This window comes from Daucus carota, chromosome 8, assembly GCF_001625215.2.
Source record: "Daucus carota subsp. sativus chromosome 8, DH1 v3.0, whole genome shotgun sequence".
In the NCBI taxonomy this organism is placed as follows: domain Eukaryota; kingdom Viridiplantae; phylum Streptophyta; class Magnoliopsida; order Apiales; family Apiaceae; genus Daucus; species Daucus carota.
In genome coordinates, this window is record NC_030388.2 from 12,542,788 (window position 1) to 12,614,876 (window position 72,089).

General features: G+C 31.6%; 2 long non-coding RNA genes across 2 annotated transcripts; both read right to left on the minus strand.

Moving 5' to 3' along the window:
• Window positions 1–28,889: 28,889 nt before the first annotated feature.
• Window positions 28,890–30,829, minus strand: LOC108198134 (uncharacterized). The gene is made up of 3 exons (XR_010286490.1): window positions 30,460–30,829; window positions 29,547–29,703; window positions 28,890–29,310 (listed from the first exon to the last, which is right to left on the minus strand). It is a non-coding gene; the product is annotated as an uncharacterized LOC108198134 (long non-coding RNA).
• A 377-nt stretch (window positions 30,830–31,206) lies between these two features.
• Window positions 31,207–32,686, minus strand: LOC135148363 (uncharacterized). The gene is made up of 3 exons (XR_010286491.1): window positions 32,539–32,686; window positions 32,150–32,198; window positions 31,207–31,401 (listed from the first exon to the last, which is right to left on the minus strand). It is a non-coding gene; the product is annotated as an uncharacterized LOC135148363 (long non-coding RNA).
• Between the last annotated feature and the right edge of the window lie 39,403 nt (window positions 32,687–72,089).

Genomic DNA, 72,089 nt, shown 5'->3' on the forward strand with positions numbered 1-72,089 from the left:
CTTAATGAATGATGAACCCCTACCATGAGTGACTTTGAACTACAATAATGAATTCAAATAATATTTGTAATTGTCAATAACAAGTTAAACTATCCATCCTTAGATGGAACAAAATGATCCAACTCTTGAAATCTAAAATATAGCCCACCAAGGAGAGGTTGTTGAGATTTAAAATATAGCCCACCAAAAGGAGATATTGAAATCTAAAATATGACCCAATATTGAGGTACAATAAACAATCAATAAAGATTAATTTTAAGATTAAAAAATTTAGTAAGAGAATATAATATAAGGAACAATGGCAATCCCATTCTAAAAAAAAAAAACAATGGCAATCCGGAACTGAATAACCACAATTAGGGTTTTTTAAGAGATGAATGGGTGAGAGCGCCGCAGATAGATTTATCTTAGAATATATCAGAAACCAAATGATCTTCAAAATTACAGCATCAATCACGTTCGCTCTCTCATTTCTCTCTCTTTCTGGCGGTTATTCACCGTGGCAATGGATGAAAAACAATACATTTTTTTTTCTCAGGTAACTCTATGTTTCAGGTAACTCTATGTTTCATCAATCATCTTTATTTTTTTTTCTTTTTCATTTTGCCGGTATCTCGTTGTGTTGTTATATGAATAATTTTGTTGGATGATATTAATATGTAAAACTCATATTCATGGTACACACACAAATATATTATTTTAGATGTTTTCCAATTACTACCAAATTTAGTGATTTCGTAAAATGTGTATGTGTGTGTTTGCTTATCCAACTTGTGGTTGATAAATTAAGTTTACATTACCCGAAGTTTAGATCTTAATATTTGTGTTTTTTTTTAATTCTGCTCGGGAGTCGAACCTGTGATCAAGAGGATACTTGTCCCCTCTTTAACCAGCTGAACCAACCCTTGCTTTTTGCAGGCAATTTCAAGAGTTTTGACTGCATGCTTAAAATTATTATTTTTAAAATTTCCTTTTTGTAAATAAAAAAATTAGTTTCATATTTCTATTCACAAAAAGAAAATTTAAAAATTAATTTTTATATGTGTGTGGTAAAATCTCTTGATTTTACGGCCTATGAGTTTGAGTTTATAAATAATTATATGATTCTTGAAATTTTACATTGTAAGCAATTGTGTCATAGGTTAGTAGTGTATTGCTAATTTGGTGCTTAATTCTTGCTTAGTATATAATTATTTTGGTCATATAATATTTATAAAATGTGTAGGCTTTGCTACTTGGGGTGTTAAATTTTGTAAAAAAATTAGATATTAGCTTACATAACACTAGCATAACACTTATCCATGTGTTCTGTATGTAACACATATATGATCGCATTTCTAAGTCACTTAGAGATATAGAATTCATATTATATTCCACGGAGATTTATAATCTAACATCTATATCTCACTAACCAAAGATATATATATAATAAATTATAACAAATAATCAATTAATAGAACTATGTTATTAATATTCATATGCCTTTAAACACAAAAATATAATCAGTGTTGCCTCTAGTGCACACACAATAACAGTAATATCATATATATGTGCGGAAATTAGACAACTTTGATATTATTATTAAAATTTGGATTCATGTGGTTTTGGAGATCTTGCGGTAAACAATGAAGAAAATGCTCCACAAATGTCTAAATTGAAGACTTAATGGCCGCCTCAGGTAAGAATTTGTTCACATTATATAGCATGTTTAATTCATATAAAATAATAACAGTTCAAATAATATGAGTTCTATTTTAAAGGCTCAAGATTTTCTCTCTGCTAAGTATTTAGATTAGACTTGTAACTTAGATTATTCTATACGTAATATTGTTATATTACTACTCAAAATTTTATAGGTATAGATGGTCAACATCATGCCCCAAAGGGAGAAGTAGAAAGTGTGTATCTGGCCAATTGTTAATTAGCGATTTGAGGCAACAGGAACTTCTATCTCGTCTGTTTCCCGGGTGTCATACGAATGCCACAAAGCGCTAACTAAGGTAATCCATTAACTAGAATAACTGTTTTCATATTAGAGTTGTCAGTTTTTAGGATTGAAAAAAGTCATACATATTCATCATCTTGTCAACTATAGAACATATATATAATGCAATATGCTTCGATCTCTATTTGCCAAGGCAACAATGATTTACACCATGAAGTTTGTGTACATAGCTTAACCATTTTTTTTTGTTCATATTTTTAAGACAAACTTTCTTAACCTTTTAATGAAAAAGTTTTCCTTAGAATTGTTGATTGACACGAAATTACGCGGTAAGTATTTAAGTGAGACTTGTAACTTAGAATATCATCAGGTATATACATACACACTCCATTAAGTGGATTATTTTTAAAGATGTCTTATATAATAAGGTTGAGTGGGAATAACTTGTAATTGCTATTACAGCAGGTTAAATGAAAGGCAAAGAGGACATTGTAAAGATACAGAAAGAGCCCGGTGTTCATTTTTCACTCGTCTTCAATATCTGATGGAAAATAATCCAATGTTGAAGGATAAGCTAAATTATCTAAGTTTGGAGGATTCTCATTTAAATATCCTCATGAATAAGAGTTACATTATGCTAGCTAGAATAATATAATTAATTGGAATATATAGTTGCAGATATTTTGGATATTATTTTAATGGTTGGAACACTCAAGCAAAAAAATAATGTAAAGAACGCCTCTAATAGTAGGTATTTATTTGGTTATGTCGGGTACCATGTGTTAAATGAAATTTTATATTTCAGATGATATCTTAGAGATAGCATGTTAGAAGAACGAGTAATGTTTCTTTCTATGATTTAAATATTATATATTAATTTACAAATTACTTAACAATATAATTTTTACTACAAATATATGTAGAATTTAATAATGAAGGTCATACAAATATGTAATTTTTTTTTTTGAAAAGCATAGAACTAGCATTGATTGATAGAGGGTACAATCAAATTACTAGAGATAATCCAGCAAAGGCTAGCCCCACTAAACAGTCACTAAACAGACACTCTGAATCTTACCCTAACTAATAATTAGACTAGATATTATCATAACCTAGATGAGCCTAAAGTACACATATATTAAAGCTGAGCACATAAACTTTCTTGAATACTACATGTTTCAAACGCGAAGCTTCCCCATGCTGTCTAGTCGAGAATCTCAATCACCTCCACCAATTCATCATCTTCATTCCTTGGATCCCCATCCTCAACCTCTGGAACTTCATGGTCATTATTATTCACAACTTCTGGATTGATGTCCTCCTCATGCACCGGAATGAATTGCGGATCAACAGGACCCAAGCCCATATCTAAACTCCACAGTTCGGAAACACGACCAAATGGCTGAGACATTATCACCATTGCCTTGAAATATGTAATGCTTACTTGGTAGGAAAACGTTTAAATAAGAAAATCTATTGTTCGATTAATTAACTACTTCTTTCCCAATACCCTCTTGACACATAAAATCCCATTTATGTTTAAGTTATTGTAGTATCTTATAACGGTCTACTTATAAAAGAGTAACGACAAGGTGTTCGAATATAGGCCTCTAGTAGTCTGATCTTTAGACCTAGATACTACTTAATTTTTTTTATTGTATCTCCTATCTGTTATGTTGTCATGTTGTCTATACCTTTATGAACCATAATCTATAATCTGGATTTTTACACACTTCTTCTATTGTGATACCCACTCCTAACACCACTAAACGTCAATATAATGTATGTTAATATGTGAATGTATGACCAGATTATTGAAAATATTCTAGACTTCAATTGTTGGAGAAAATTAGTTCTTATTTTAGAGAAATGTAAATAGGACTCCTAGAACTAACCACACACTAGTACATTTGGTTGTTTGATAGTTGTTGGTCTAACTAAGTTATTTGTTGTATTTGATCGTGTGATAGTTGTTGGTATGAATCATGATAACCTCTTTAAATTTCTACTATTTGATATTGGATATTTCATGTATTCTTGCACCTACATAACGATTTTTTTTAAAAAAAAAACTATATGCATCTTTTTGATTCATATTAAAATATTGCTATGCTTCTAGCTTCGGAAATGTTGAGTAATTTTTGTTATGTGATACATTTATGTGAGAGAAAGCAACGCTTGTTTAACTTAAATTACTATTTGACATTATTGCAAAAAGTAAAATGATGTTTATATAAGAGTATGTGGTTGATGCTTAATATAAATACCCCATTGTTTATCACTTGTTTACTTTCTAACCCATGTTATTTTATAATAATTGGAATGTTATTTTGTGAAACGAGTCCTATGTAACAACCGAGTAATGACTAATGACCAGAGGGTAAATCTTGTTGTGCAACATTAAAGTTGAGTTTAGGTGTTCATGAAGAATAGACAAATTTTTTAAAATCATTTCATGTTTAGGTGATGCAATCAGTAGGAGTTTATACTAGATCCCTGAAGATGAAAATGATAATGCTTCTACTCTGTTAAAAAGACTGATATGTCATTTAACTCAAATTATATGGAATTGATGAAAAGAAAGGGATGAGGCACAATGGAGACATGACAAAATCTAATATTTTTTCTCCCAGTTGCAAATGTCATGCAGTGTCATAAAATGGTTATGTACCGATATTTTTATTAATCTTGTGTTCCCGAGTTTTAGAAAGAAAGAAATGAATGAAAAAGTTGTTTGTGTGATTTCTACAAATATTTTAAAAAACAGGATGAATTTTGTTCGACAATTATATAAAAGATAATTTTCCAAATCTTTAGATTTCTATTATAACTATAGAGTCAATAACTAATGGAATTTTAAAAGGTTGTTATATATGCAGACACCACACTAATATTAAAAATATATTAAAAATGTGGATATTGATGATCTCTCCCCATTCATAGGATTGAGTCACCAAGGTGTTATAGTTTTTTAGTCTCAAAAAGTCAAAAGAGAAGAGATAAAACAATATATACACATAATGATACTTACACTGACCATGTTTAAATAACAAGGCAGTGTGCCAAGTGATGAGAGTAAAATTTCTTTGACCTTATTAATGTGTTTAACCATTTAAAGAATAAATTGTAATAGTGTAGACAATGATTGCGCACACATATATGAATTTTGAAGTATTAATTTGGTGGAAATTATATCCAAGTCTTAAATAATACAGTAGAAACTCTTTAAATTAATACTCGATAAATTAATAAACTCTCTAAAATAATAAATTTGTCCGGTCCGAACATGGGCCAATGTAAAAAATTGAATAACTCGACAAAATAATAAGATAATAATTTTTCTGAAGATCCCCTTGTCGGGATTTATGGGTGATAGACAGCAGTCAACTTAACATTTTTATGCACTTAGATATATCTAAGTAGAACATACTGTCACAGCCAGAGTATGTCTTTGTAGTATAGTTTTATCTCTGTCAGAAATGTAATGATCATACTTGGAAGAAGTTCAATTCAGAATTGTTCATGCCCCAAGGCGCAAAGACGAATGACAGCAAGATTAAAAGACTACTACTGTCAAGATGTTTGACAGAATGCAGTACTACACAAGGCAGACATCTGCAAAGTCTCGACAACAAGTTTTGTTCCTTACAGCAACTTTGGCTGAAACTCCGCAGACAGCAAGTTTCCGCTCACATGACAGCAGAACATTGGCGTTTCTACCTAAAGCGCATTCAGGAAACTAGAGTCATCTCAATCATTGTCTAGACAGCAAGTTCTGATGTCCCTATGTCACTGTCGCTGGAGATCTTATTGATTCCACATCAGGTCAAATCCTGTGGCAGACAAAGATGTTCAATCCTAGAAATGCTGTAGAAAGATGATTTGTAGCCGACCTATCAAGCCTACAACTTGGAGCTCAAGAATACACAAAATCGTGCATAGCTACCTGGAAAGGAGACAAAGTCGTCACTTTTGTTCACCTCTGAGTTACTCAAAATGGAATGTTCCTAGATTGTCTTTCATACAATGTAACAACTATAGAAATACATTTTAGGAATGTCACATGGGTTGTGTTCTGTAAAGTAGCCGCAAAAGCAAAAGACTACTTTATAGATCTACAGAACCCGTGTCCCCAAGTAAGGTTAAACTTTGATATAAGAATAGGAACCAAGCTTGAGGAGAGTAAGTGCAAAAACAGAGAGATCAAACAAAGAGAATACCAAGAGAGTGAAACACAAGTGTATTCCTTGAGAAACGAAGCTCTAGATTAATTCTTCGAGGTTGTAGCAAAATAGGGAAATAAATAAACCTGTTATTTTGTCAAGTTAAACTACAAGTGTTCATAACTTAGTTTGCATCTTACTTTACTGATATAATTAAATCTTCGATTTGTTGTTGAATTAAGATTTAAATTTATCAGTATTGCATTCAACCCCCCTTCTACAATACATTCGAGGACCAACAGCCTTTATAATTTTTGGTCCCAATAAAATCATAAATTAATAATTCATAGAAACTTGCTTAAGAATATTGTACATTGAACACATTTATTCCTCTTGTTTACATTTACGGTAACGTATTCCAAAAATCATTATTGACTTTTAATATATGAACACGGTAGTTACTAATTAATTTACGTTGAGTCCCAAGATTTGCTGCAATGTAATTCTAAGAGGCATAAACTAATATGCCTTTTTGTTTGGTATGTCTAGTATAATCAGTTAAAAACACTTTAAATTAATAATTATTAATTTATCGATAAATTAACTCTCTAAATTATATATTTCTCCGGTCCGGACATTATTAATTTATAGAGTTTGTACTGTATTTTCTTTCATTTTCTCTTCTTTATTCTAAATTGCAGTAGCAGACAATATCACATTTTGATGTCGTGAATCTAAGAATTTTATTTCATTATGTTATATTTATATATAGTTTGATCATGTGAAAATTTCCCGACTCGTATTCGTTTTACGACTCTATCTAGATTATTTGAACTCAATAAGAACCAAATAAAACGGGTCGCTAGATTATTGGAAATCGCTAAGAACTATATAAAACGGGTAGGAAGAATGACAACCACCAAAAATTAAATGCTCATATCTAAGAGGTTCATTTTTTTTGTCTAATTATCGCTTAGTAAAATTCTCTTTATGAATGTGTTATGTACTATGTAATATTTATAGTAGACATGGTGCATTGATAATTTTTATATGCAACACAACAATACTTAACTCGGGACGGATATAAGAAAATTTATTTTACTTTGTAAATCTATAATTATTTTCTTCAAATCCCCCAACCCACCTTCCTCACCTCTCTCCTCTCTAATCCTAGATTTCTCCTCAAAGTTAGTGCTCCACAGGTTCTCAAAGAAAGCTATATTACGCTCTTTAAAATTTATTCTTGCCTAATGCTCTTTAAAATTTATTCTTGCCTAATGCTCTTTAAAATTTCCTAGAGGAGCTTTTTTTAAACAAGCCACTTTCCAAATTGTGTTGGTAAAGAAGCCTCCAAAAGTTTCTGAAGAAAATATAATTACACTAACCATGATTTGCAATCAGCTGATGCTCTATGTGGATCTATCCTTGGAGGTCATTTTTTATTTGTCATTATCAGTGTAGATATTATGTTTCATTGTTTATATATTGATTGGTAGTAGTGCTCATGTTCGTTACCCCATACTGAAGCCTAAGGCATTCATGTCATTGTTTTTCTCTTCGAGGCGTTATGTTCTTTAACAACATACTAGAATGAAGGTACGATGACGTGATACTGACACAGAAGCAATTCAACTCGGTTCCCTCTCACTCCAAGCCTAAATTTGTGGATGAGCCACTATGCTTTGCTCTATTAAAACTTTAGATCCATGTTAAACAAGATACATCTTATATATGTGTAGCAAGAGACGAGTTCTTAAAACCATGATGAGTCCATTTATATGCATGTTTGAATAAATCCAAATTATATAAATTTAATTAAGTCCCATTTAATTAGTATTACAATCAAACTAATTATTATTAAATTTAAATCAAATCTCTTTGAACCATTCTTGTGTGTATTCATATACTTTAATATTATGTTGACAATAATTGTATTATCTCATACTAAAATTATAAAAAAAAATGAGTGACTTGTTTTACTATATTATTGATAAGCACATAATAATAATAAATTAGAGATTCTAAATAACCATTTTTGTGACTAAAATCTACTTGAGGCGTGATTTATGTCATTATCTAAACGACTTAATCTTTATTTTCTTAAATACCGAGAGACCAGTCAATGAAAACATTACTTGAACTCGGTGGTATATTTCATATTCTCAATCAATGAAGTGGTTAGTAATATTACGGTTGAAATGGGATGGTCAAATTTGATGATCTACTTAATCGCATTTCTCACCTGATCGTTAATAAACCCAATTTTCACATTTATCATTACCGACAGAAAAGCAACTTTTGCTAGAATCAAAAAATAATAATTCTCTTATGAAATTATAATCACGTCAAGTCGGAAAGATCTTTACATAACTAATAGTTTCTCATGATTGATTGTGTGTTTGCGCACTTTTGTTAGAATCAAAATATAATAATTCTCATGATCTTTACATATCTTTAATGATGATCTCACGAAATAAATTTAACACAGATAATATTCAACCGACTTAAGATAATATCATATTAGGTTTTTTATTCTAAATATTTACTTACGAGCTATGCTAATATGGAAATGTGGATATAATTAGATATGGTCAACTCAACTTTTCCAATAATAAAAGTCAATGCAAACATTTGGTTGTCATTGTCAAAATAAATATAACCTCATTTGATATAAATTTGATATTTGTCCAAAAAGATTTATTTAAGCGAAAAAATCTGATTTTTCAATAGTAGCAAATATGATGGAATATTATTAAATTTGAATGAACTCATAACATAACAATAATATAACAATAACGAGTGATTGACTAAAAATTGCATATTACATATTTTGAAGTGTATTATTTAGTTATAAAACTAAAAAAAAATATAGTTTTTATTTTATTGTAATTTAGCAAATAAATATAATTTATCATTGACATTAGATTAATTGAATCTATATAAAATTAATAATAAGTACATATATAGGTATATAAAATAGAATCAAAAACACCCGTGAATGACACGCGTTATAATTTATTATTATTTATTTAGAAATCTATATATTAAATTCACAAACCTCCATAGTATTTCTTAACCTATTTTATAATCATTATTCCAAAAGATATTTATAGATAATATTTTTATTATTTCTTTATTTTGTATATAATAATAAATTATCTATTTTTATATAAATAAATGAAAAGTATTTTGTTCAAAAAAATTCATAATTAATTATAAACATAAATCAGTTTTTGAAGAATGTTACGAATTTATAACATATTGTTCATACAACTGATTAAATATGTGAATATCTTGACAAACGGGCAATTAACAGTTTAACACTATATAATTGCTTTTTAGGTAGGCACATAACCCCATAATATATAGACTAGAGAGGGTAGCGAGAGGAGGGTGGGAGAGAGACGACCCGAGAGATTTGGAAATGAAAAGATGAAGATGGTGGAATATGTGAACAAACTCCGTACTTGTACAAATGTTTTTATTAGAGTTATAAAGAAATCGTATATTTGCAGCAATTTGAGGCATGTAGTAGTTTTGCAATAAAGATGATTAAAAGGGGCATTTTTGCCAAATTCCCTAGAGTTAAGCTATCCATCCTTACACGGAACTAAATGATCCAACTCTTGAAATCTAAAATATAGCCCAACAAGGAGAGGTTGTTGAGATAAAAAATATGGCCCACGAAAAGAAGATATTGAAATCTAAAATATGGCCCAATATTGAGGTACAATAAACAGTCAATAAAGATTAATTTTTAGATTAAAAAATTGAGTAAAAGAATATAATATAAAGAAAAATGGCAATCCCTGACTATGTAACCATACATTAGGGTTTTTTAAGAGCTGAAAGGGGTAAGAGCGCCGCAGATAGATTTATCTTATAATATATCTGAAACCAAATGATCTTCAAAATTACAGCTTCAATCACGTGGGCTCTATCAATTCTCTCTCTTGCGCTCGGTTATTCACCTTGGCAAAGGATGAAAACAATACATTTTTTTTCTATCTCAGGTAACTTTATGTTTCATCAATCATCTTGCTTTTTCATTTTGCCGGTCTCTAGTTGTGTAGTGATATGAATGATTTTCTTGGATAATATTAATATGTAAAACTCATATTCATGGTTCACACATAAATATATTAATTTAGATATTTTCCAATTACTACAAAATTTAGTGATTTTGTATAATGTGTATATGTGTGTGTTTGCTTATCCAACTTGTGATTGATAATTTAAGTTTAAATTATCTGAGGTTTAGATCTTAATATTCCATCTCTTAGGATATATTAGTCTCTCTTAAGTTTTTTGCAAGAAATTTTAAGAGTTTTGACTACATGCTTAAAATTATTATTCTTAAAATTTTGATTTTGTAAATAAAAAAATTAGTGTCATATTTCTATTCACAAAAAGAAATTTAAAAATAAAATTTTATATGTGTGTGGTAAAATCTCTATAAAATATATGAAAAAGTCAATAGACTAATATATCCTAAGAGGGAAGTAGTATCTATTTTTATGATTGGATTCTCAACAACTTTATACTAATTTTAGGGCCTATGAGTTTGAGTTTATGAGTAATTATATGATTCTTGAAATTTTACATTGGAAGAAATTGTGTCATATGTTAGCAGTGTATTGCCTATTTGGTGCTTAATTCTTGCTGAGTATATAATTATGTTGGTCATATAATGTTTATAAAATGTGTAGGCGTTTAACCTTAAACAGCAGTTGCTACTTGGGGTGTGAAATTTTGTATAAAAAATAAACATTAGGTTACATAACACTAGCATAATACTTATCCATGTGTTCGGTATGTAACAGATGTATATATAATGGCATTTTTAAATCAAGAGATATAGAATTCATATTATATTCCACGGATTTAATAATCTAACATTTAGATCTAGTAACCAAAGATATATACAATAAATTATAAGAAATAATCAATTAATAGAATAATGTTATTGATATTCATATGTCTTTAAATACACAAATATAATCTAGTGTTGTCTCTAGTGCACACACTATAACAGTAATATCATATATATGCGGAAATTAGACAACTTTGATATGATTATTAATATTTGAATTCATGTGGTTTTGGAGATCTTGCAGTAAACAATGAAGAAAATGCTCCACAAATGTCTAAACTGAAGACTCAATGGCCACCTCAGGTAAGAATTTGTTCACATTAACTTTGATTATTCTATAGATAATATTGTTATATTACTACTCAAAATTTTATAGGTAGGGATGGTCAACATCATGCGGCAAAGGGAGAAGCAGAAAGTGTGTATCTGGCCAATTGTTAATTAGCGATTTGAGTCCACAGGAACTACTATCTCGTCTCTGTTTCCCCGGGTGCCACAGGAATGCCACAAAGCACCAAATAAGGTAATCCATTAACTAGAATCATTGTTTTCATATTAGAGTTGTCAGTTTTTAGGATTTAAAAATTGTAATACATATTCATCATCTTGTCAACTGTAGAACATATATATAATGCAATATGCTTGAGCACAAGATCTCTATTTGCCAAGGCAGAAATGATTTACACCCTGAAGTTTGTGTAGACAGCTTATCATTTTTTTTCCTGTTAATGTTTTTGAGACAAACTTTCTTAACCTTTTAATGAAAAAGTTTTCCTTAGAATTGTAGATTGACACGAAATTCAGCGCGTAAGTATTTAAGTTAGACTTGTAACTTAGATTATCATCAGGTATATACATCCACACTCCTTTCAAGTGGATATTATTTTTAAAGATGTCTTATATAATAAGGTTGAGTGAGAATAACTTTTAATTTCCATTACCGCAGGTTAAATGAGAGGCAAAGAAGACATTGTAAAGATACAGAAAGAGCCAGGTGTTCATTTTTCACTCATCTTCAATATCTGGTGGAAAATAATCCAGTGTTGAAGGATAAGCTAAATTATCCAAGTTTGGAGGATTCTCATTTAACGATCTTCATGAATAAAAGTTACATTATTCTAGCTAGAATAATATAATTAATTGGAATATATAGTTGCAGATATTTTGGATATTATTTTAATGGTTGGAACACTCAAGCAAAAGAGTATTTTAAAGAACGCCTCTAATAGTAGTTATTCATTTGGTTGTATGGCGTACCATGTGTTAAATGACATTTTATATTTTAAAGAATCACTGAGTAATGTTTCTTTCTATGGTTTTAATTTTATATTAATTTAGAAATTGTTTAACAATAGAATTTTTACTACAAAAATATGTAGAATATAAAAATGCAGGTCATACAAATATGTAATGCTTACTTGGTAGGACAACATTTAAATAAGAAAATCTAGTGTTCGATTAACTACTTCTTTCACATTATTTCTTGACACATAAAATCCCATTTATGTTTAATTTTTTGTAATATCTTATAAGGGTCTACTTATAAAAGAGTAAGACTAAGGTGTGCAAATTAGTCCTCTAGTAGTCTGATCTTTAGACCTACTAATTAATTTTTTATTGTATCTCCTATCTGTTATGTTGTCATGTTGTCTATACCCTTATGAACCATAATCTATAATGTGGATTTTTACACACTTCTTCTATTGTGAAACCCACTCCTAACATCACTAAACATCAATATAATGTATGTTAATATGTGAATGTATGACCAGATTATTGAAAATATTCTAAACTTTAATTGTTGGAGAATATTAGTTCTTAATTAAGAGAGAAGTAAATAGGACGTCTAGAACTAACAACACACTCCTACATTTGGTTGTTTGATAGTTGTTGGTCTGAATCATGATAACCTCTTTAAATCTCTACTATTTGATTTTGGATATTTCATGTATTCTTGCTCCTACATAACGAAAACTATATGCATCCTTTTGATTCATGATAAAATATTGCTATGCTTGTAGCTTCGGAAATGTTGAGTAATTTTGTTATGTGATACATTTATGTGAGAGAAAGCAACGCTTGTTTAACTTAAATTACTATTTGACATTATTGCAAAAATTAAAATGTTGTTTATATGAGAGTATGTGGTTGATGCTTAATATAAACACACCATTGTTTATCATTTGTATACTTTCTAACCCATGTTATTTTATAATAACTCGAATGTTAAAGAACCAAGTGATGACCAGAGGGTATATCTTGTTGTGCAACATTAAAGTTGAGTTTAGGTGTTCATGAAGAATAGACACATTTTCTGAAATCATTTCATGTTTAGGTGATGCAATTAGTAGGAGTTTATACTAGATCGGTGAAGATGAAAATGATAATGCTTTTGCTTTGTTAAAAACACTGATATGTTCTTTAACTCAAATTATATGGAATTGGTGAAAAGGAAGGGATGAGGCACGATGGAGACATGACAGAATCTCATATTTTTTCTCCCAGTTGCAAATGTCATGCGCTAACAATGTCATAAAATGGTTATGTACCTATATTTTTATTGATCTTGTGTTCCCGAGTTTTAGAAAGAAAGAAATGAATAAAAAAGTTGTTTGTGTTATCTCTACAAAGATAATTTTCCAAATCTTTAGATTTCTATTATAACTACAGAGTCAATAACTAATGGAATTTTAAAAGGTTGTTATATATGCAGACACCACACTAATATTAAAAATATATTAAAAATGTGGATATTGATGATCTCTCCCCATTCATAGGATTGAGTCACCAGGGTGTTATAGTTTTTTAGTCTAAAAAAAGTCAAAAGAGAAGAGATTATGTAAGTAAAGATATAAAACGGCAGTGTGCCAAGTGATGAGAGTAAAATTTCTTTGACCTTATTAATGTGTTTAACCATTTAAAGACTAAATTGTAATAGTGTAGACAATGATGCGCACACATATATGAATTTTGAAGTATTAATTTGGTGGAAATTATATCCAAGTCTTAAATAATACAGTAGAAACTCATTAAATTAATACTCGATAAATTAATAAACTCTCTAAAATAATAAATTTGTCCGGTCCGAACGTGGGCCAATGTAAAAAATTGAATAACTCGACAAAATAATAAGCTAATAATTTTTATGAAGATCCCCTTGTCGGGATTTATGGGTGATATACAGTAGTCAACCTAATGTTTTTATGTACTTAGATATATCTAAGTAGAACATACTGTCACAGCCAGAGTATGTCTTTGTAGTATAGTTTAATCACTGTCAGAAATGTAATGATCCTACTTGGAAGAAGTTCAATTCGGAATTGTTCATGCCCCAAGGCGCAAAGACGAATGACAACAAGATTAAAAGACTGCTACTCTCAAGATGTTTGACAGAATGCAGTACTACACAAGGCAGACAGTTGCAAAGTCTCGACAACAAGTTTTGTTCACAGCAGAACATTGGCGTTTCTACCTAAAGCGTATTCAGGAAACCAGAGTCATCTCAATCATTGTCTTTACAGCAAGTTCTGATGTCCCTATGTCACTGTCGGTGGAGATCTTGGATTAGATTTGATTCCACATCAAGTCAAATCCTGTGGCAGATAACGAATACACAAAGTCAAATCCCAGGAATGCTGTAGAAAGATGATTTGTAGCAGACCTATCAAGCCTACAACTTGGAGCTCAAGAATACACAAAGTCGTGGATAGCTACCTGGAAAGGAGACAAAGTCACTTTTGTTCACCTCTGAGTTACTCAAAATGGAATGTTCCTAGGTTGTCTTTCATACAATGTAACAACTGTAGAAATACATTTTAGGAATGTCACATGTGTTGTGTTCTGTAAAGTAGCCGCAAAAGCAAAAGACTACTTTATAGATCTACAGAACCCGTGGTGCCCAACTAAGGTTAAACTTTCATATAAGTATAGGAACCAAGCTTGAGGAGAGTAAGTGCAAAAACAGAGAGATCAAACAGAGAGAACACCAAGGGAGTGAAACACAAGTGTATTCCTTGAGAAACGAAGCTCGAGATTAATTCTTCGAGATTGTAGCAAAATAGCGAAATAAATAAACCTGTTGTTTTGTCAACTACGAGTGTTCATAACTTAGTTTGCATCTCACTTTACTGATATAATGAAATCTTCGATTTGTTATTGATTTAAGATTTAAATTTATCAGTATTGCATTCAACCCCTCTTCTGCAATACATTCGAGGACCAATAGCCTTTATAATTTTTGGACCCAATAAAATCATAAATTAATAATTCATAGAAACTTGCTTAAGAATATTGTACATTGAACACATTTATTCCTCTTGTTTACATTTACGGTAAAGTATTTCAAAAATTAAATCATTATTGATTTTTATATATGAACACGGTAGTTACTAATTTACGTTGAGTCCCAAGATTTGCTGCAATGTAATTCTAAGAGGCATAAACTAATTTGCCTTTTTGTTTGGTATGTCCAGTATAATCAGTTAAAACCACTTTAAATTAATAATTATTAATTTATCGATAAATTAACTCTCTAAATTATATATTGCTCCGGTCCGGACATTATTAATTTATAGAGTTTGTACTGTATTTTCTTTCATTTTCTCTTCTTTATTCTAAAGCAGACAATATCACATTTTCATGTCGTGGATCTAAGAATTTTATTTCATTATGTTATATTTATATATAGTTTCATCATGTGAAAATTTCCTGACTCGTATTCGTTTTATGACTCTATCTAGATTATTTGAACTCATTAAGAACTAAATAAAACGGGTCGCTAGATTATTGGAACACACTAAGAACTATATAAAACGGGTAGCAAGAATAACAACCACCAAAAATTAAATGCTCATATCTAAGAGGTTCATTTTTTTTGTCTAATTATCGCTTAGTAAAATTCTCTTTATGAATGTGTTATGTACTATGTAATATTTATAGTAGACATGGTGCATTGATAATTTTTTATACTTAACTCGGGACAGATATAAGAAAATTTATTTTACTTTGTAAATGTATAATTGTTTTATTCAAATCCCCCAACCCACGTTCCTCACCTCTCTCCTCTCTAATCCTAGATTTCTCCTCAAAGGTAGTGCTCCACCGGTTCTCAAAGAAAGCTAGATTACGCTATTTAAAATTTATTCTTGCCTAATGCTCTTTAAAAATTCCTAGACGAGCTTCTTTTAAACAAGCCAATTTCCAAATTGTGTTGGTAAACAAGCCTCCAAAAGTTTCAGAAGAAAATATAATTACACTAACCATGATTTGCAATCAGCTGATGCTCTATGTGGCTCTATCCTTGGAGGTCATTTTTTATTTGTCATTATCACTGTAGATATTATGTTTCATTGTTTATATATTGATTGGTAGTAGTGCTCATGTTCGTTAACCCATACTGAAGCCTAAGGCATTCATGTCATTGTTTTTCTCTTCGAGGCGTTATGTTCTTTAACAACATACTACTAGAATGAAGGTACGATGACGTGATACTGACACAGAAGCAATTCAACTCGGTTCCCTCTCATTCCAAGCCTAAATTTGTGTATGAGCCACTATGCTTTTCTCTATTAAAACTTTAGATCGATGTTAAACAAGATACATCTTATATATGTGTAGCAAGAGATGAGTTCTTAAAACCATGATGAGTCCATTTATATGCATGTTTGAATAGATCCAAATTATATAAATTTAATTAAGTCCCATTTAATTAGTATTACAATCAAACTAATTATTATCAAATTTAAATCAAATCTCTTTGAACCATTCTTGTGTGTATTCATATACTTTAATATTATGTTGACAATAATTGTATTATCTCATACTAGAATTATAAAAAAAAAATGAGTGATTTGTTTTACTATATTATTGATAAGCAAGTAATAATAATAAATTAGAGATTCTAAATAACCCTTTTTGTGACTAAAATCTACTTGAGGCGTGATTTATGTCATTATCTAAACGACTTAATCATTATTTTCTTAAATACCGAGAGACCATTCAATGAAAACATTACTTGAGCTCGGTGGTGTATTTCATATTCTCAATCAATGAAGTGGTTTGTAATATTACGGTTGAAATAGGATGGTCAAATTTCATGATCTACTTAATCGCATTTCTCACCTGATCGTTAATAAACCCAATTTCCACATTTATCATTACCGACAGAAAATCAACTTTTGTTAGAATCAAAAAATAATAATTCTCTTATGAAATTCTAATCACATCAAGTCGGAAAGATCTTTACATAACTAATAATTTTCTCATGATTGATTGTGGGTTTGCGCACTTTTGTTAGAATCAAAATATAATAATTCTCATGATCTTTACATATCTTTAATGATGATCTCACCAAATAAATTTAACACAAATAAATATTCAACCGACTTAAGATATTATCATATTAGGTTTTTTATTCTAGATATTTACTTACCAGCTAAGCTAATATGGAAATGTGGTTATAATTAGATATGGTCAACTCAACTCTTCCGATAATAAAAGTCAATGCAAACATTTGGTTGTCATTGTCAAAATAAATATAAGCTCATTTGATGTAAATTTAATATCAGTCCAAAAAGATTTATTCAAGCGAAAAAATCAGATTTTTCAATAGTAGCAAATATGGTGGAATATTATTAAATTTGAATGAACTCATAACATAACAATAATATAACAATAACAAGTGATTGACTAAAAATTGCATATTACATATTTTGAAGTGTATTATTTAGTTATAAACTAATAAAAATATAGTTTTTATTTTATTGTAATTTAGCAAATAAATATAAGTTATCATTGACATTAGATTAATTGAATCTATATAAAATTAATAATAAGTACATATATAGGTATATAAAATAGAATAAAGAACACCCGTGAATGACACGCGTTATAATTTAGTATTATTTATTTAGAAATCTATATATTAAATTCACAAACCTCCATAGTATTTCTTAACCTATTTTATAATCATTATTCCAAAAGATATTTATAGATAATATTTTTATTATTTCTTTATTTTGTATATAATAATAAATTATCTATTTTTATATAAATAAATGAAAAGTATGTTGTTTAAAAAAAATTCATAATTAATTATAAACATAAATCAGTTTTTGAAGAATGTTACGAATTTATAACATATTGTTCATACAATTGATTAAATATGTGAATATCTTGACAAACAGGCAATTAACAGTTTGACACTATATAATTGCTTTTTAGGTAGGCACATAACCCCATAATATATAGACTAGAGAGGGTAGTGAGAGGAGGGTGGGAGAGAGGCGACCGGAGAGATTTGGAAATGAAAAGATGAAGATGGTGGAATATGTGAACAATATCTATTTAATCTAAACTTGTGTTAAAATAAATTATTGTTAGCAGGTGGTTTAGTTTGTATCGGTTGTTACGTGTGTATTAGTAATAGTATTATTGGGTGTATTAGCAGGAGAGATATTATAGGAGAGTCATGGGTAGTTGAAGTATTTTAGGAGTCCAGTACGCTAGTTGCTAGGATAGTTGCTATTTTTGTGTTACCATCTTGTGCTTGTAGTTCTATTTGAACTACATGTATCTTGTTTAGTTTATTAGAAGAGAATACAAAGTCTTAATGTATCTTCTCCGTTTATACATTAAAACTGCTGTCTCTATATTCTTATTATTATTTTTATCAAATTGCAACATGGTATCAGAGCTTGGGGGAGTATCAAGGCTTAACAGCCTTCCCTACGATTCCTTGGAGGGATAACGATTCATTTCGAGAAGAAGCTCATGCTGGGATGAAGCTGAAGGCCAGGAAGAAGTCTCAAGAAAAGCATCAACAAAGGGGCTTACAAGAAGAATCGTTTGTCATTTACAAGGGTTTGAAGGCGCAGAGGCCCATTCACCATATTTAACACTCACGTTGTAGCACTGGAATGTGGTCGAAATAGCGATGTTTACTCGGTTATTTTTGGGCTGTATTAAAAGAGGTGCAGGGAGTGTCAATATGGAGTGTGTGAAGGTCGGGAAACAGGAGGAGGTTTGGATGGTCGGAACTCTCGACTTTGTGTGGACGGTGTGCATGTATGTAGGTGTTAACAAGCTGATGAAGAGGATGCCAGACGGGCAAATTAAAAGGCCATACGGGCCAGCCAAACAAAAGGCCAGACGGGCCAACCAGACGGGTTAAGTTGAAAGCCATACGGGCTTGTGAAGAATAACCATATGGGCTCAGAAGTAATAGCCGTACGGGCTCAGAAGGATAGCCATACGGGCTTAGTTTAAAAGCCATACGGGCTTGTGAAGGATAGCCATACGGGCTCAGTTTAATAGCCATATGGGCTCAGATTGAAAGGCCACACGGGCCAGTACAGAAAGTCATATGGGCTCAACAAAGATCATACCACATGGGCACCGAAGAATTTGCCAGATGGGCATACAAGCTAAGTTTAGATTAAGGGAGAGATTGTTGGAATATTTATTTAATCTAAACTTGTGTTAAAATAAATTATTGTTAGCAGGTGGTTTAGTTTGTATCAGTTGTTACGTGTGTATTAGTAGTAGTATTAGTGGGTGTATTAGCAGGAGAGTCATGGGTAGTTGAAGTATTTTACGAGTCCAGTACGCTACTTGCCAGGATAGTTGCTATTTTTGTGTTACCATCTTGTGCTTGTAGTTCTATTTAAACTGCATGTATCTTGTTTAGTTTATTAGAAGAGAATACAATGTGCTCTTAATGTATCTTCTCCGTTTATACATATAAAACTGCTGTCTCTATATCCTTATTATTATTTTTATGAAATTGCAAGAATATGTAAACAAACTCCGTACTTGTACAAATATTTTAATTAGAGTTATAAAGGAATCGTATATTTGCAACAATTTGAGGCATGTAGTAGTTTTGCAATAAAGATGATTAAAAGGGGCATTTTTGCCAAATTCCCTAAAGTTAAGCTATCCATCCTTACATGGAACTAAATGATCCAACTCTTGAAATCTAAAATATAGCCCAACAAGGAGAGGTTGTTGAAATAAAAAATATGGCCCAAGAAAAGAAGATATTGAAATCTAAAATATGGCCCAATATTGAGGTACAATAAACAATCAATAAAGATTAATTTTTAGATTAAAAAATTGAGTAAGAGAATATAATATAAAGAAAAATGGCAATCCCTGACTATGTAACCATACATTAGGGTTTTTTAAGAGCTGAAAGGGGTGAGAGCGCCGCAGATAGATTTATCTTATAATATATCTGAAACCAAATGATCTTCAAAATTACACAGCTTCAATCACGTGGGCTCTATCATTTCTCTCTCTTGCTCTCGGTTATTCACCTTGGCAATGGATGAAAACACTCGGTTATTCACCTTGGCAATGGATGAAAACAATACATTTTTTTTACTTTCTCAGGTAACTTTATGTTTCATCAATCATCTTGCTTTTTCATTTTGCCGGTCTCTAGTTGTGTAGTGATATGAATGATTTTGTTGGATGATATTAATATGCAAAACTCATATTCATGGTTCACACATAAATATATTAATTTAGATATTTTCCAATTACTACCAAATTTAGTGATTTTGTATAATGTGTATATGTGTGTTTGCTTATCCAACTTGTGATTGATAATTTAAGTTTAAATTATCCGAGGTTTAGATCTTAATACTCCATCTCTTAGGATATATTAGTCTCTCTTAACTTTTTTGCAAGAAATTTTAAGAGTTTTGACTACATGCTTAAAATTTTTATTTTTAAACTTTTGATTTTGTAAATAAAAAAATTAGTGTCATATTTCTATTCACAAAAAGAAAATTTAAAAATAAAATTTTATATGTGTGTGGTAAAATCTCTATAAAATAGATGAAAACGTCAATAGACTAACATATCCTAACAGAGGAAGTAGTATCTATTTTTATGATTGGATTCTCAACAACTTTATACTAATTTTAGGGCCTATGAGTTTGAGTTTATGAGTAATTATATGATTCATGAAATTTTACATTGGAAGAAATTGTGTCATATGTTAGTAGTGTATTGCCTATTTGGTGCTTAATTCTTGCTTAGTATATAATTATGTTGGTCATATAATGTTTATAAAATGTGTAGGCGTTTAACCTTAAACAGCAGTTGCTACTTGGGGTTTGAAATTTTGTATAAAAAATAAACATTAGGTTACATAACACTAGCATAATACTTATCCATGTGTTGGGTATGTAACAGATATATATATAATGGCATTTTTAAATCAAGAGATATAGAATTCATATTATAATCCACGGATTTAATAATCTAACATTTATATCTAGTAACCAAAGATATATACAATAAATTATAAAAAATAATCAATTACTAGAACAATGTTATTGATATTCAGATGTCTTTAAATACACAAATATAATCTAGTGTTGTCTCTAGTGCACACACTATAACAGTAATATCATATATATGCGGAAATTAGACAACTTTGATATAATTATTAATATTTGCATTCATGTGGTTTTGGAGATCTTGCAGTAAATAATGAAGAAAATGCTCCACAAATGTCTAAACTGAAGACTCAAAGGCCGCCTCAGGTAAGAATTTGTTCACATTATATATCATGTTTAATTCATATAAAATAATAACAATTCAAATATTATAAGTTTTGTTTTAAAGGCTCAAAATTTTCTCTCTGCTAAGTATTTAAGTTAGACTTGTAACTTTGATTATTCTATAGGCAATATTGTTATATTACTACTCTAAATTTTATAGGTAGGGATGGTCAACATCATGCGGAAAAAGGAGAAGCAGAAAGTGTGTATCTGGCCAATTGTTAATTAGCGATTTGAGGCAATCGCTAACTACTATCTCGTCTGTTTCCCCGGGTGTCATAGGAATGCCACAAAGTACCAAATAAGGTAATCTATTAACTAGAATCATTGTTTTCTTATTAGAGTTGTCAGTTTTTAGGATTTAAAAATAGTAATACGTATTCATCATCTTGTCAACTGTAGAACATATATATAATGCAATATGCTTGAGCACAAGATCTCTATTTGCCAAGGCAGAAATGATTTACACCCTGAAGTTTGTGTAGACAACTTATCATTTTTTTTTTCCTGTTAATGTTTTTGAGACAAACTTTCTTAACCTTTTAATGAAAAAGTTTTCCTTAGAATTGTAGATTGACACGAAATTCAGCGCGTAAGTATTTAAGTTAGACTTGTAGCTTAGATTATCATCCGGTATATACATCCACACTCCTTTCAAGTGGATATTATTTTTAAAGATGTCTTATATAATAAGGTTGAGTGAGAATAACTTTTAATTGCCATTACCGCAGGTTAAATGAGAGGCAAAGAAGACATTGTAAAGATACAGAAAGAGCCAGGTTTTCATTTTTCACTCATCTTCAATATCTGGTGGAAAATAATCCAGTGTTGAAGGATAAGCTAAATTATCCAAGTTTGGAGGATTCTCATTTAACGATCTTCATGAATAAGAGTTACATTATTCTAGCTAGAATAATATAATTAATTGGAATATATAGTTGCAGATATTTTGGATATTATTTTAATGGTTGGAACACTCAAGCAAAAGAGTATTTTAAAGAACGCCTCTAATAGTAGTTATTCATTTGGTTGTGTGGTGTACCATGTGTTAAATGACATTTTATATTTCAGATGATATCTTCTTAGAGATAGCATGTTAGAATCACGAGTAATGTTTCTTTCTATGGTTTTAATTTTATATTAATTTAGAAATTGTTTAACAATAGAATTTTTCCTACAAAAATATGTAGAATATAAAAATGCAGGTCATACAAATATGTAATGCTTACTTGGTAGGACAACTTTTAAATAAGAAAATCTAGTGTTCGATTAACTACTTCTTTCACATTATTTCTTGACACATAAAATCCCATTTATTTTTAATTTTTTGTAATATCTTATAAGGGTCTACTTATAAAAGAGTAAGACTAAGGTGTGCAAATATAGGCCTCTAGTAGTCTGATCTTTAGACCTACTAATTAATTAATTTTTTATTGTATCTCCTATCTGTTATGTTGTCATGTTGTCTATACCCTTATGAACCATAATCTATAATGTGGATTTTTACACACGTTTTCTATTGTGATACCCACTCCTAACATCACTAAACATCAATATAATGTATGTTAATATGTGAATGTATGACCAGATTATTGAAAATATTCTAAACTTTAATTGTTGGAGAATATTAGTTCTTAATTAAGAGAGAAGTAAATAGGACTTCTAGAACTAACAACACACTCCTACATTTGGTTGTTTGATAGTTGTTGGTCTAATCAAGTTACTTGGTGTATTTGATTGTTTGATAGTTGTTGGTATGAATCATGATAACCTCTTTAAATCTCTATTATTTGATTTTGGATATTTCATGTATTCTTGCTCCTACATAACGAAAACTATATGCATCCTTTTGATTCATGATAAAATATTGCTATACATGTAGCTTCGGAAATGTTGAGTAATTTTGTTATGTGATACATTTATGTGAGAGAAAGCAAACGCTTGTTTAACTTAAATTACTATTTGACATTATTGCAAAAATTAAAATGTTGTTTATATAAGAGTATGTGGTTGATGCTTAATATAAACACACCATTGTTTATCATTTGTTTACTTTCTAACCCATGTTATTTTATAATAACTCGAATGTTAAAGAACCAAGTGATGACCAGAGGGTATATCTTGTTGTGCAACATTAAAGTTGAGTTTAGGTGTTCATGAAGAATAGACACATTTTCTGAAATCATTTCATGTTTAGGTGATGCAATTAGTAGGAGTTTATACTAGATCGGTGAAGATGAAAATGATAATGCTTTTGCTTTGTTAAAAAGACTGATATGTTCTTTAACTCAAATTATATGGAATTGGTGAAAAGGAAGGGATGAGGCACGATGGAGACATGACAGAATCTCATATTTTTTCTCCCAGTTGCAAATGTCATGCGCTAACAGTGTCATAAAATGGTTATGTGCCTATATTTTTATTGATCTTGTGTTCCCGAGTTTTAGAAAGAAAGAAATGAATAAAAAAGTTGTTTGTGTTATCTCTACAAATATTTTGAAAAACAGGATGAATTTTGTTCGACAATTATATAAAAGATAATTTTCCAAATCTTTAGATTTCTATTATAACTACAAAGTCAATAACTAATGGAATTTTAAAAGGTTGTTATATATGCAGACACCACACTAATATTAAAAATATATTAAAAATGTGGATATTGATGATCTCTCCCCATTCATAGGATTGAGTCACCAGGGTGTTATAGTTTTTTAGTCTAAAAAAGTCAAAAGAGAAGAGATTATGTAAGTAAAGATATAAAACAATATATACACATCACGATACTTACACTGACCATGTTTAAATAACAAGGCAGTGTGCCAAGTGATGAGAGTAAAATTTCTTTGACCTTATTAATGTGTTTAACTATTTAAAGACTAAATTGTAATAGTGTAGACAATGATTGCGCACACATATATGAATTTTGAAGTATTAATTTGGTGGAAATTATATCCAAGTCTTAAATAATACAGTAGAAACTCTTTAAATTAATACTCGATAAATTAATAAACTCTCTAAAATAATAAATTTGTCCGGTCCGAACGCGGGCCAATGTAAAAAATTGAATAACTCGACAAAATAATAAGATAATAATTTTTATGAAGATCCCCTTGTCGGGATTTATGGGTGATAGACAGCAGTCAACTTAACGTTTTTATGTACTAAGATATATCTAAGTAGAACATACTATCACAGCCAGAGTATGTCTTTGTAGTATATTTTAATCACTGTCAGAAATGTAATGATCATACTTGGAAGAAGTTCAATTCAGAATTGTTTATGCCCCAAGGCGCAAAGATGAATGACAGCAAGATTAAAAGACTGCTACTGTCAAGATGTTTGAAAGTACTACACAAGGCAGAGAATTGCAAAGTCTCAACAAGAAGTTTTGTTCCTGACACCAACTTTGGCTGAAGCTCCGCAGACAGCAAGTGTCCCTATGTCACTGTCGCTCGAGATGTGATTCCGAGATGTGATTCCACATCAAGTCAAATCCTGGCAGATAACAAGTGATTGACTAAATTTGAATGAACTCATAACATAACAATAATATAACAATAACAAGTGATCGACTAAAAATTGCATATTACATATTTTGAAGTGTATTATTTAGTTATAAAACTAAAAAAAAATATAATTTTTATTTTTTTGTAATTTAGCAAATAAATATAATTTATCATTGACATTAGATTAATTGAATCTATATAAAATTGATAATAAGTACATATATAGGTATATAAAATACAATAAAGAACACCCGTGAATGACACGCGTTATAATTTAGTATTAATTATTTAGAAATCTATATATTAAATTCACAAACCTCCATGGTATTTCTTAACCTATTTTATAATCATTATTCCAAAAGTTATTTATAGATAATATTTTTATTATTTCTTTATTTTGTATATAATAATAAATTATCTATTTTTATATAAATAAATGAAAAGTATATTGTTCAAAAAAATTCATAATTAATTATAAACATAAATCAGTTTTTGAAGAATGTTACAAATTTATAACATATTGTTCATACAACTGATTAAATATGTGAATATCTTGACAAACGGGCAATTAACAGTTTGACACTATATAATTGCTTGTTAGGTAGGCACATAACCCCATAATATCTAGACTAGAGAGGGTAGTGAGAGGAGGGTGGGAGAGAGACGACTGGAGAGATTTGGAAATGAAAAGATTGATGGAATATGTGAACAAACTTCGTACTTGTACAAATATTTTAATTAGAGTTATAAAGAAATCGTGCAAATATTTTTGCCAAATTCCCTAAAGTTAAGCTATCCATCCTTACACGGAACTAAATGATCCAACTCTTGAAATCTAAAATATAGCCCAACAAGGAGAGGTTGTTGAAATAAAAAATATGGCCCACCAAGAAGATATTGAAATCTAAAATATGGCCTAATATTGAGGTACAATAAACAATCAATAAAGATTGATTTTTAGATTAAAAAATTGAGTAAGAGAATATAATATAAAGAAAAATGGCAATCCCTGACTATGTAACCATACATTAGGGTTTTTTAAGAGCTGAAAGGGGTGAAAGCGCGGCAGATAGATTTATCTTATAATATATCTGAAACCAAATGATCTTCAAAATTACAGCTTCAATCACGTGGGCTCTATCATTTCTCTCTCTTGCGGTTATTCATCTTGGCAATGGATGAAAACAATACATTTTTTTTCTATCTCATGTAACCTTATGTTTCATCAATCATCTTGCTTTTTCATTTTGCCGGTCTCTAGTTGTGTAGTGATATGAATGATTTTGTTGGATGATATTAATATGTAAAACTCATATTCATGGTTCACACATAAATATATTAATTTAGATATTTTCCAATTACTACCAAATTTAGTGATTTTGTATAATGTGTATATGTGTGTGTTTGCTTATCCAACTTGTGATTGATAATTTAAGTTTATATTATTTGAGGTTTAGATCTTAATATTCCCTCTCTTAGGATATATTAGTCTCTCTTAAGTTTTTTGCAAGAAATTTTAAGAGTTTTGACTACATGCTTAAAATTATTATTTTTAAAATTTTGATTTTGTAAATAAAAAAATTAGTGTCATATTTTTATTCACAAAAAGAAAATTTAAAAATAAAATTTTATATGTGTGTGGTAAAATCTCTATAAAATAGATGAAAAGGTCAATAGACTAACATATCCTAACAGAGGAAGTAGTATCTATTTTTATGATTGGATTCTCAACAACTTTATACTAATTTTAGGGCCTATGAGTTTGAGTATATGAGTAATTATATGATTCTTGAAATTTTACATTGGAAGAAATTGTGTCATATGTTAGTAGTGTATTGCTTATTTGGTGCTTAATTCTTGCTTAGTATATAATTATGTTGGTCATATAATGTTTATAAAATGTGTAGGCGTTTAACCTTAAACAGCAGTTGCTACTTGGGGTGTGAAATTTTGTATAAAAAATAAACATTAGGTTACATAACACTAGCATAATACTTATCCATGTGTTCGGTATGTAACATATATATATATATATATATATATATATATATATATATATATATATATATATATATATATATGTAATGGCATTTTTAAGTCAAGGGATATAGAATTCATATTGTTTTCCACGGATTTAATAATCTAAGATTTATATCTAGTAACCAAAGATATATACAACTAGTATGCTTGCCTGCTACGCAAGGGCAGACAATATTCTTTCGGAAAAAAAAATTCTTTTATAGATTTAATGTTTAATATTAATATTTAAATTTATATATAATATATGTATCAACGTTTATTTTCCCTATTTACATACATCTACACTAATCTCTTTATTTACTCTCCTTCGTTTTAAAAATACCCTCTTCTCTCTCAATTTCGGCTCGGACCACTTTACCAAATCCAATACCTATCTTCTTACTTTTCCAAATTTGAATTAAATGATGTATGTCCATATTGCAAAATAACATATTCACATTGTGTTAAAAAATATACATATTCATGTTCACTCATTCTGCACATAATTACCATTAAAAATCCGTTAATCAAAGTCATTCTAACACCAACGACTCATAATTAAATATAACATAGAGAATATAAAAAAATATATTATGCGATATTTATAGCACTTTCAATATCGTTTTGACATGAAAAATCACAACAATATAATAAATATTTTGTTCATTGATCAAACAAAAGGACAATAGACCTAGCAAAAAAAAAGGATAACAGAGAAAAGTATATCTTGTCCGTTACGCATGGGCATATAAATGATTTTTTGTAATAAGTTCACTAATTCTAAACAGTCACATAAACAGTAAAAAATTATGAATACTCATAGATGTATTTTTTTTTTAAAAATAAAATATTAGATTCATTTAATTGCTAGTTTTATTACATTAGGTTGGTGGTTGAAATATTTTTACCACGGGCTTTCTTTTAATAACGTAAGTTAAGTTTCAATTAATAAAACTATCTCCTCTTTTCGTTTTCTCTCCATTTTGAGTCACACAGTCCTAAGCTCCCATAACTTCTCATATACATGGAATTTAAATATTCAATTATTATTAAAAAAATGTTTAAAATAATTATGAAATGCATTAAAATGCGTTCTAAAATAATTATTTATTTATAATAAATCATGTTACTTTTTTATAATTTTTTTTGAAATGTAAGCATGGCATCATTTGTAAATAAATATGAAGCCTCGGGCTACGCTACCCCATTGAAAAAAAATAGAATCATATATCCTGTTAAAATATTCCTAATAACTTGCATTTCATTAATATTATCTCATATAGCAAAAATATGCTCCAAAAACATAAAAATGTAAATAAAATATGAGCAGCGAGAAGACCAGGGCTATAAACTGTCAAGGGCTATTCAACCCTCAAACAAATGCCAACCCAAAAAATAAATTATACACAGAATCACACACGGTGTCATCGACTCCCTTCCTAACTAGGGTTCATGTCACAGGGGCACCGGCATGCCAGATTGGGCATGCCAGACTGGGCATGCCCTAGGCATGCCTTTTGTCCATTTGACATGCTTTTTTACTAATTTTTTATATAAATAATAAAATTTATATAAATATTATATCTTATAAATATTGAAAATTTTAAATATAGTCCAACTTCATAGTTAAATATTAGATAAACTACTAATATAAGTTAGTATTGTACTAAGTTCGGTTCTTAATATTTACTAACTTTTGTTATATTTGTAAGTGCACTTTAGTATCAATCCTGTAATGATGCAGCAGTTTTTGCTATATTTAATGAAAAAAGGCATGACATTTGTGCATGCCTTTTTGTAAAATACATGCCTATAGGCATGCCAGTGAGAACTGCCGTGCCATGTACCCTATTCCTAACACGGAAAAAGAGAGGAAGAGCTAAGCACTATGATACCAATCAATGGATTATATTTTTTGGCCAGTCAAGAAGTATAACCCCCCTTTTCGAACCCAACATTTTTGCGCTATGCTACTGTAGACGCCATGGAATCCACCATGCAAATGTCATGTATTTGGCCTATGCAGAACTTGTAGTATGCATCTTCTCCCCAGCTTTCTCCCCATGAATTCTTAATGATCCGTTAGGCTTTTCTTGAAGCGAGTGGGAGCATATTCAGCAACTCCATAACCGGCCAGAAACACCCCACGATCCAAACAGTTCTTGGAAAAGATGTATGGGCACAAAAACTCCCTTAACATAAGTCTGCATCTATGCTGCATTGATGCCACCTGCACAAATAATAATTTGGACATGTGACCACATTTATCATAAGTTTCTCCACAGACCACATTTATGCATGTCAACTTCGGACACGTGACTCGTCTATAAATACATATAGCTTACATAACTCCCAAATATCGGGAAAAAGCAACAAATTTGCATATGCGCTTAGCAGACCCAATAACAAAGCCATTGACTATAAGGTAGATATATACGGTATTAAAAACTGATATTATATGCTCACCACAAATGCAGAAATGATAGTTGTAAAAGATGCTCCAATAAAACCTTCCCCTGTCTTCTTTGGAGAACTTGATCAAAGGGGTTTTACCAAAGAAGAATCCAAATATATAAGTCGCAATATCATTTTGATTACAATAAGCTCTCCGTGAAGAAGAAACCTGCAATATAGTAATGTGCTTAAATTCTGGTACTCGGTGTATTGACCTCAAATTGCATACCTCACAATTTTACTGAGGTATAACATATAAAATAAAAATGGATGTGAATGCAAAAAAATTATTATAAATCATTTGTCAAAAATGGTCTACTGGCTGTCAAGTCTCCATAAGGCCTGTTCTTGTTTGCTTGGTGGATGAGATGTGCCATTATATGTTTTCTTTCTAGTAAGCTACAAAAGTAGTAATATGGTTCTTCAAGCTACAAATCATTTTTGAATTATGTGTTCATGTATATATAAACATGCCACAGTTGATGAAATATGAACTATGTGTATCTAAACGGAGTATAATCATGATTAGTTGGCAGGTCAGAGGTTTTGCAGAAGCTCTAAAATGATCTTAAGACAGCCAGTAGACCATTTTTCACAAAATACCCAAGTTTCTTATCACTGTCTACCGCATTCAGGTCTACTGCATGAAAGATTCACTAAAAAACAAAAATAGCATGATATGTCTTAAATACCAGAATTTCTTATCACTGTTTCTCATTGAAGTGGTGTGTGCGAGACTTTGAGTGTTGAGATGCAGACACCTCAATAGTCATATAAATAGCGCAGGAGTGTAATGATAATTTGATTGCCAGAAAGCTTGTAAAGAAAACAGGATACCAAATCAGACACTTCAACATATATATTAGAAAATTGCACTAAAATTCAACTGATATATCAGAAAACTGCACTAACAATTCCATGTTACCTGAATCTTAAATCCTGATTCATGAATAGAAACAAATTTACCCCGGTTGGTAGAGCTTGAGTTGTCTCCTCAACTGGCTCATTTGGAGCATCAAAATCAGGTACATTAGCAGGCATTGCATTTACGTCTATCCCTGAAGATTTTGGCCTTGATTCCAAGTCGGGAGTAGATAGAGGAGATGGCAGGGCTATCTGCTTGATCAGAAGCAGCAGCAGCTAACTCCAGGGGCGAACGAATATCTCTTGAATGAGGGGATGATGGATGGAAGTTTGGCGAGCATTGTTGGACATTAATATCAGAATCACCATATGAAGCATTTATCTCTGTTATGACTAATGGTGATGGCTGCATTGCACTATAATTATACATGTCAACTCCCGAAGATTGACCAACCCCGCGTAGAAAATTCTCCCAAAATCTTAAGGATGAGTCTAACTTCTCTATTAGTTCCGAACTTAACATAGAAAATTGACATAGCATCCTGATTTTCTTCCTCAAAATTTGAATATTGGTTTTTATTGGCTTCATCATATAAATACGCGGACACTGCCAACCTTTTCTTCTTGCTGCCAAATTGATGCTGTTGCCCGATAGCTGGTGCAGTACCGTGTTTCTGCAGAATTTGGGCGAGGAATGTAATAGTATTTCTCTGTCGATTTTCTATGTTTTTCAAACGCTCCCCCAGGGAATGCACTTCAATTTCAAATCCTTGACTCTCCTGCTTATGCCTTTGTAAGTCTAATTGAAGCAAATGCTTATCATGTTTGAGCTTCACGATTTCATCTTCAAGTTCCTGTCTTTCTGAATCTATGGACCTTGTTGATGTGCAGAATGGCAATGAATTGGCTTGCGACGGTGAATTCTTGGTAGAAGATGTTTCTGACCTCTTCTAAATTCCACATTTGCAAACTCCCACTGATCAGGATCAATCTTCCTAAAACCCTGGTCCAAAAATAAAATAAAAAATTCAATTTGCATAAATAAACATTAAGCATTGCGACTCTACCACAACCCCTTTGATTTCACACTTAAAATTCTGGTGAAACATAAATAAAAATGTCACTTGAAGTCTCCCCTGCTACTACAGAGCTTATACCAGTAACCACAAAATATATATCTTAAGCTCGAATGCCGGGATTCTTCTCTCACCTGTCGCACTTGTACTCGTACAAACAAAAGTAAAATACATGAAAATATAAAAGACTAATTAAAAACTTGGCAGTATGTAATAGTGCATCACCACAACATGTCACAATCAACTTCTAATTAAAAACTCATATTTGTGCTTTAAATACCTAGAATAAAAATCTTGATACTATACAAAATACATTTCTAATACACATGACAAATTATTACATACAATTCCCAAATTCTGAAGTTAAGAATTTTACTAACGTAAAATAGGAAAACGACTTCTTCGCACAACAGAAAAACACAAAATTATCACGTTTCAGGTACTACGAATGACAAAAAAAATCCAAACAACACTTAAAATTACAATTGCTTTCAAACTATACAAAATCAGCGAGCGATGCACAATCAGAAAATTAATAAATGTCATAACTACAATAGAAACACATTTGTTATATACTAAAACATGTCAAAGGTGACTATATTATACTAAAACATTATCTTTCCCAAAGCTTATTGAAGCGAAAACTTATAAACATAACATAATCATGATTACTACCTGTTTAAAGCTTTTCTCTTTTAATAATTTCTTCAAAGATGTCTCCAACCTGCAAAAATATAGAGAAGACATGTGTCAAATAAAGCATCACATAATCTATGTGCACAAAACCAACATATCTCTCTATAACTCAAAGTTTAAAATTTAGAAAAAACAATTTAAGTTTCTCTTAGAACTTATATCAAATAGTTGGGCTGCACAAATAAAACACAAACATCCATCTCAAAAACAAACTCACTATATCAAAATACATATATATCAAATTGTAAAACTGAAAAGAAAAAAAAGAAAAAAAAGAAAAAAAAAATATATATCTTCGAGCAAAATACTAACAAATATGCATTAAATGTAATTAAAAAAAATCGAATTAAGAAAGGTCGAAAGATTACCAGCTCCAGCGAGAGAGATTTAATTGGAAAATCGATTTCCCAACGGCTCTTAAAACCCTAGAAAAAAGGGAACACAGAAGAGACAGAAGCATAAATCGAATCAATAATAAAACCTTAAATTAACGTAATAGAAGTAAATCGAGTTAAAAAACGGAGAGAGGGTAAAGTGATTACCAGATCCGGCGAGAAAGGGGTTAATAGGCAAAAAGATTACTGAATCCATGGCCAACTTGCAATTGGGTCACTGAACTCAAAAAGTTTGCAAACGGATCACATAACTAGATTTAAATTGCAGCCAACTCACTGAACCAATAAAAATTTGCATTTAGGTCACTGCGCCGTTAAGTACCAGTTGACTTTAACGGAATCCGTTAGAAAAATAAATAAAACTTTGAAAAAAAGTATAAAATTTGTTTTTTATAAAAAAAATTGAAAACTTAAAAAAAAACTGAAACTTTTGAAAAGAGTTTCAAAAATATGTAATTTTTTGAAAAATATGAAAAAATGTAATAAGTTCGAAAAAATCTTGAAATTTTGAAATTTTAAAACTTTGATAAAATTTGGAAATTTGGAAAAAATTCTGAATTTTTTTAATTTCAAAAATTTAGGTGTAGTTTTTGAATTTCCAGATTTTTTTGATTTTTTTAAAAAATCAAAATTTTTAGATATTTTTGGAAGATTTTACATTTGTTTTCATATTTTTTAAAAATTCCATATTTTTAAAGTCTTTTCAAAATTTTCAGATTTTTTTTAAGTTTTCAGAATTTTTAAGAAAATCAATTTATTTTTTTACTTTTTTGGAGTTTTTTTTATTTTTTAACGGATTCCGTTAAAGTCAAACGATACCTAACGGCGTAGTGACCTAAATGCAAGTTTTTTATTAGTTCAGTGAGTTGACTGCAAATTAAATTTAGTTATGTGACCCGTTTGCAAACTTTTTGAGTTCAGTGATCCGACTGCAAGTTAGCCATGAGTTCAATTATCTTTTTGCCTATTAACCCGGCGAGATAGATAGATTTTCGGCGCTTGAAACCCTAGAAAAAGCAGATGGAATTAAACACCTTCTCCATGGGCAGTAGCAGTGCCAAGCTCCGCTTCGTCGATAGAATTAAACACCTTCTCCATGGAAACACCTTAAATTGAAACACCTCCTTCATGGATGCAGAATAAAAAAGCCGAGAGACAGTAGCAGTGTCGATGGGTCCCTAATTTGAATTCAAAATTTCAAACTAAAGCAGAGTATTCAGCGGTAATGGACAAAAATAAGATGGGGGGAGTTATGTGGTTGAGAGAGAGCCAGCTGTCTAGTGAGTTGTCGTATAGAGGGACGAAGTGGTCTTTTTGTAAGAAAATAGGCAACAGGATTTATAATATAGAGAGATAAATTATAAGAAATAATCAATTAATAGAACAATGTTATTGATATTCATATGTCTTTAAATACACAAATATAATCTAGTGTTGTCTCTAGTGCACACACTATAACAGTAATATCATATATATGCGGAAATTAGACAACTTTGATATGATTATTAATATTTGCATTCATGTGGTTTTGGAGATCTTGCAGTAAACAATGAAGAAAATGCTCCACAAATGTCTAAACTCAAGACTCAATGGCAGCCTCAGGTAAGAATTTGTTCACATTATATATCATGTTTAATTCATATAAAATTATAACACGTTTTAAAAAAAAAATAATAATAACAATTCAAATATTATGAGTTCTGTTTTAAAGGCTCAACATTTTCTCTCTGCTAAGTATTTAAGTTAGACTTGTAACTTTGATTATTCCATAGATAATATTGTTATATTACTACTCAAAATTTTATAGGTAGGCATGGTCAACATCATGCGGCAAAGGGAGAAGCAGAAAGTGTGTATCTGGCCAATTGTTAATAAGCGATTTGAGTCCACAGGAACTACTATCTCGTCTATGTTTCCCCGGGTGTCATAGGAATGCCACAAAGCACCAAATAAGGTAATCCATTAACTAGAATCATTGTTTTCATATTAGAGTTGTCAGTTTTTCGGATTTAAAAATAGTAATACATATTCATCATCTTGTCAACTGTAGAACATATATATAATGCAATATGCTTGAGCACAAGATCTCTATTTGCCAAGGCAGAAATGATTTACACCCTAAAGTTTGTGTAGACAGCTTATCATTTTTTTTTCCTGTTAATGTTTTTGAGACAAACTTTCTTAACCTTTTAATGAAAAAGTTTTCCTTCAAATTGTAGATTGCCACGAAATTCAGCGCGTATAAGTCTTTAAGTTAGACTTGTAACTTAGATTATCATCAGGTATATATATCCACCCTCCTTTCAAGTGGATATTATTTTTAAAGATGTCTTATATAATAAGGTTGAGTGAGAATAACTTTTAATTGCCATTACCGCAGGTTAAATGAGAGGCAAAGAAGACATTGTAAAGATATAGAAAGTGCCAGGTGTTCATTTTTCACTCATCTTCAATATATGGTGGAATATAATCCAGTGTTGAAGGATAAGCTAAATTATCCAAGTTTGGAGGATTCTCATTTAACGATCTTCATGAATAAGAGTTACATTATTCTCCATAGAATAATATAATTAATTGGAATATATAGTTGCAGATATTTTGGATATTATTTTAATGGTTGGAACACTCAAGCAAAAGAGTATTTTAAAGAACGCCTCTAATAGTAGTTATTCATTTGGTTGTGTCGCGTACCATGTGTTAAATGACATTTTATATTTCAGATGATATCTTAGAGATAGCATGTTAGAATCACTGAGTAATGTTTCTTTCTATGGTTTTAATTTTATATTAATTTAGAAATTGTTCAACAATAGAATTTTTACTACAAAAATATGTACAATATAAATATGCAGGTCATACAAATATGTAATGCTTACTTGGTAGGACAACATTTAAATAAGAAAATCTAGTGTTCGATTAACTACTTCTTTCACATTATTTCTTGACACATAAAATCCCATTTATGTTTAATTTTTTGTAATATCTTATAAAGGTCTACTTATAAAAGAGTAAGACTAAGGTGTGCAAATATAGGCCTACAAGGGTCTATTTATAAAAGAGTAAGACTAAGGTGTGCAAATATAGGCCTCTAGTAGTCTGATCTTTATACTTGCTAATTAATTTTTTATTGTATCTCCTATCTGTTATGTTGTCATGTTGTCAATACCCTTATGAACCATAATCTATAATGTGGATTTTTACACACTTCTTCTATTGTGATACCCACTCCTAACATCACTAAACATCAATATAATGTATGTTAATATGTGAATGTATGACAACATTATTGAAAATATTCTAAACTTTAATTGTTGGAGAATATTAGTTCTTAATTAAGAGAGAAGTAAATAGGACTTCTAGAACTAACAACACACTCCTACATTTGGTTGTTTGATAGTTGTTGGTCTAATCAAGTTACTTGGTGTATTTGACCGTGTGATAGTTGTTTGTATGAATCATGATAACCTCTTTAAATCTCTACTATTTGATTTTGGATATTTTATGTATTCTTGCTCCTACATAACGAAAACTATATGCATCCTTTTGATTCATGATAAAATATTGCTATGCTTGTAGCTTGGGAAATGTTGAGTAATTTTGTTATGTGATACATTTATGTGAGAGAAAGCACATATATGGAATTTTGTTATGTGATTCATTATATGACCAGCATTGTTTATCATTTTTTTACTTTCTAACCCATGTTATTTTATAATAACTCCAATGTTAAATAACTCCAATGTTAAAGAACCAAGTGATGACCAGAGGGTAAATCTTGTTGTGTAACATTAAAGTTGAGTTTAGGTGTTCATGAAGAATAGACACATTTTCTAAAATCATTTCATGTTTAGGTGATGCAATTAGTAGGAGTTTATACTAGATCAAGATGAAAATGATAATGCTTTTGCTTTGTTAAAAAGACTGATATGTTCTTTAACTCAAATTATATGGAATTGATGAAAAGGAAGGGATGAGGCACGATGGAGACATGACAGAATCTCAGATTTTGATAAAAAAATTTTCTCCCAGTTGCAAATATCATGCGCCAACAGTGTCATAAAATGGTTATGTACCTATATTTTTGTGTTCCTGAGTTTTAGGAAGAAAGAAATGAATGAAAAAGTTGTTTGTGTTATCTCTACAAATATTTTAAAAAACAGGATGAATTTTGTTTGACAATTATATAAAAGATAATTTTTCAAATCTTTAGATTTCTATTATTACTATAGAGTCAATAACTAATGGAATTTTAAAAGGTTGTTATAGATGCAGACACCACACTAATATAAAAAATATATTAAAAATGTGGATATTGATGATCTCTCTCCATTCACAGGATTGAGTCACCAGGGTGTTATAGTTTTTTAGTCTAAAAAAGTCTAAAGAGAGAAGAGATTATGTAAGTAAAGATATAAAACAATATATACACATAACTATACTTACAATGATCATGTTTAAATAACAAGGCAGTATGCCAAGTGATGAGAGTAAAATTCCTTTGACCTTATTAATGTGTTTAGCTATTTAAAGAATAAATTGAAATAGTGTAGACAATGATTGTGCACCCATATATGAATTTTGAAGTATTAATTTGTGGGAAATTATATCCAAGTTTTAAATAATATTTTCTTTCATTTTCTCTTCTTTTTTTTTTTAAATTGCAGTAGCAGACAATATCACATTTTGATGTCGTGAAATCGTTAAATGAGATCTAAGAATTTTATCATTATGTTATATTTATATATAGTTTCACGTGAAAATTTCCTGACTCGTATTCGTTTTAGGACTCTCTAGATCATTAGAACTCACTATGAACTAAATAAAATGGGTCGCTAAATTATTGGAACTCACTATGAACTAAATAAAACCGGTCACAAGAATAACAGCCACCAAAAATTAAATGCTCATATCTAAGAGTTGCATTTTTTTTTGTCAAATTATCGGTTAGTACAATTTTCTTCATGAATGTGTTATGTAGTATGTAATATTTATAGTAGACATGGTGCGTTGATAATTTTTTATATGCAACACAAAAATACTTAACTCATGACGTATATAAGAAAATTTATTTTACTTTGTAAATGTATAATTGTTTTCTTGAAATCCCCCAACCCACCTTCCTCACCTCTCACCTCTCTAATCCTAGATTTCTCCTCAAAGTTAGTGCTCCACAGGTTCTCAAAGAAAGCTATATTACGCTCTTTGAAATTTATTCCTGCCTAGTGCTCTTTAAAAATTCCGAGAGGATCGAGCTTCTTTTAAACAAGCCACTTTCCAAATTGTCTTGGTAAACAAGACTCCAAAAGTTTCAAAAGAAAATGTAATTACACTAACCATGATTTGCAATCAGCTGATGCTTGTAATTGTCAGTGTGTTTTGTAGATATTATGTTTCATTGTTTATATATTGATTGGTACTAAGCCTAAGGCGTTCATGTCATTGTTTTTCTCTTAGAGGCGTTATGTTCTTTAACAACATACTAGAATGAAGGTACAATGACGTGGTACTCAAACGGAAGCAATTCGACTCGGTTCTCTCTCATTCCAAGCCAATATATTTGTGTATGAGCCGCTATGGTTTTCTCTAATAAAAGTTTACATCCATGTTAAACAAGATACATCTTATATATGTGTAGCAAGAGATGAGTTCTTAAAACCATGATGAGGCCATTTATATGTTTGAATAAATCCAAATTATATAAATTCAATTAAGTCCCATTTAATTAGTATTACAATCAAACTAATTATTATTAAATTTAAATCAAATCTCCTTGAACCATTCTTGTGTGTATTCATATACTTTAATATTATGTTGACAATAATTGTATTATCTCATACTAAAATTATAAAAAAATGAGTGACTTGTTTTACTATATTATTGATGAGCAAGTAATAATAATAAATCGGCGATTCTAATAAACCTTTTTGTGACTAAAATCTACTTGAGGTGTGATTTATGTCATTATCTAAACGACTTAATCTTTATTTTCTTAAATACTGAGAGACCATTCAATGAAAACATTATTTGAGCTCAGTGGTGGATTTCATATTCTCAATCAATGAAGTCGATCAATGAAGTGGTCAGTAATATCACGGTTGAAATAGGATGGTCAAATTTGATCTACTTAATCTGATCGGTAATAAACCCAATTTCCACATTTATCATTAGCGACAAAAAAGCAACTTCTGTTAGAATAAAAGAAATAATAATTCTCTTATAAAATTATAATCACGTCAAGTCGGAAAGATCTTTACATATAATTAATAGTTTCTCATGATTGATTGTGGGTTTCGCACTTTTGTTAGAATCAAAAAATAATAATTCTCATTATCTTTACATATCTGTAATGATGATCTCAGGAATAAATTTAATATACATAAATATTCAACCGACTTAAGATATTATCATATTAGGCTTTTCATTCTAGATATTTACTTACTAGCTATGCTAATATATGGATATGTGGATATAATTAGATATGGTCAACCCAACTTTTCCAATAATAAAAGCCAATGCAAACAGTTGGTTGTCATTGCCAAAATAAATATAACCTCATTTGATATAAATTTGAAATTGGTCCAAAAAGATTTATTTAAGCCACAAAAATCAGATTATTCAATAGTAGCAAATATGATGGAATATTATTACGTTTGAATGAACACATAACTTAACAACAATAAAACAATAACAAATAATTGACTAAAAATTGCATATTACATATTTTAAAGTGTATTATTTATTTATTTTTAACTAAAAACAATTATAGTTTTAATTTTATTATTATTTAACAAATAAAAATAATTTATCATTGACATTAAATTAATTGAATTTACATAAAATTAATAAGAAGTACACATAAAGGTATATAAAATATAATAAAGAACACCCGTGAATGACACGGTTATAATTTAGTACTATTTATTTAGAAATCTATATATTAAATTCACACTCCTCCAATGTATTTCTTAACCTATTTTATAATCATTATTCAAAAAGATATTTACAGATAATATTTTTATTATTTCTTCATTGTGTATATAATAATAAATTATCTATTTTTATATAAATCAATGAAAAGTATATTTTTCAAAAAAATCATATATTAATTATAAACATAAATTAGTTCTTGACGAATGTTGCAAATTTATAACATATTGTTCATAGAACTGATTAAATATGTGAATATCTTGACAAACTGGCAATTAACAGTTTGGCACTATATAATTGCTTTTTAGGTAGGCACATAACCCCATAATATATAAACTCAAAATTATGGAATAATTTATTAAAAACAAATTCTAAGCAAATAACTTGAAGAATGATGAACCCCTACATACATTCATACATTCAGTGACATTGAACTACAATAAAGTTAAACTATCCATCCTTACACAAAGCTAAATGATCCATCTCTTGAAATCCAAAATATAGCCCACCAAGGATAGGTTGTTGAGATCTAACATATGGCACACCAAAAGAAGATATTGAAATCTAAAATATGGCCCAATATTGAGGTACACTAAACAATCAATAAAGAAAGTGAGTAAGAAAATATAATATAAAGAAAAATGGCAACCCCCGACTATATACTCACACACTAGGGTTTTTAAGAGATGAAAGGGGTGAAAGCCCCGAAGATAGATATTTCTTATAATATATTGAAACCAAATGATCTTCAAAAACGTTGGCTCTATCATTCCTCTCTCTTGCTCTCGGTTATTCACCGTGGCAATGGATGAAAACAATACATTTTTTTTTCTCAGGTAGCTCTATGTTTCATCAATCATCTCTGCTTGTTTTTCTTTTTGATTTTGCCCCTCTCTAGTTGTGCAGTGATATGAATGATTTTGTTGGATGATATTAATATGTGAAACTCATATTCATGGTTCACACATAAATATATTAATTTAGATGTTTTCCAATTACTACCAAATTTAGTGATTTGGTATAATGTGTATATGTGTGTGTTTGCTTATCCAACTTGTGATTGATAATATAAGTTTACATTACCTGAGGTTTAGATCTTAATACTCCATCTATTAGGATATGATAGTCTCTCTTAACTTTTTTGCAGGCAATTTTAAGAGTTTTGACATGCTTAAAATTATTATTTTTAAAATTTCGTTTTTGTAAATAAAATATTAGTGTCATATTTCTTTTTTTTTTTGAAGGAATTAGTGTCATATTTCTATTCACAAAAAGAAAATTTAAAAATTAATTTTTGTATGTCTGTGATAAAATCTTCATAAAATAGGTGAAAAAAGTCAATAGACTAACATATCCTTAACCGAGGAAGTAGTATCTATTTTTATGAGTAATTATATCATTACATTATAAGCAATTGTTTCATATGTTAGTAGTGTATTGCCTATTTGGTGCTTAATTCTTACTTAGTATATAATTATGTTGGTCATATGATGTTTATAAAATGTGTAGGCGTTTAACCTTAAACAGCAGTTTGCTACTTGGGGTGTTAAATTTTGTATAAAAACCAGATATTAGTTTACATAACACTAGCATAATACTTATCCATGTGTTCGGTATGTAACGGATATATACGTAATCGCATTTTTAATTCAAGAGATATATAATTCATATAATATTCCACGGATTTATTAATTTAACATTTATATATCAGTAACCGAAGATATATATAATAAATTATAATTAAGAAATAATCAATTAATAGAATAATGTTATTGATATTCATATGTCTTTAAACACAAAAATATAATCTAGTGTTGTCTTTAGTGTACACACAATAACAGTAATATCATATATATGCGGAAATTAGACAACTTTGATATTATTATTAATAATTGGATTCATGTGGTTTTGGAGATCTTGCAGTAAACAATGAAGAAAATGCTCCACAAATGTCTAAACTGAAGACTCAATGGCCACCTCAGGTAAGAATTTGTTCACATTATATAGCATGTTTAATTCATATAAAATAATAACAGTTCAAATATTATGAGTTCTATTTTAAAGGCTCAAAATTTTCTCTCTGCTAAGTATTTAACTTAGACTTGTAAGTTAGATTATTCTATAGGTAATATTGTTATATTACTCCTCAAAATTTTATAGGTATAGATGGTCAACATCATGTCGCAAAGGGAGAAGTAGAAAGTATGTATCTGGACAATATAATTGTTAATTAGCGATTTGAGGCAATCGCGAGGCAATCGCGAGGCAATCGCTAACTACTATCTCGTCTGTTTCCCCCGGTGTCATATGAATGCCACAAAGCACTAAATAAGGTAATCCATTAACTAGAATCACTGTTTTCATATTAGAGTTGTCAGTTTTTAGGATTGAAAAATAGTCATACATATTCATCATCTTGTCAACTGTAGAACATATATATAATGCAATATGCTTCAGCACAAGATTTCTATTTGCCAAGGCAGCAATGACTTACACCCTGAAGTTTGTAGACAGCTTAACATTTTTTTTCTGTTGTTCATGTTTGTAAGACAAACTTTCTTAACCTTTTAATGAAAAAGTTTTCCTTAGAATTGTAAATTGACAGGAAATTCCCCGGGTAAGTATTTAAGTTAGACTTGTAACTTAGAATATCGTCAGGTATATATATACACACTCCTTTCAAGTGGATTATTTTTAAAGATATGTTATATAATAAGGTTGAGTGGGAATAACTTGTAATTGCCATTACCGCAGGTTAAATGAGAGGCAAAGAAGACATTGTAAAAATACATAAACAACGAGGTGTTCATTTTTCACTCATCTTCAATATCTGGTGGAAAATAATCCAGTGTTGAAGGATAAGCTAAATTATCCAAGTCCGGTGGATTCTCATTTAAGGATCCTCATGAATAAGAGTTATATTATTCTAGCTAGAATAATATAATTAATTGGAATATATAGTTGCAGATATTTTGGATATTATTTTAATGGTTGGAACACTCAAGCAAAAGAGTATTTTAAAGAACGCCTCTAATAGTAGTTACTCATTTGGTTATGTTGGGTACCATGTGTTAAATGACATTTTATATTTAATATGATATGTTAGAGATAGCATGTTAGAATCACGAGTAACGTTTCTTTCTATGGTTTTAATTTTATATATTAATTTAAAAATTATTTAACAATAGAATTTTTACTACAAAAATATGTAGAATATAAAAATGCAGGTCATACAAATATGTAATGCTTACTTGGTAGGACAAAGTTTAAATAAGAAAATCTATTGTTCGATTAACTACTTCTTTCACATTACCTTCTTGACACATAAAATCCCATTTATGTTTAATTTTTTGTAATATCTTATAAGGGTCTACTTATAAAAGAGTAAGGCCAAGGTGTGCGAATATAGGCCTCTAGTAGTCATTTTTAGACCTACTACTTAGTTTTTGTATTTCCTATCGGTTATGTTGTCATGTCGTCTATACCCTTATGAACCATAATCTATAATCTAGATTTTTACATTCTTCTTCTATTGTGATACCCATTCCTAACACCACTAAACTTCAATAAAATGTATGTTATTATGTGAATGTATGACCAGATTATTGAAAATATTCCAGATTTCAATTGTAGGAGAAAATTAGTTCTTAATTTAGAGAGACGTCAATAGGACTTCTAGAACTAACAACACACTCGTACATTTGGTTGTTGTTGATAGTTGTTGGTCTAATCAAGTTACTTGGTGTATTTGATTGTGTGATAGTTGTTGGTATGAATCATGATAACCTCTTTAAATCTCTACTATTTGATGTTCGATATTTCTTGTATTCTTGCACCTACATAACGGTTTTTTTTAAAACAACTATATGCATCCTTTTGATTCATGATAAAATATTGCTATGCTTCTAGCTTCAGAAATGTTGAGTAATTTTTGTTATGTCATACATTTACGTGAGAGAAAGCAACACCCTTTTAACTTAAATTACTATTTGACATTATTGCAAAAATTAAAATGATGTTTATATAAGAGTATGTGGTTGATGCTTAACATAAACACCCCATTGTTTATCATTTGTTTACTTTCTAACACACCCCATTGTTTATCATTTGTTTACTTTCTAACCCATGTTATTTATAATAACTGGAATGTTATTTTGTGAAACGAGTCATATTTAAAAAACCAAGTAATGACTAGAGGGTAAATCTTGTTGTGCAACATTAAAGTTGAGTTTAGGTGTTCTTGAAGAATAGACACATTTTCTAAAATCATTTCATGTTTAGGTGATGCAATCAGTAAGAGTTTATACTAGATCCCTGAAGATGAAAATGATAATGCTTCTACTTTGTTAAAAAGACTGATATGTTCTTTAACTCAAATTATATGGAATTTATGAAAAAGAAGGGATGAGGCACCATGGAGACATGACAGAATCTCAGATTTTTTTCTCCCAGTTGCAAATATTATGCGCTAACAGTGTCATAAAATGGTTATGTACCTATATTTTTTATTGATCTTGTGTTCCTGAGTTTTAGGAAGAAAGAAATGAATAAAAAAGTTGTTTGTGTTATCTCTACAAATATTTTAAAAAACAGGATGAATTTTTTTCGACAATTATATAAAAGATAATTTTCCAAATCTTTAGATTTCAATTACAGCCATAGAGTCAATAACTAATGGAATTTTAAAAGGTAGGTATAGATGCAGACACCACACGGATTTAGTCACCAAAAGAAGATATTGAAATCTAAAAAATATTTACCTTGGTTCACGTAGTTTGCAGGCTATTGCGTGAGCTCGTGGGTTTACCCAGTGCGCACCCGAAGGTAGCGGCTGCGGGTTCCTACGTTAAAAAAATAATAATAAAAAAAAAAAAATCTAAAATATGGGTACAATAAACAATTGATAAATATTAATTTTTAGATTAAAAAATCGAGTAAGAGAATATAATATAAAGAACAATGGCAATCCCGACCTATGTAACCACATATAAGGGTTTTTAAGATGAAAGGGGAGAGCGCCGCAGATAGATTTATCTTAAAATATATCTGAAACCAAATGATCTTCAAAATTACATCTTCAATCCCCTCGGCTCTATCATTTCTCTCTCTTTGGTTCGGTTATTCACCATGGCAATGGATGAAAATAACACTTTTTTTTTTCTCAGGTAACTCCATGTGTCTTCAACCATCTCTATTTGTTTTTCTTTTTCATTTTGCATGTCTCTCGTCGTTGTGTAGTTATATGATGATTTTGTTGGATTATATTAATATGTAAAACTTATATCCATGGTACACACACAAATATATTAATTTAGATGTTTTCCAATAATTACCAAATTTAGTGATTTTGTAAAATGTGTATATGTGTGTGTTTGCTTATCCAACATGTGGTTGATAAATTAAATTTACATTACCTGAGGTTTAGATCTTAATACTCCATCTATTAGGATATGTTAGTCTCTCTTAACTTTTTTCATGTAATTTTAAGAGTTTCCGCTGCATGTTTAAAATTATTATTTTTAAAATTTTATTTTTCTAAATAAAAAGATTAGTGTCATATTTCTATTCACAAAAAGAAAGTTTAAAAAAATAATATTTATATGTGTGTAATTAAAGATCTTAAAAACAGGTGAAAAACGTATCTATAATTATGGGATTCTTGACCTTTTACATTGTAAGCAATTGTGTTATAAGTTAGTAGTTTATTGCTAATTTGGTGCTTAATTCTTGCTTATATAATTATGTGTGTCATATAATGTTTATAAAATGTGTTGGCTAAAACCTTAAACAGTTTTTTGCTTGGGGTGTTCAATTTTGTATAAAAAATAGATATTAGGTTACATAACCTAGCATAACACTTATCCATATGTGTTCCGTATGTCAAGGATATATAATGGCATTACTAAGGGTGTTAGTGCTGTTAAAAATTTTGTGTTGTCAGAAAAAGTGCTGGTAAAAAAATGTTGTTGCATAAATCAGATATAGAATTCATATTATATTTCAAGGAGATTTAATAATCTAACATTTATAACTCAGTAACCAAAGATATAATAAATTATAGGAATAATTAATTAATAGAACAATGTTATTAATAACAGTAGTATCATATATAGGCGAAAATTAGACAACTTTATTATTATTAATAATTGGATTCATGTGATTTTGGAGATTTTGCAGTAAACAATGAAGAAAATGCTTCACAAATGTCTAAGGCTCAATGGCCGTCTCATGTAAGAATTTGTTCACATCACATAGCGTCTTTAATTCATATAAAATAATAACAATTCAAATATCATGAGTTCTATTTTAAAGGCTCAAGATTTTCTAAGATTTTATATATTATGAAATTTGTTTATTTTATATTAGGAACTTTTTTAAATATATGTCTTATTATTCATACGTGAATCCGAATAACAAACTTGTAGTAGATAAAATATATTTATATCATTAAAATATAGAAATACAAATATTATTTGCTATGAGATTGTTAACTTATCAATATTAATATTGGTAAAACTTGTTTTGGTAAAAATTAACATTTAAAAATTAAAAACTAAAAATATTTAATATATTAATTTAAAAATAATAAATACCATTAGAAAAGATAATGATAGTACAAATATTTCATGTACAACAAATATGTTGTTAAAGTTAAAATATAAATAACAAAATATATACTTAAAACTTTTAGAATATAAAATAAATAAGTCTGGTACAAAAGTATAGTAAATAAATTATCTAATAAAAGGAAGAAAAACGCCAAATTACAAAGAATATATTAAAAATATAATACAAATATATTTTTTTATATAAAAAAGTTGTTGAGAAAATGATTAAATATATAACTTACTTGTATAAAAAAGGATAGTTGTAGACTTTAAGACTAAAATTTATAGAAGAAAAAAGAAGCTGAGTATAAAGTTAAAAACAGGCAAAGTATGGAGATAAACAAAAAGTTTGGTAGAGCACTGATGATAGTGGAATACACATTTCTAAATAAAAAATGGCATGGTACAGATGATAATGACATCCACGTCATTCTGTGCAACTTTCTGTATCAGTTTCTGTGGACGTAGCATTACTCATCATGCCATATGTATCCGCACAAGATCTCTATTTGTCAAGGCAGAAATGATTTACACCATGAAGTTTATGTACACTGCTTAACCATTTTTTTTCTGTTGTTCATTTTTTAAGGCATACTTTCTTAACTTTTAATGAAAACGTTTTCCTCAGAATTGTAGACTGACACGAAATTCAGCGGGTAAGTATTTAAGTTAGACTTGTAACTTAGAATATCATCAGGTATATACATACACACTCCTTTCAAGTGGATTATTTTTACACAATGAAGTTTATGTACTGTTAGGTCGAGATACGATTGTAGAGGGGGTTGAATACAATCGATACCAAATAATCGCGGAAGTGAATCTGATCGGAATATAGTGATGAACACTTTCAAATGAAGAAACTAAGTCATATATATAGGCAAAGGATTGAACTTGTAAGACAAATAAAAGATAAGACAATTACAAGTGATGGAAAGACAAAACAGGAAGGGCAAGACAATATTAGCTTGGGCAAGACAAATTAAGGCAAGGGAAGACAATCCAAGATTATTGCCTATCAAGCCTTAAACACACCATAAAGACAATCCCATGAGGGGCAAGACAAAATGCATGGCAGAAAGACAAACAGAATTGTCTTGGCCACACACACTAGAATTCGGCAGGACAATTTAGATTGTCTTGCTGTTATTCCAACAAGCCTTCGGTCAGACAATCACATTGTCTTGGTAGATTGCTTAACCAATCGGTAAGACAAACCAGAATTGTCTTGCTTAGCATCAATTCTCCTTAAGCAATAATTCGGCCAGACAATCCTAAATTGTCTTGCAGCGTTCACATCTTTTCCATTAAACAAATCGGCAAGACAATTTACAATTGTCTTGCTGCGTTTGTGTAGGTGAAATAAATGTAAATTGTAGTTTAAATTAAATAGAAAATTATCCACTTAATTAAGTTAATTATATATATTCATAAATTAAATTAATTCGAGAGTGAATTAATTTAATAAATAAATTACATAATTAATATAATTATTGAAGAAGTGAAATAATAGTCCATTAATTATTTAAACACCCAATCTTCAGTAGAACTGCTTCCTGTCTTCTTTAAACTTTAATAACTTCTTCTTGATTTGTCGATCGATCGAACTACCACTTCTGCTTGACTTCAAATATTTAACTTGAATAACTGATACACAGATGTACTGTCTGGTTCATCTGTATCTAGTTAATTCAAATATTCTTCGTCAAATAAACAATAAGAATTAGGTTTGTTCGTCGAGTCTTCGTCTTGTAAGTACTTCTTCATTGAATGGAATCTTCTGATAAAATAAAGTATAGAAACTTTATATCTTCTGAACTCCCGGACGTGCCACAAAAGATTATTTGTGCACTGAGGCTCGAACATATTAATGAACTTCTTTCAGTGGTGTGCAGCAGCATCCTGGAATTTATCTGACATATAATTCCCATAAATCATTTGACGTTCTTCGTACGGATTCCGATGACTTGCTATTTACTGAGCTTTCTTATCTGAGTTGAGTTGTACCTCTTTAAATACAAAAAGGCTGAAAATATGCCTTTCAATCTCCCCCTATTTGTTTGTTAACATAACATGCAAATTTCCTAGAGGATAACTCAACTAACAGATAAGACAAAGAATTAAACATTGGAATGTAAATAGCAAAAGTATATGGCTTTGCATTAAACATTAAACCATGATCATTAATAGATTACAAAAGGATGTTCCTTGAACATATCTAACAAATATCCTAATCAATCTATTTCACCCAGAACGAGTGATTTCTCCTTCTTCAGTATCTAAACAGTGAATGATTAGAGTAGAAGGCTCATTCTGAACAGGTACCTCAGCTGCAGTGGATTCTCCACGCTTCTTTCTTTCACGAGCCAAAGAAAGATGATATTGAACTTCTATGTCCACAGGGTCTTTGATAAAATCTGCTGGCTGAGATTGGTTGATATACTTCATCTTTCTGAAGTAGTGTTGAATGTTCCTCCTTGTGCAGCAATTCACAATCTCAGTATCAGCATCAGCTTTGGCTTTCGTAGCGAAGCCCTTGGTACGTAGAATAGTCGAAACAAGAACCATCTGATTAACATCATACTTGAGAAGATGTTTATAGTCTAGGTAGAAGGTTCCAAACTTGCTCTCGTGGATGAACTTCACACAATAAGGATTTCTGACAAATCTGGACTGTTATGAATAGTATTTTCCATAAGTCTGTCACGGAGGAGTTCATTCAGATTTGAGCTGCGTCTGATCTTGTTACGAATCACCCAGATTTCAATAAGAGATAGAAACTTGAATAGACCAATTGAAACCCTGAATGTTCCATTTCTCTGAGTAGAAATAATAATCTCCCATTCATTGAGGAGATTCTTGACACCTATAGTTACATATTCTAACTCGAGAGCAAGAGCACGCATAAACATATCCTCATTAGGGTTAGCCTCTCTCAGGTCATAGATGAAAGATTTGAACTTACCATCATTGAAAGGTTCCCTTTGAGGTCCAGAGAAGATCTGTCTAGCAATATCCCAGCTTTCACCAACTTTTCTGGAGATATCTTCTCTCTTCTCCTTGCACTTAGCATCCCATAGATTCTGTTTCTCTAGTTTGACCAACTCATCAGTTGTCCTCTTCTCATCCACTAGTTTCTGTAATTCCTGAAGCTTTGCTTTGCTAGCTTCATGTTCAGCTTTAAACTTCCTGACCCTTTCCAAGTGCTCAGGGTCCACATACTGATCTTCAGTGAAGAGAAAGCTTTCCTCGAAACGACCTTCTTCCTCAGCTTTAAAATAAGCAGCATCAAATGCATCATCATCATTAACATCTTCAGGAATGTTGTCATAATCCTGATTAGTGAAGATGTTCTCAGATTCAGGCATTTTGCCTTTTGACTTGTCATAACTTTTGTCAGCTGCTGAAGAATTTTTTCCACTTGCTCCTTCTCCACCCTTATCACTCCTATCAGCATTAGCATCTCCATCCTTATTACTCCTATCAGCAGCATCAGCATTGCTGTAGTCATCTTTGTCTTCCTCATCTTCCTTATCCTTCTCCCCCTTAGTTGAGGGATCCTCTGGAGTAGACTGAGATGTAGACTGATTAATCTTCAAGTGTTGAACAACTTGAGCCAAAGTTTGCTCCAAGTTGTCAAGCTTTGTCATACAGAGCTCCTGGTTCTTTTCAAACTTGTCCATCCTAGAATGAATACCCTTGACATGATCGTCCAATTCCTTTTTCAGAGAAGTAAAGGAAGTATCAGCAACCTTCTCCTGTAGAGTCACTAGCTCTCCACTTCTGAATCTAGCATTCTCAGCATTCAATCTTTCAATTTCAACTTTCAGAGAAGCCATTTGTTCCTGTAACAGATCTGTGTTGGTGTGTGCACTCACCTCACGAACACTCAAAGATTTTTCACTATCCTCTCGTGCATGTGTTTCGCTTGGTGTTTGCATGATTTCACTCGTGTTTGTCACACCGTCACCAGTACCTGTATAAACAACCATAGTTCCCTAAGATGGAACTGTAGGATGTGAAGGAACAAATTGTCCTTCTGATGCCTGTGAAGGCAGATGTACTTGTAGGTTGCCAAGTAGATCCTGATCCTAAAAGAAAGAGTGATCAGAAAAGTTTTCATATGACATGTGTTTTGAAAATCTGTGCTCTCTCTAAGTGAAGAATCATAAGACAAAGGTTCGGTGTTTACTAGCGTGAGTGCTAGTTGTGTGCTTGACTCTTTACAGGATACCTCGGTCGGTCGGCCAATTTTAATAAACGCATTCTGTGGAGAGAATGAATCTAGAGACTGTATATTTACCGTTTCAGTGTCCAAATCCTTTTCGGAGGAAATGGATGCAGCTGCAGTTGTCTCTGGTTCTGCCACCCTTTCTTTCTTAAGAGACAGAGCTGCGGGATCTCTCAGAATTGAACTCCCACTCCGTTTCCGGGCTACCTTTCTAACAATTGGTGTCGTAGTAGTGTTGGTTGATGTCTTTGACGAAGAATCAGTTGTTGAAATGGAAACGTCAGCTTGGTTATGAACCTGGGTGTTTTCAGGTTCATTGCTGGGAGTCTGGAAATCAAATTCAATGTCACAATCAAAATCTGTAATATCAATATTAAAAGTATCGGTGAGATTAGAAAGTACCTAAGTTACCTGTAAATCAGTCCTGAAGTCCTGTAGCTCTGGATTGATAGCAGAATCAGCAGGCAGGGGTTGAGAGGTAGATTGTGGTTGGGGAATGTGATGTGTATGTGTAGGTGAAGGTATAGGTTCAGATTGAGAGGGAAAGATGGATGCTTGTTGATCAGGGAAGAAGTTGTAATGTGGAGGGGATTGGTTTTGAGATTGGTGAGGAGAGTTGTATGATGATTGGTGAGGTGATTGATATGGTGAATTGTAAGGAGAGTTGTATGATGATTGGTGAGGTGATTGATATGGTGTACACACAATAACAGTAATATCATATATATGCGGAAATTAGACAACTTTGATATTATTATTAATAATTGGATTCATGTGGTTTTGGAGATCTTGCAGTAAACAATGAAGAAAATGCACCACAAATGTCTAAACCTGAAGACTCAATGGCTAGCTCAGGTAAGAATTTGTTCACATTATATAGCATGTTTAATTCATATAAAATAATAACAGTTCAAATATTATGAGTCCTATTTTAAAGGCTCAAAATTTTCTCTCTGCTAAGTATTTAACTTAGACTTGTAACTTAGATTATTCTATAGGTAATATTGTTATATTACTCCTCAAAATTTTATAGGTATAGATGGTCAACATCATATCGCAAAGGGAGAAGTAGAAAGTATGTATCTGGCCAATTGTTAATTAGCGATTTATCTCGTCTGTTTCCCCGGGTGTCATAGGAATGCCACAAAGCACTAAATAAGGTAATCCATTAACTAGAATCACTGTTTTCATATTAGAGTTGTCAGTTTTTAGGATTGAAAAATAGTCATACATATTCATCATCTTGTCAACTATAGAACATATATATAATGCAATATGCTTCAGCACAAGATTTCTATTTGCCAAGGCAGCAATGATTTACACCCTGAAGTTTGTAGATAGCTTAACATTTTTTTTCTGTTGTTCATGTTTGTACGACAAACTTTCTTAATCTTTTAATGAAAAAGTTTTCCTTAGAATTGTAGATTGACAGGAAATTCCCCAGGTAAGTATTTAAGTTAGACTTGTAACTTAGAATATCGTCAGGTATATATACACACACTCCTTTCAAGTGGATTATTTTTAAAGATGTGTTATATAATAAGGTTGAGTGGGAATAACTTGTAATTGCCATTACCGCAGGTTAAATGAGAGGCAAAGAAGACATTGTAAAAATACAGAAACAACGAGGTGTTCATTTTTCACTCATCTTCAATATCTGGTGGAAAATAATCCAGTGTTGAAGGATAAGCTAAATTATCCAAGTCCGGTGGATTCTCATTTAACGATCCTCATGAATAAGAGTTATATTATTCTAGCTAGAATAATATAATTAATTGGAATATATAGTTGCAGATATTTTGGATATTATTTTAATGGTTGGAACACTCAAGCAAAAGAGTATTTTAAAGAACGCCTCTAATAGTAGTTACTCATTTGGTTATGTTGGGTACCATGTGTTAAATGACATTTTATATTTAATATGATATGTTAGAGATAGCATGTTAGAATCACGAGTAATGTTTCTTTCTATGATTTTAATTTTATATATTAATTTAAAAATTATTTAACAATAGAATTTTTACTACAAAAATATGTAGAATATAAAAATGCAGGTCATACAAATATGTAATGCTTACTTGGTAGGACAAAGTTTAAATAAGAAAATCTAGTGTTCGATTAACTACTTCTTTCACATTACCTTCTTGACACATAAAATCCCATTTATGTTTAATTTTTTGTAATATCTTATAGGGGTCTACTTATAAAAGAGTAAGGCCAAGGTGTGCGAATATAGGCCTCTAGTAGTCATTTTTAGACCTACTACTTAGTTTTTGTATTTCCTATCGGTTATGTTGTCATGTCGTCTATACCCTTATGAACCATAATCTATAATCTAGATTTTTACATTCTTCTTCTATTGTGATACCCATTCCTAACACCACTAAACTTCAATATGTGAATGTATGACCAGATTATTGAAAATATTCCAGATTTCAATTGTAGGAGAAAATTAGTTCTTAATTTAGAGAGACGTCAATAGGACTTTTAGAACTAACAACACACTCGTACATTTGGTTGTTGTTGATAGTTGTTGGTCTAATCAAGTTACTTGGTGTATTTGATTGTGTGATAGTTGTTGGTATGAATCATGATAACCTCTTTAAATCTCTACTATTTGATGTTCGATATTTCTTGTATTCTTGCACCTACATAACGGTTTTTTTTAAAACAACTATATGCATCCTTTTGATTCATGATAAAATATTGCTATGCTTCTAGCTTCAGAAATGTTGAGTAATTTTTGTTATGTCATACATTTACGTGAGAGAAAGCAACACCCTTTTAACTTAAATTACTATTTGACATTATTGCAAAAATTAAAATGATGTTTATATAAGAGTATGTGGTTGATGCTTAATATAAACACCCCATTGTTTATCATTTGTTTACTTTCTAACCCATGTTATTTATAATAACTGGAATGTTATTTTGTGAAACGAGTCATATTTAAAAAACCAAGTAATGACCAGAGGGTAAATCTTGTTGTGCAACATTAAAGTTGAGTTTAGGTGTTCTTGAAGAATAGACACATTTTGTAAAATCATTTCATGTTTAGGTGATGCAATCAGTAGGAGTTTATACTAGATCCCTGAAGATGAAAATGATAATGCTTCTACTTTGTTAAAAAGACTGATATGTTCTTTAACTCAAATTATATGGAATTTATGAAAAAGAAGGGATGAGGCACCATGGAGACATGACAGAATCTCAGATTTTTTTCTCCCAGTTGCAAATATTATGCGCTAACAGTGTCATAAAATGGTTATGTACCTATATTTTTTATTGATCTTGTGTTCTCCAGTTTTAGGAAGAAAGAAATGAATAAAAAAGTTGTTTGTGTTATCTCTACAAATATTTTAAAAAACAGGATGAATTTTTTTCGACAATTATATAAAAGATAATTTTCCAAATCTTTATATTTCAATTATAGCCATAGAGTCAATAACTAATGGAATTTTAAAAGGTTGGTATAGATGCAGACACCACACTAATATTAAAAATGTGGATATTGATGATCTCTCCCCATTCACAGGAATTAGTCACCAAAAGAAGATATTGAAATCTAAAATATGGGTACAATAAACAATTGATAAATATTAATTTTTAGATTAAAAAATCGAGTAAGAGAATATAATATAAAGAACAATGGCAATCCCCACCTATGTAACCACATATAAGGGTTTTTAAGATGAAAGGGGAGAGCGCCGCAGATAGATTTATCTTAAAATATATCTGAAACCAAATGATCTTCAAAATTACATCTTCAATCCCCTCGGCTCTATCATTTCTCTCTATTTGGTTCGGTTATTCACCATGGCAATGGATGAAAATAACACTTTTTTTTTTCTCAGGTAACTCCATGTGTCTTCAACCATCTCTATTTGTTTTTCTTTTTCATTTTGCATGTCTCTGGTCGTTGTGTAGTTATATGATGATTTTGTTGGATGATATTAATATGTAAAACTCATATCCATGGTACACACACAAATATATTAATTTAGATGTTTTCCAATAATTACCAAATTTAGTGATTTTGTAAAATGTGTATATGTGTGTGTTTGCTTATCCAACATGTGGTTGATAAATTAAATTTACATTACCTGAGGTTTAGATCTTAATACTCCATCTATTAGGATATGTTAGTCTCTCTTAACTTTTTTCATGTAATTTTAAGAGTTTCCGCTGCATGTTTAAAATTATTATTTTTAAAATTTTATTTTTCTAAATAAAAAGATTAGTGTCATATTTCTATTCACAAAAAGAAAGTTTAAAAAAATAATATTTATATGTGTGTAATTAAAGATCTTAAAAACAGGTGAAAAACGTATCTATAATTATGGGATTCTTGACCTTTTACATTGTAAGCAATTGTGTTATAAGTTAGTAGTTTATTGCTAATTTGGTGCTTAATTCTTGCTTATATAATTATGTGTGTCATATAATGTTTATAAAATGTGTTGGCTAAAACCTTAAACAGTTTTTTGCTTGGGGTGTTCAATTTTGTATAAAAAATAGATATTAGGTTACATAACCTAGCATAACACTTATCCATATGTGTTCTGTATGTCAAGGATATATAATGGAATTACTAAGGGTCTGTTTGTTAGTGCTGTTAAAAATTCTGTGAGAAAAAGTGCTGGTAAAAAAATGTTTATATTTCAAGGAGATTTAATAATCTAACATTTATAACTCAGTAACCAAAGATATAATAAATTATAGGAATAATTAATTAATAGAACAATGTTATTAATATTCATGTGTCTTTAAACACTAAAATATAATATAGTGTTGTCTCTAGTGCACACACAATAACAGTAGTATCATATATAGGCGAAAATTAGACAACTTTATTATTATTAATAGTTGGATTCATGTGATTTTGGAGATTTTGCAATGAAGAAAATGCTTCACAAATGTCTAAACTCAAGGCTCAATGGCCGTCTCATGTAAGAATTTGTTCACATCACATAGCGTGTTTAATTCATATAAAATAATAACAATTCAAATATCATGAGTTCTATTTTAAAGGCTCAAGATTTTCTAAGATTTTATATATTATGAAATTTGTTTATTTTATATTAGGAACTTTTTTAAATATATGTCTTATTATTCATACGTGAATCCGAATAACAAACTTGTAGTAGATAAAATATATTTATATCATTAAAATATAGAAATACAAATATTATTTGCTATGAGATTGTTAACTTATCAATATTAATATTGGTAAAACTTGTTTTGGTAAAAATTAACATTTAAAAATTAAAAACTAAAAATATTTAATATATTAATTTAAAAATAATAAATACCATTAGAAAAGATAATGATAGTACAAATATTTCATGTACAACAAATATGTTGTTAAAGTTAAAATATAAATAACAAAATATATACTTAAAACTTTTAGAATATAAAATAAATAAGTCTGGTACAAAAGTATAATAAATAAATTATCTAATAAAAGGAAGAAAAACGCCAAATTACAAAGAATATATTAAAAATATAATACAAATATATTTTTTTATATAAAAAAGTTGTTGAGAAAATGATTAAATATATAACTTACTTGTATAAAAAAGGATAGTTGTAGACTTTAAGACTAAAATTTAAAGAAGAAAAAAGAAGCTGAGTATAAAGTTAAAAACAGGCAAAGTATGGAGATAAACAAAAAGTTTGGTAGAGCACTGATGATAGTGGAATATACATTTCTAAATAAAAAATGACATGGTACAGATGATAATGACATCCACGTCATTCTGTGCAACTTTCTGTGGACGTAGCATTACTCATCATGCCATATGTATCCGCACAAGATCTCTATTTGTCAAGGCAGAAATGATTTACACCATGAAGTTTATGTACACTGCTTAACCCTTTTTTTTCTGTTGTTCATTTTTTAAGGCATACTTTCTTAACTTTTAATGAAAACGTTTTCCCTTAGAATTGTAGACTGACACGAAATTCAGCGGGTAAGTATTTAAGTTAGACTTGTAACTTAGAATATCATCAGGTATATACATACACACTCCTTTCAAGTGGATTATTTTTACGCAATGAAGTTTATGTACTGTTAGGTCCAGATACGATTGTAGAGGGGGGTTGAATACAATCGATACCAAATAATCGCGGAAGTGAATCTGATCGGAATATAACTTGTTAATCAGATTATAATTAATTAATATAACAATGTTTTAAGTCGTTATATAATTAATATGGTTCAGTTTTAATGTCCACTAAAGTTCGTAGAATAAATTCGACAGGGTATATTCTAGATTTAGTGATTAAAACAACCGGGTTATCAAAGCACAGAAAACTGTGGATATAACGATCAAGCAAGTTACGAACAACTTGAAAGCTTTACAAATGCTTTGAATTACAAAGTGATGAACACTTTCAAATGAAGAAACTAAGTCATATATATAGGCAAAGGATTGAACTTGTAAGACAAATAAAAGATAAGACAATTACAAGTGATGGAAAGACAAAACAGGAAGGGCAAGACAATATTAGCTTGGGCAAGACAAATTAAGGCAAGGGAAGACAATCCAAGATTATTGCCTATCAAGCCTTAAACACACCATAAAGACAATCCCATGAGGGGCAAGACAAAATGCATGGCAGAAAGACAAACAGAATTGTCTTGGCCACACACACTAGAATTCGGCAGGACAATTTAGATTGTCTTGCTGTTATTCCAACAAGCCTTCGGTCAGACAATCACATTGTCTTGGTAGATTGCTTAACCAATCGGTAAGACAAACCAGAATTGTCTTGCTTAGCATCAATTCTCCTTAAGCAATAATTCGGCCAGACAATCCTAAATTGTCTTGCAGCGTTCACATCTTTTCCATTAAACAAATCGGCAAGACAATTTACAATTGTCTTGCTGCGTTTGTGTAGGTGAAATAAATGTAAATTGTAGTTTAAATTAAATAGAAAAGTATCCACTTAATTAAGTTAATTATATATATTCATAAATTAAATTAATTCGAGAGTGAATTAATTTAATAAATAAATTACATAATTAATATAATTATTTAAGAAGTGAAATAATAGTCCATTAATTATTTAAACACCCAATCTTCAGTAGAACTGCTTCCTGTCTTCTTTAAACTTTAATAACTTCTTCTTGATTTGTCGATCGATCGAACTACCACTTCTGCTTGACTTCAAATATTTAACTTGAATAACTGATACACAGATGTACTGTCTGGTTCATCTGTATCTAGTTAATTCAAATATTCTTCGTCAAATAAACAATAAGAATTAGGTTTGTTCGTCGAGTCTTCGTCTTGTAAGTACTTCTTCATTGAATGGAATCTTCTGATAAAATAAAGTATAGAAACTTTATATCTTCTGAACTCCCGGACGTGCCACAAAAGATTATTTGTGCACTGAGGCTCGAACATATTAATGAACTTCTTTCAGTGGTGTGCAGCAGCATCCTGGAATTTATCTGACATATAATTCCCATAAATCATTTGACATTCTTCGTACGGATTCCGATGACTTGCTATTTACTGAGCTTTCTTATCTGAGTTGAGTTGTACCTCTTTAAATACAAAAAGGCTGAAAATATGCCTTTCAATCTCCCCCTATTTGTTTGTTAACATAACATGCAAATTTCCTAGAGGATAACTCAACCAACAGATAAGACAAAGAATTAAACATTGGAATGTAAATAGCAAAAGTATATGGCTTTGCATTAAACATTAAACCATGATCATTAATAGATTACAAAAGGATGTTCCTTGAACATATCTAACAAATATCCTAATCAATCTATTTCACCCAGAACGAGTGATTTCTCCTTCTTCAGTATCTAAACAGTGAATGATTAGAGTAGAAGGCTCATTCTGAACAGGTACCTCAGCTGCAGTGGATTCTCCACGCTTCTTTCTTTCACGAGCCAAAGAAAGATGATATTGAACTTCTATGTCCACAGGGTCTTTGATAAAATCTGCTGGCTGAGATTGGTTGATATACTTCATCTTTCTGAAGTAGTGTTGAATGTTCCTCCTTGTGCAGCAATTCACAATCTCAGTATCAGCATCAGCTTTGGCTTTCGTAGCGAAGCCCTTGGTACGTAGAATAGTCGAAACAAGAACCATCTGATTAACATCATACTTGAGAAGATGTTTATAGTCCAGGTAGAAGGTTCCAAACTTGCTCTCGTGGATGAACTTCACACAATAAGGATTTCTGACAACTTCTGGACTGTTATGAATAGTATTTTCCATAAGTCTGTCACGGAGGAGTTCATTCAGATTTGAGCTGCGTCTGATCTTGTTACGAATCACCCAGATTTCAATAAGAGATAGAAACTTGAATAGACCAATTGAAACCCTGAATGTTCCATTTCTCTGAGTAGAAATAATAATCTCCCATTCATTGAGGAGATTCTTAACACCTATAGTTACATATTCTAACTCGAGAGCAAGAGCACGCATAAACATATCCTCATTAGGGTTAGCCTCTCTCAGGTCATAGATGAAAGATTTGAACTTACCATCATTGAAAGGTTCCCTTTGAGGTCCAGAGAAGATCTGTCTAGCAATATCCCAGCTTTCACCAACTTTTCTGGAGATATCTTCTCTCTTCTCCTTGCACTTAGCATCCCATAGCTTCTGTTTCTCCAGTTTGACCAACTCATCAGTTGTCCTCTTCTCATCCACTAGTTTCTGTAATTCCTGAAGCTTTGCTTTGCTAGCTTCATGTTCAGCTTTAAACTTCCTGACCCTTTCCAAGTGCTCAGGGTCCACAGACTGATCTTCAGTGAAGAGAAAGCTTTCCTCGAAACGACCTTCTTCCTCAGCTTTAAAATAAGCAGCATCAAATGCATCATCATCATTAACATCTTCAGGAATGTTGTCATAATCCTGATTAGTGAAGATGTTCTCAGATTCAGGCATTTTGCCTTTTGACTTGTCATAACTTTTGTCAGCTGCTGAAGAATTTTTTATACTTGCTCCTTCTCCACCCTTATCACTCCTATCAGCATTAGCATCTCCATCCTTATTACTCCTATCAGCAGCATCGGCATTGCTATAGTCATCTTTGTCTTCCTCATCTTCCTTATCCTTCTCCCCCTTAGTTGAGGGATCCTCTGGAGTAGACTGAGATGTAGACTGATTAATCTTCAAGTGTTGAACAACTTGAGCCAAAGTTTGCTCCAAGTTGTCAAGCTTTGTCATACAGAGCTCCTGGTTCTTGTCAAACTTGTTCATCCTAGAGTGAATACCCTTGACATGATCGTCCAATTCCTTTTTCAGAGAAGTAAAGGAAGTATCAGCAACCTTCTCCTGTAGAGTCACCAGCTCTCCACTTCTGAATCTAGCATTCTCAGCATTCAATCTTTCAATTTCAGCTTTCAGAGAAGCCATTTGTTCCTGTAACAGATCTGTGTTGGTGTGTGCACTCACCTCACGAACACTCAAAGATTTTTCACTATCCTCTCGTGCATGTGTTTCGCTCGGTGTTTGCCTGATTTCACTCGTGTTTGTCACACCGTCACCAGTACCTGTATAAACAACCATAGTTCCCTAAGATGGAACTGTAGGATGTGAAGGAACAAATTGTCCTTCTGATGCCTGTGAAGGCAGATGTACTTGTAGGTTGCCAAGTAGATCCTGATCCTAAAAGAAAGAGTGATCAGAAAAGTTTTCATATGACATGTGTTTTGAAAATCTGTGCTCTCTCTAAGTGAAGAATCATAAGACAAAGGTTCGGTGTTTACTAGCGTGAGTGCTAGTTGTGTGCTTGACTCTTTACAGGATACCTCGGTCGGTCGGCCAATTTTAATAAACGCATTCTGTGGAGAGAATGAATCTAGAGACTGTATATTTACCATTTCAGTGTCCAAATCCTTTTCGGAGGAAATGGATGCAGCTGCAGTTGTCTCTGGTTCTGCCACCCTTTCTTTCTTAAGAGACAGAGCTGCGGGATCTCTCAGAATTGAACTCCCACTCCGTTTCCGGGCTACCTTTATAACAATTGGTGTCGTAGTAGTGTTGGTTGATGTCTTTGACGAAGAATCAGTTGTTGAAAAGGAAACGTCAGCTTGGTTATGAACCTGGGTGTTTTCAGGTTCATTGCTGGGAGTCTGGAAATCAAATTCAATGTCACAATCAAAATCTGTAATATCAATATTAAAAGTATCGGTGAGATTAGAAAGTACCTAAGTTACCTGTAAATCAATCCTGAAGTCCTGTAGCTCTGGATTGATAGCAGAATCAGCAGGCAGGGGTTGAGAGGTAGATTGTGGTTGGGGAATGTGATGTGTATGTGTAGGAGAAGGTATAGGTTCAGATTGAGAGGGAAAGATGGATGCTTGTTGATCAGGGAAGAAGTTGTAATGTGGAGGGGATTGGTTTTGAGATTGGTGAGGAGAGTTGTATGATGATTGGTGAGGTGATTGATATGGTGAATTATAAGGAGAGTTGTATGATGATTGGTGAGGTGATTGATATGGTGTACACACAATAACAATAATATCATATATATGCGGAAATTAGACAACTTTGATATTATTATTAATAATTGGATTCATGTGGTTTTGGAGATCTTGCAGTAAACAATGAAGAAAATGCACCACAAATGTCTAAACCTGAAGACTCAATGGCTAGCTCAGGTAAGAATTTGTTCACATTATATAGCATGTTTAATTCATATAAAATAATAACAGTTCAAATATTATGAGTCCTATTTTAAAGGCTCAAAATTTTCTCTCTGCTAAGTATTTAACTTAGACTTGTAACTTAGATTATTCTATAGGTAATATTGTTATATTACTCCTCAAAATTTTATAGGTATAGATGGTCAACATCATATCGCAAAGGGAGAAGTAGAAAGTATGTATCTGGCCAATTGTTAATTAGCGATTTGAGGCAATCGCTAACTACTATCTCGTCTGTTTCCCCGGGTGTCATAGGAATGCCACAAAGCACTAAATAAGGTAATCCATTAACTAGAATCACTGTTTTCATATTAGAGTTGTCAGTTTTTAGGATTGAAAAATAGTCATACATATTCATCATCTTGTCAACTGTAGAACATATATATAATGCAATATGCTTCAGCACAAGATTTCTATTTGCCAAGGCAGCAATGATTTACACCCTGAAGTTTGTAGACAGCTTAACATTTTTTTTCTGTTGTTCATGTTTGTACGACAAACTTTCTTAATCTTTTAATGAAAAAGTTTTCCTTAGAATTGTAGATTGACAGGAAATTCCCGAGGTAAGTATTTAAGTTAGACTTGTAACTTAGAATATCGTCAGGTTATATACACACTCCTTTCAAGTGGATTATTTTTAAAGATGTGTTATATAATAAGGTTGAGTGGGAATAACTTGTAATTGCCATTACCGCAGGTTAAATGAGAGGCAAAGAAGACATTGTAAAAATACAGAAACAACGAGGTGTTCATTTTTCACTCATCTTCAATATCTGGTGGAAAAAAATCCAGTGTTGAAGGATAAGCTAAATTATCCAAGTCTGGTGGATTCTCATTTAACGATCCTCAAAAATAAGAGTTATATTATTCTAGCTAGAATAATATAACTAATTGGAATATATAGTTGCAGATATTTTGGATATTATTTTAATGATTGGAACACTCAAGCAAAAGAGTATTTTAAAAAACGCCTCTAATAGTAGTTATTCATTTGGTTATGTCGGGTACCATGTCTTAAATGACATTTTATATTTAATATGATATGTTAGAGATAGCATGTTAGAATCACGAGTAATATTTCTTTCTATGGTTTTAATTTTATATATTAATTTAGAAATTATTTAACAATAGAATTTTTACTACAAAAATATGTAGAATATAAAAATGCAGGTCATACAAATATGTAATGCTTACTTGGAAGGACAAAGTTTAAATAAGAAAATCTAGTGTTCGATTAACTACTTCTTTCACATTACCTTCTTGACACATAAAATCCCATTTATGTTTAATTTTTTGTAATATCTTATAAGGGTCTACTTATAAAACACTAAGGCCAAGGTGTGCGAATATAGGCCTCTAGTAGTCATTTTTAGACCTACTACTTAGTTTTTGTATTTCCTATCTGTTATCTTGTCATGTCGTCTATACCCTTATGAACCATAATCTATAATCTAGATTTTTACATTCTTCTTCATTTGTGATACCCATTCCTAACACCACTAAACTTCAATAAAATGTATGTTATTATGTGAATGTATGACTAGATTATTGAAAATATTCCAGATTTCAATTGTAGGAGAAAATTAGTTCTTAATTTAGAGAAGTAAAGGAAGTATGAGCAACCTTCTCCTGTAGAGTCACCAGCTCTCCACTTCTGAATCTAGCATTCTCAGCATTCAATCTTTCAATTTTAGCTTTCAGAGCAGCCATTTGTTCCTGTAACATATCTGTGTTCGTGTGTTCACTCACCTCACGAACACTCAAAGATTTTTCACTATCCTGTCGTGCATGTGTTTCGCTCGGTGTTTGCCTGATTTTACTCGTGTTTGTCACACCGTCACCAGTACCTGTATAAACAACCATAGTTCCCTGAGATGGAACTGTAGGATGTGAAGGAACAAATTGTCCTTCTGATGCCTGTGAAGGCAGATGTACTTGCAGGTTGCCAAATAGATCCTGATCCTAAAAGAAAGAGTGATCAGAAAAGTTTTCATATGACATGTTTTGAAAATCTGTGCTCTCTCTAAGTGAAGATTCATAAGACAAAGGTTCGGTGTTTACTAGCGTGAGTGCTAGTTGTGTGCTTGACTCTTTACAGGATATCGCGGTCGGACGACCAATTTCAATAAACGCATTATGTGGAGAGAATGAATCTAGAGACTGTATATTTACCATTTCAGTGTCCAAATCCTTTTGGGAGGAAATGGATGCAGCTGCAGTTGTCTCTGGTTCTGCCACCCTTTGCTTCTTAAGAGATAGAGCTGCGGGATCTCTCAGAATTGGACTCCCACTCCGTTTCTGGGTTACCTTTCTAACAACTGGTGTCGTAGTAGTGTTGGTTGATGTCTTTGACGAAGAATCAGTTGTTGAAATGGAAACGTCAGCTTGGTTATGAACCTGGGTGTTTTCAGGTTCATTGCTGGAAGTCTGGAAATCAAATCCAATGTCACGATCAAAATCTGTAATATCAATATTAAAAGTATCAGTGAGATTAGAAAGTACCTGAGCTACCTGTAAATCAGTCCTGAAGTCCTGTAGCTCTGGATTGATAGCGGAATCAGCAGGCAGGGGTTGAGAGGTAGATTGTGGTTGGGGAATGTGATGTGTGTGTGTAGGTGAAGGTATAGGTTCAGATTGAGAGGGAAAGATGGATGCTTGTTGAATAGGGAAGAAGTTGTAATATGGAGGGGATTGGTTTTGAGATTACTGAGGAGAGTTGTATGATGATTGGTGAGGTGATTGATATGGTGAATTGTAAGGAGAGTTGTAGGGAGGGTAATGTGAGGATTGGTAATCTTGGAGGAGTTGAAGTGGTTGGAGGTTTTGTGAAGGTGGTTGTTGTTGCTGTTCTTGGATTTCAGGTTGAGCCGGTTGTTGTTGTTGTGGTTGATATTGTTGCTGTTGTAGAGGTTCAGGGACTTGAACTGGTTGAAATGGAGCACTAAACTACTCCAGCATAAAAGGAGTCACAACCAGTGGCACATTTTCATGTTTCTTCTTGTTGACCAGCCTGGTCTGAATCTTAGCACAAGTCCTCTGAATAGGAACCACAGGAGAATCATTCAACCTTCTCATTATGATGCATAGATCGTTGTTTAATAGACCCCATCTTACTTATAATCTCCCTCAGCAAAATCTTCCCAAAGTTGATCCGTCGGTTATAAGCTATGCTGAATCCAAAGATTTGCAGCATCGAAGATATATTGCCAAAATTCTTTCAATTAGTGGGAGCAAACACCTTCGCCAGGGTGTCGAAGAAAACATCCCATTCAGCCTTCAGATTTCCCGTTGCCATCTTAGGGAGAAATATTTGTGCTTGATAATTAATATCTTGAAAGAATTGTCTAATCTCATCATCTGTAGGGTCTTCTGTAAAATTGTCCCTTGGAAATCCCAGGATTCTGTTCACATCATCAACAGTGATGACAATTCTCTTTCCGTTAGGTAGATCCCCTATCAGCTTGTAGTTCTCCAGGGTCGTAGAGTTGACAGCATTTGAGTAGAAGTCAAACAGAGGTTGCACTTGAATCGGAATATCAGCTGTAAGTGTAGTACTGGCCAAACATTGCCTAGAAAGAAATCTGACCCATGTCTTGAATCTATCAGAGCAGTCATCAGGGTTCAGGCTTGCACAGTAGTTGGTCTCAGCGATCACAAATTCTCCGGCCGTTTTGAATAATTAAGAATTGAATTAAGCGAGAATTTTTCAAATAAAAAGTTAATTCTCAAATGTCTCGCAAATTTCAACTAATAATTAAAACTTGATTAATTAATTAATAATTCGAAATATTAGAATATGATCGAATTAAAAATTAATTAATTAAAATGGCACTAAACAATATGAATCCACGTAGCCAAACACAGCCTTAGCGTCAATTAATCCAAAAGCTAGCCAAACAGTCCCTTAGGATCAAGAACCCCCAAATCAATTTCAAACAAACAAACACGCCCTTAAATTGAAAAATCCCAAATTGATTTCAAAAACCCTAAATCAACACAAAGCATACGGTTTCTTAATCCAGTAGATTGATGAAACTCAGAACCGAATCGTCCAACTGAATCGAGGAGCACTAGAACACAAACCCAGTTCGACTAATTTTGAAAAAAATGGGCAGAGTTTCGTTACTATGATCGATCAAAAACAAGTAACCGAGCAAGCTTTAGAGCTTGAAATCAACAGAAACCCAGCAAGTTTTCGGCAAACTTGAAAACCGAGGACGGAAATCGCGTGAATATATGTATGTACGAGTGTGTGTGTATATGAGGAAGATGAAGTTGAGGCAAGACAAACTAATTGTGTTAAGGGGTTTGGGTTTAAATACGAAAGACAAACTCGTTTGTCTTACGAGTTATCAAAGTCTCGGTAAGACAATCAAGGATTGTCGCCCCGAGACTGAGATAAGAAGGGGGCGTAATAAGACAAAAAATTGTCTACTAGGAATAGAAAGTCTCGGTAAAACAATCAAGGATTGTCGCCCCGAGACTGAGATAAGGAGGGGACATAGTAAGACAAAAGATTGTCTATTAGGAATAGAAGGAGGTTTAGCAAGACAAAGCGAAATTGTCTTACCGAAGCATTGACACGGCAAATGCCACGGTCCAGTAAGACAAACAATTGTCTTACCTAGACAAACGATTCTTGGGTCAGTAAGACAATAACTTTGTCTTGCCGAAAATAGTATAAAATAATAGTAATATGATTTTTGATTGTCTTTTTAAAGATAAAACATTTTGCAATAAAAATCAAAAATCTATTAATAAACCAAGACTATATATTCATAAATTAAATTAATTCGAGAATATTACACAAATATTTTGTAAATTTCAACTTTAATTAACTATAAATACTTATAAATTTAACTTTAATTCAATAAAATGAATTAACTTAAACTCAAATATTTATGCTTAACTAATTTTGAAAAATACAAAATAAATACAAATAATTATCTAAATGCCTAAAGAATATTACAGGGGAGTATATAAGCACTTAGAAAATTACAGACTAATATACAAGCATGCATAACTACTCAGAATATTATCAGATAATATACAGAAAATCATATAAAATCTAATAACACAGATATAATTACACAGAAAATTCACAAAAAATATATAAAAATAAATAAAGTATATGAAAAATATATACAAGAGAACTATGTCATATCTAACATCCCTAACTCACAAACTAGCTTAGAGAAAGTGGATTCATCTAGTGGTTTTGTGAAGATGTCAGCAATTTGCTCAGTCGTGGGTACAAAATGTAACACCACTGTACCATTCATGACATGTTCTCGAATGAAATGATACCTGATATCAATGTGCTTGGTCCTTGAATGTTGAACCGGATTGTTGGAAATGGCTATGGCACTTGTATTATCACAAAATATGGGAATTTTGTTTACTACAACACCATAATCATTCAGTTGATTCTTGATCCACAAGATCTGAGCACAGCAGCTTCCAGCAACTATATACTCAGCTTCAGCAGTAGAAGTAGACACGTAGTGCTGCTTCTTGCTATACGAGGAAACCAACCGACGTCCGAGAAATTGACAACTTCCAGATGTACTCTTCCTATCAATCCTGCATCCTGCATAATCAGAATCTGTATAGCCAGTTAAGTCAAAACCAGTATTCTTAGGGTACCAAATACCTAATCCAGGTGTACCCTTAAGATATCTAAAGATTCTTTTGACGGCTATAAGATGTGATTCCTTAGGATCAGCTTGGAACCTAGCACACAAACATGTTGCAAACATGATATCTGGTCTACTTGCAGTAAGATAAAGTAAGGAGCCAATCATACCTCTATAGCTTGTGATATCAACTTTCTTACCAGATTTATCCTGGTCAAGCTTTGTGGCAGTGGCCCTGGGTGTCTTTGCCGGTGAAGAGTCTTCTAGATTGTACTTTCGAAGAAGATCTCTAACATACTTAGATTGGAAAATGAATATTCCATCTTCCTTTTGGCTTACTTGAAGACCAAGGAAATAGGACAGCTCACCCATCATACTCATCTCATAGTTACTCTGCATTAACTTAGCAAATCTCTTGCACAAGTTATCGTTAGTAGAACCAAATATAATATCACCAACATATATTTGTACAAATATCATATCCTTATCATGCAATTTGTAAAAGAGAGTTTTGTCTATGACACCTCTGGTAAAATTGTTTTCAATTAAAAACTCAGAGAGAGTGTCATACCATGTCCTTGGTGACTGCTTGAGTCCATAGACAGCTTTGAATAGGAAGTAAATAAAATCAGAAAACTCTGGATTTTCAAAGCCAGGGGGCTGTTCCAGATATACTTCTTCTTCCAGCTTTCCATTCAGAAATGCACTTTTCACATCCATTTGATAAACCTTGAAGTTGGAGTGTGCAGCAAATTCAAGAAATATTTTGATGACTTCAAGACGAGCAACTGGAGCATAGGTTTCATCGTAATCAATTCCTTCTTCTTGTGAATAACCTTTTGCAACCCGTCTGTTTGTTTCTCACAACAATGCCATCACCATTTAACTTGTTACGGAAGACCCATCTAGCTCCAATTATAGATTTTCCTTTTGGCCTTGGAACCAGGGCCCAGACTTCTTGTCTCTCAAATTGATTGAGTTCTTCTTGCATGGCAAGAACCCAATCAGGATCAGCAAGTGCTTCTTCTATTTTCTTTGGTTCTAGTTGAGATAGAAAACCAGAGAATAGACATTCATTTTTCGTAGCACTTCTAGTCTTGACACCAGCATCAGGATCACCAATAATTAAATCAAAGGGGTGATCTCCGCTCCAAATCCTTTCCCTTGGAAGATGTATCCTTGATGATTCAGCAGTATTATCATTAAGCTGAATTGTGTGACTAGTTGATCCATCAGCTCCCCCTGAGTTGTTGCCAGGATGACTTGATGATCCACCACTAGCATTAGTGGAATCTCCTGTGTTTCCACCATTTCCTCCACCATTGCCTGGATCATCACCATCATTGTTGTCATCTCCTGTTGCAACCTCAGGTGGCATATCATCATCTGAATCAGAATCTGGATAGTTGTCAAACTTTAGAGACACAGATGGATCAGCAGATTGTAGACTAGGAAGTTTAGTGTCATCAAATGTAACATTGACACTAACTTTCAATGACAGAGTATCAATCACAAAAACTCTATAAGCTATATTGGTATAACCAACAAAGATTGTTTCATATGCCTTTGGTTCAAACTTACTCAAATTCTCTTCACCATCTTTAAGAACAAAGCATTTGGCTCCAAAGACATGAAGATGTTTGACATATGGTTTCTTGTTGTTATACAGTTGAAAGGGAGTTTTCATGTGATCCTTATTGATCAAAGTTCTATTCTGGGTGTAACAAGCAGTGCTCACAGCTTCAGCCCAAAAGTACAGAGGAAGCTTTGCTTCAGCAATCATTGTTCTAGCAGCTTCAATCAGTGTACTATTCTTTCTTTCGACGACTCCATTCTGTTGTGGAGTCCTTGGTGCTGAGTACTGTCTGTTGATTCCCTTGTCAGAGTAAAAGTTGATTAAGGTTTGATTCTTGAACTCAGTTCCATTATCTGACCTTATTGCTTTTACAGGAACACCCTTTTCCAATTCAACTTTCTTGATATGATCAATTACTGTCAGGATAGTTTCATCCTTGGAAGCTAGGAAGTAAACCCAAGTAAATTTCGAGAAATCATCCACAATAACCAAAGCATATCTTCCACCATCAATTGACATAATATTCACTGGGCCAAATAAATCCATGTGCAAAAGGTGCAATGGTTCAGTGACACTATTGATGGTCTTGCTTTTGTGAGATGCTCTCTTCGCTTTTCCTTACTGACAAGCTTCACAGAGATCATCAAATGTAAATTCCAGAGAAGGCAAACCTCTCACCAAATCTCTCTTGACCAGAGAGTTAATAGTTTTGAAGTTGAGGTGTGAGAGTTTCTTATGCCATAACTGACTATCTTCAGAAGATGCTTTTGCATAGAAATAGTGATATTCATTTCCTGGTCCAGTAGATAAATCAGCTATGAATATGTTGCCTTTCCTGATGCCACATAGTGAAGGACGTTTATCCTTGGTATGTTTAATTATACATATTTCCTTTTCAAAGTGAACATAATAACCCTTGTCACAAAACTGGCTGACACTATGGAGATTATGTTGTAGTCCTTCAACTAGTGCAATTTCTTCTATGATGATCCTTCCAACTTTGTACTTGTCATATCCAACAGTACGACCCTTGCTATTATCAGCAAAAGTAACTGTACGTAGGTCCAGTTGCCTCTCTCACTTCTGTCAGCAGGGATCTATTGTCAGTCATGTGCCTTGACGCTCCACTGTCAAGCACCCAAACAACTCGAACAACTCCACTAGCACCCTGCAAAAGACAACTTGATTAAACATTCTTTGGGACCCACACTTGATTGGGTCCAGCAAACTTAAAGAACTGATTTCTATCAGGTGTAACAATAGAGCCTCTTGGACTGATACTTGGTTCAGACTTGACTGAACTAACTTCCTTAACAACAGCCTTATAAACCTTAGTTTTAGACTTTGGAACATAAGTCTCCTTCCTAACACGAGGAGGACTAGCAGTCTTTGTCCTAGCATACTTTTTGTTTGTGTGTTGTCTTGGTGACGTGTTTTCATTTTTAGCATGCAAACTCTTAAAATAAGCAGACATATTATTGAAAGCACAAAGCATACAATTATCAACACCGCAAAATTTATGGCATGCATCAAATGTAGAAGCAACAGGAATATCAGTCACAATAGTAGGAACATCAACAGATTCTACTCTAACATTATTAACAGTTTTAAAGTTCTTAGTAGAATGGCATCTATTGTCTCTGTTCTTACTATTTACAAAGTTATTAGGCTTGTTGAACTTAGTTCTTTCTGAGTTGACACCTAAACCAGCTTTAGGCAACCTAACATTGCCTTTCACTTTGATTGGTTTCAGGTTTATCAGAATCTCATCACTCTTATCATTACTCTCTTTCATTTTAAGGTCTTCCTATTTGAGTTCATATTTAATGACAACAGGAGTTTCTAAAAGAGGTTCAGCTTCTGAGGATTTATACAAAGGGTGAGGGGAATCTTTCAAAACAAAAGGAATTTCTCTCTCCTCAGGAGTCTTCTTAAAGGGAGTAATGTTACTAGCCTTACCTACATATTTGTTATAGTCAAAGCCTATTCCAACAGTTCTCTTGATCTCTTGTTTATCATTAAGCTCTTTGACTATAGTGGAAGCATCCTTAAAGGCTTTACATTTCACTTTCTCTTCGTCTAGCTGAAGTCTTAAAGCAATCTCACCTTTCTCTAGAACTCTGACTTTAGCACATTGCAATCCTAAATCCATAGTCAGTTGTTCAATTTTAGGTTTTAATACTTTTATCTCATTCATTTTATAAGCATGAATATCTAAGACTAAATTATCAATTCTAAGATTGGCAGCTTTCAACTTTTTAATAGCATCATCTCTTTCAAGTCCTAATTGCATAAAAATTTTAGGGCATGTAGGATCTACCTGAAATCTTCCAGCAGGAGGAGGTGAAGATGATCCAGTATTAGCCATGAAAGCAACATTCCCTAGCTGCTCCTCTTCATCACTATCTGTATCATCCCAGCTTTTCCCTTCTGCCAGATAAGATTTGCTTTTGAAGCTTTGACCTCCAGAAGTACCCTGATGCTTTCTCACTAAGGCATCATACTTCTGTTTCAGCTCATTGTACGAATCCTTTCTCTTTCCTTGAACCTTGGGTTGCTTGCACTCAGTTGCAAAGTGTCCCGGTTCACCACAGTTGAAACATTTAAACTTGCTTCGATCCACCATCCCAGTCTTGTATCCTCCTTTGCTTGTAGAAGATGAATAACCTCCCTTATGAAACTTATTAGCAGTAGGTTTGTATTTGTAGGAAAGGTTCTTCCGGAATCTCATGTTTCCAAACTTCTTGGCAAATAGTGATAGAGATTGATCTTCTAACAGTTCCAGCTCTTCCATTGTATAGAACTCATCATCACCATTGGAAGAAGCAGTCTGACCCATCTCAGGTACAACAAATTCCTGAATGGCCTTAGAAGGAACAACAACATCCTTCTTTTCTTCCGGTGTAGGTGATTCAACAACTAGAGCTCTTGAGTGGTTCTGTGTTTTACCCCAGCCATATCTCTGCTTAGACTGAACCTGTTCCAGTTCATAAGTTTTCAGAACTCCGTAGAGTCTTTCCAAAGATATCTCATTCAGATCTCTGCTTTCCCTGATTGCAGTGATTCTGTGTTCCAGATGTTCAGGAAGTGTTAAGAGAAACTTCATGTTGACCTCTTTATTGTCGTAATATTTCCCATTCAGATTTAAGTTATTGATCAGATTATTAAGTCTGATAAATACATCTGAAATCCCTTCTCCGGGATTGGAACCAAACTGTTCATACTGAGCCATCAGTATCTCTTTCTTGTTCTCTCTTACTTCTTCTGAGCCTTCGTTGATAATCTCTAACGTATCCCAGATTTGCTTCGCATTCGTACAATTAACAACAGCATTGTACATGACAGGATCTAGGGATTCAACTAAGATCAGTTGAAGAGTATCATCTAGGTTCATCTGTTCACTCTCTTCATCTATGTACTCAGAAAGTTCTTTCGGAACAGTTTTATGAGGCATTAACACACCATCCTCTTCGTGTGCAATTATAAGCTTCATCGGAGTAGAAACACCCTTGTTTAATATCCCGATATATTTTCTGTTCGCAGTGCGGATGAATAGTAACATGTGCCTCTTCCATAGGCCAAAGTGTTCTTTGCTGAACGGTGGGATTTTAATGCTACTAATCTTTTGTGTACTCATTTTTAAGGATTTAAAGTGAATAGTGTTTGGATGAGATTTCGATTACTGAAAGAAAAATATTTAAATTAGAATTAATTTTTGGAATAAAATTAATTCGAATAAAAAAATATTTGAAATGTTACAGAGTGTTTATAGGATCTAATACGGTGTATCGTATTAACCTCGCTCTGATACCAATTGCTAGGTCCAGATACGATTGTAGAAGGGGGTTGAATACAATCGATACCAAAT